At 41.0% G+C, this 72,089-nt stretch overlaps 1 protein-coding gene across 3 annotated transcripts; it reads left to right on the plus strand.

Annotated features, from left to right (window-relative positions):
* Nucleotides 1–662: 662 nt before the first annotated feature.
* Nucleotides 663–36,070, plus strand: STAC3 (SH3 and cysteine rich domain 3). Of its 3 annotated transcripts, none has more exons than XM_058170730.1 (12): nucleotides 663–811; nucleotides 8,819–8,888; nucleotides 17,058–17,313; nucleotides 19,912–20,009; nucleotides 24,862–24,922; nucleotides 25,022–25,113; nucleotides 26,170–26,236; nucleotides 28,101–28,147; nucleotides 29,383–29,474; nucleotides 31,135–31,186; nucleotides 32,630–32,779; nucleotides 33,416–36,070. In XM_058170730.1, exons 2-12 carry the CDS (start codon nucleotides 8,820–8,822, stop codon nucleotides 33,512–33,514), a joined length of 1,083 nt encoding a protein of 360 aa, XP_058026713.1. In that variant the 5' UTR covers nucleotides 663–811; nucleotide 8,819; the 3' UTR covers nucleotides 33,515–36,070. The 3 variants fall into 3 exon arrangements, with proteins under 3 accessions (XP_058026713.1, XP_058026714.1, XP_058026716.1); XM_058170731.1 differs by having other exon boundaries at nucleotides 17,091–17,313; XM_058170733.1 differs by lacking the exons at nucleotides 663–811; nucleotides 17,058–17,313 and having other exon boundaries at nucleotides 8,871–8,888.
* Nucleotides 36,071–72,089: the final 36,019 nt, after the last annotated feature.

Genomic DNA, 72,089 nt, shown 5'->3' on the forward strand with positions numbered 1-72,089 from the left:
CCATTTCCCTCACAACGAGCATCCTGAGAGGTAGGTAAAGGCTGAATAAGTGGCCAAAAATCACCCAGTGAGCAAGGGTGGACTAGAACCCAGCTCTGCTTTGGGCCAGTCGATTACTTAACCATGAAACTGCTAACCAAACCAGCTTGCTTTTCAAGAGAAGCTGGGATTTCTGCTGTCATGCCTTGGATCCAACGTGTAAACCTAGAGGCAATTTGGCCAAAAGAAAGAAAAAGGTTTTATTTCCAGTTTGGAAAAAGGGACAGTTCAGAAGATACAGGAGAGCGGGGTGGTTTGCTGCCAGGTACTTCCATGAGAAAATCTGCAATCTAGAGAGTTAGAAATGAAATATCAAGCCTATGTTTTATCTAACTTTCAGCAAGCAACCTATCTCAGCTTGAGACATGGGTGCAAATTTCTGCAGCACTGAGCAGTCAGAATTTGTTTTTCCTCTTGGGCAAAGCAACCCATCTCCGGGCCAGTTTGGGACAAATCTCAGACCTTCCAGGTCCTCCAAGGGCTGGGCAGATCTGATCGGCTACTGCCTCCTTTGGGCCTGTTTTTGGCCCGCAACTCATGCCCAAATCCAGGCTCAGATTTCTCTGTGTCAGCCCTGCCCATGGAGGGCAGCTGTTCGTTCCTTTCTTGTCCTGTCACTCTGACTGGGAACACCCGAATCATTTACATCTTGAGACTCAAGAGGAAAATTGAAATTATCCTTGGCAGATCTCTAAAAGATGTTGGGGAGAAGGGAAGAGAGCTGAGTTTGGGAAAGATACAATTAACAGGAATACCTCCTTTCTTTTAGAAAGTAAGTATTTTCCCCCTTTTTTCCCTAGTTTTATTCTTTGTAAGTTTTTTTTTTTAAAAACAGGAATACAAAAATCTTTCTATTCTGAGAATTGGAAAGCTAGAGTTAAGTGACCCTCTTGGAAAAAGTGGCTTGTTTCTCCTCGTTTAAGCTGTCTGTATTTGCGACGTGTGTCTGTCCAATTTCTGGAGGTCAAAAATGGCTGAATACTAGAAGATCTGGAGAGGGGATTGCTATCACAACAGAGAAATGGCATTTTATGACTGCCTGTAGGCCAGGGAATATGATGGGATCCTTGTATACTGTAACTTGTAATTTGAGCTGCTGCTGGTGTTCAAGACTGGCCTAAGATTTTATTTTCGCCAGACGGGTTTTTTTTCTGGATCTTTCAGTTCTGCAGGGGAAAAAAAATGGCATCTGTTACCAGCTCAGCAAGTCTCATTCTGAGAAGGAACGGGGTTGATCTGTGGCCCTTTGCAGCTCCCAGGAGACAAGATAAGGGCCTGCTTCCTAGGTTGAAATGTGAGCTATGTGACGCCATGGATCCAGAATGGAAAGGGGAGAAGCTAAACTTTGAGCAGAATTTGAAGAAGCCTCAGTGCTGGAGGCAGCTTTGTTCTCCGTACAGCCCTGAGATCAATTGGAAGCTTATGGCAGAGTCTGAGTGGAATTGGGGGAAGCAGATGGCTTTCTGTCCATTTGTGGGCAATCAGATAGAGAGATGCATTGGATAGCAATGTTTTCCCACCGAGAAGCTACACTAAATATGACTGATCCGCAGCTTGAGCTGGTTTTGGGATTGGCCGCTCCCTAACCTTGTCACAAAAGTTGAGGTGATAATATAAAGATCAGAGGAAAGGGTGGGGGGGAGGCCTTTTTCCCCCTCCTGGTTTGATAATGGGGCTCCGTCCTGGTACTGATAAGCAATAGCCCTCTGGGACATGGGAGAAAACTTAAGAGGCCGGATATATTTCTAGAGGGTTCAGAAGAAGGGGAGGGGGGAGGAGGTGAGAGAATTTCGATCATTCCGTGGTATTTGCTCTTAGTGTAATTTAGGTATTTCAAGCTGGATGTGTGACCCATGTGGCCCATGGTGGCATGTGGCCCTGGACAGCTAGTAATGTGGCCTCGGAAGATAATGAAAGTTATAAAAAAAATAAAGGAAGTTTGTTATTTATAGACCTTAATTTTATTCTGTTTTTTATTCGGCCCAAGACAATTCTTCTTTATTCAATGCACCCCAGGCAAGGCAAAAGATTGGAGCAGTGATGGCTAACCATTTTTTCCCTCGGGTGCCAAAAGCACATACCCACACCTATAATGCAATGCCCCACTTGCACGCCCCACCCCCCCCATGCACATGCGCACACGACCCCCTGCAAGTGCACAAGACCCCACTCCCTCCCCCCCCCCACGCATGCACGCTTGACCCCCTCCTTTTGGCTTCACATCCAAAAACAGCGCCGGGGGTGTGTGGGGAAACCCTCGCCTCCCAAAATGACTGGGAGGCAGGGAAAAGCCTCCCAAAACGGCTGGGGGTGGGGAAGCCTCACCTCTCAAAACGGCTGGGAGGAAGGGAAAAGCCTTGCCTCCCAAAACAGCAATCTCCGGAAATCTGGGAAGGCACAGGCGGCAGAAAGTGAGGAGAAAGTTAGGTCTTCCCGCGAATGCGCGTGTATCTCCTGCTTGCAGAGCAGACCCGAAAATCAGCTGGCCGGCAGGAAGCGTGCACACACGTGCAGTGGAGCTGAGTTGGGTGACGGCTTGCGTGCCTGCAAGGGGGGGCGGGCTCCACGTGCCATAGGTTCGCCATCTCGGGCCTAGGGGAATACTAAGGGCAGATACCTCTGAGTGGGTATAAACTGCCTTTTCCTTTTTTCTGGGTAATCAAAATAGATTGGAATAATACATAAATAAACATGTCCTTTAATGCCTAGGGATGAGACACAGAGATTCCTGGCTGATATACAAGAAACAGCTTCTAGCCCTTCAATGCTGTATCTAATCTGATTTTTAACCGGGCACTAACCGCAGAATAACTTATTTCTGGTCTGGTGTGATATATAACTGCTTTTCATGAATTAATGTTTCCTTTTATTTTCTTTAATCACAATGAATTGTTCTTTTCCACACCGCCTTTAGGAAGAGCAGTCGGGCAGGGAAATAAAAGAGCTCTATCTTTGAATTTTGGCTGCCGTACTTGATCCCATAAACTCCACCATGGAAGTCCTGTGTAGAGATTTCATTATAGATTTAAAGGTGTTTTAGCAGTCATGTTTTCTCAGAAATCAAATCAAACTACAGTTCCTAAGATTCTTAGGAAGAGGAGCCATGACACTTATTTCCAGCACAAATCTATAACAAATGTGCCTTTTGCGTTATGATTCTTCCGGTTAGAAAACAATGGGTAACTTGAATGGTCATTTCTTTTTCATCCATGCAATGGTCTGCCATTTTACCAGCTAAACTTACAGTAACATCTCTGAATTAATTAGAGACAACTAATCTGTACTAGCTGGCAAAGTCCCTAGATAAGTGGTAATTAGGGGTCTATGTACAACCTGAAAGATTTGTTGAAAATGCCTCCTTCCTGGAAAAAAAAAGAGAGAGCCAATTCTCTAGATAGTACTTGGCTTTTTCCCATCCTATAGTTATCAGTGGAACGCAAACACTGTGTGATAGCACAACATAGAACTAATATTTGCTCTAAATCCAGTGAAAGGAAATGATTGCATTTACTTTTCTCCTGAGATACAGTAAAATGAAAAAATAAAGCTCTGAGGTTGTTCCTTGCTTGGAACAAAACACCCTATTTGCAAAGATGATGGATGGTGATGGATTTTCGAACGACTGACTCGGTCTGAAAGGAGTCCCAATTTCAGTCATTTTTAGAAGCCATGCTTCAATCAGTTTTGACAAGGACTGTGTCTAATTTGAATATAACATTTACTTTGATTGAATAACATGCATTCAGTTTTATAGTTGGTTCTCGCTTGTTTCTAATGGTTTTTAAGTTAAAACCTAACCCACAGGTAGTGCCCAATGTATAAGCACTTTTTTCCTCCTGTATAAGAAAGAGATTGTACACAAAGGAGATTTTCCTATCACTTCTACTCAGCTTCATATCACCTGCTAAGGTACTTGCATGTTTCTAGGGCAGTGATGGCTAACTTTTTCCAGACCGAGTGCCCAAAGTGTGTGTACCCGAACCCCCAAATGCAGTGTGCACACAGCCCCTGTGCATGTGCCATGCCCTCTGTGCATGAGCGTGTGGCCCTCCACATGCACCCCCCCGTATGCACACACACCCCACATGTGCCCCTTGTATGCATGTGTGGTCCCTGCACATGCTCCACCCCGTGCGCATGCGCCCCCTGCCCCCACATGCACCCTGCCCTCTCCCGCATGCACATGCACCCCCTGCATGCCCTCCGCCTCCTGCGCATGCACGGAAGACACTCAAAGATCAGCTGGCTGGTGGGAGGCGTGTGCACATGTGCGATGGAACTGAACTTGGGTGACGGCTCATGTGCCCACAGAGAGTACATTGCATGCCACCTCTGGCACACGTGTCATAGGTTCGCCATCACTGTTCTAGGGTGAACCTTCCCTATAGGGCAGGGGTGTCAAACTCGCATCATCACAGCAGCGTCACATGACGTATTGCAACTTTTTCCTCCTTTGCTAAACCGGGGGTGGGCATGGCCAGCAAGTGATACAGCCGGGCCGTGGGCCGCAAGTTTAGCACTCCTGCTATAGGGCTTCTTGGATTGTTCTAAAATCTTAGAGATCCTATAACATGAGCAGGGGATCCCAATGCAGAGAATTCCCTCACATGTCAGCTTTGAGCAATGTCCAAAAGGGGAGGGCTGGAAACAGGAAGAGCAGATTTCACCTCATTTAGGGGAATGCAGAAATAATTTTGGAAAATAGAATACAACTGGGTTGTCCTAAGGGAAGACATAGAAGAGAAATTCAAAATAACTTCAACCGTGGTTTAGCTTGGGATAAGAAGAGCCAGAGGGAAAATGGCAGGCTTTCAAAATGGGGTTATTATGCCCTACAACAATAAAGTACAGTACAGCATTCCTGTAATCCTTGCAAAGAGGTCTGTAAGGGGCGTGCATAAGAGCACAAGCGTGCCTACCGTTCCTGTCCTATTGTTTCCTTTCATTATATTCAATTAATATAGTTATTACGTACTCATACTCATATATATGCTTATATATTGTATAATTATTTCATACATAAATAAAAAAATAAAATAAAGTCTCTTGATCTGGCCCACTGCAAAAGACTGACATTTTTTCCAGACTTGAACTAAACTGAGGACTTCTAATTGCTATGTCCTTAAAATACTACCTTCCTAGGACAGTTTTTCTCTAATCTGGCATATTCCAAACATGTTGGGACTGCCATTCCCATAATTCCCAGCCAAATAATCCATCCGATGGAGTTTCTGGAAGTTGTTGACTTCCAGGCCTTTGATGGAGAAGATAACCGCCAGCTATTTTCCCAGCAATGTCCTGAGCTGTGGTCCTTCATATTTTTCCAAAAGTATCAACAAGTTGAATCCTTCATTCCTTTCCAAATACATGCAAGATGTGTTTTTGCTCTTTGGAGGAGGAAATACTGGTCAAAATTAGTCAAAACCTTTCACAATGGTTTTGCAGGATTGAAAGCCTGAATGGGCTGCTTTAATTTGCAAACTAAATTGAGAAATTCTGCTTGAATAAATTGCCCCTTTCCATGGGAATAAAACCACTTATCTCAACAAATCAGAGTCACTAAGCCCTGAAAACTAGTCTTTCACTTCAGAAATATTTTCTGCCCATCTCTACTCACTAGATTGGTTTGGGTCCTGTGTTCTACAAGTAGTAGAGTTGGGTTGAAGAATTAAAATTACAACTGACTTTTAGAGATGAGCATCCCACTTCCAAGCACTCAAAGGATTGGCAGAGAAATATGACATTTTGGGAGATGCCAAGAGATATCTTGGCCTTTGAGCAGCAAGACAGCAAAGATTAGACTCTGAAAAGTTGTAGTGTGTGGTTACACAAAGATAGAAAGGAAGTTTGATTTAATTTCTGTAGTTAGCTAAATAATAATAATAATAATAATAATAATAATAATAATAATAATAATAATAATAATAATAATAATAATAATAATAATAATAATAATTTAATTTGTATACCGCCCTTCTCCCGAAGGACTCAGGGCAGTTTACAGCCAAAATAAAATACAACAACAACACATACAGTATTAAAAACAAACATTAAAAAACTTATTCAATTTGGCCGAATATTAAAATACGAACAACCCTTTAAAATTAATAAAGATTACAAACCCATAAAATATCACTGCAATGGTTACTCCTCATGCTTTTAATACTATTCCCCTTTTGTCTTGCTAGAAATTCACTAGAACTTATTAGAAAAATGAAATTCAACGGTGAAAAAAGTAAGGTTCTACATTTAGGCAAGAAAAACAAAATGCACAGGTACAGTATATGTGGTACCTCGCTCAATAGTGGTAACTGTGAGAGGGATCTTGTAGTCCTAGTGGACAACCATTTAAATATGAGCCAGCAGTGTGCAGCAGCTGCCAAAAAAGCCAACACAGTTCTAGGCTGCATAAATAGAGGGATAAAATCAAGATCACGTGAAGTGTTAATACCACTTTATAATGCCTTGGTAAGGCCACACTTGGAATACTGCATTCAGTTTTGGTCGCCACGATGTAAAAAAGATGCTGAGACTCTAGAAAGAGTGCAGAGAAGAGCAACAAAGATGATTAGGGGACTGGAGGCTAAAACATATGAAGAATGGTTGCAGGAACTGGGTATGTCTAGTTTAATGAAAAGAAGGACTAGGGGAGACATGATAGCAATCTTCCAATATCTTAGTGGCTGCCACAAAAAAGAGTGAATCAAGCTATTCTCCAAAGCATCTGAGGGTAAACAAGAAGCAATGGTTGGAAAGTAATCAAGGAGAGAACCAACTTAGAACTAAGGAGAAATTGTTCCTGAGAACAATTAATCAGTGGAACAACTTGCCTCCAGAAGTTCTGAATGCTTCAACACTGGAAGTTTTTAAGAAGAGATTAGATAACCATTTGTCTGAAGAGGTGTAGGGTTTCCTGCCTAAGCAGTGGGTTGGACTAGAAGATCTCCAAGGTCTCTTCCAACTCTATTATTCTATTCTATTCTATTCTAGTCTATTCTAGTCTAGTCTAAAATTTACATTTTACATCAGTTTTTGGAGAGATTCTGGAGGCTGTGAAGCAAGTAGATTAGCAGTAGATTACATTTGGTTAGGGCATTAAGGAAAAAAGATTTAAAAGAATGTTCATTCTCACACTGCCGCTTCCCTCTGCACCATGGCAGACAGGGAGGCAAGCATTTCAAATGTTGGAACCCTCCCTCTTCATTCTTACATACTTACTATTCATGGAAAATGGTTCCCAATTGATATCTGCTAAATTGGGTATCAACTATTGGGTTTCAGGACAGTATCATAAGTCTCTTAAAAAAAAAAAACAACCACCACCTTATAGCCATAAGTTAGTATGGGGAACAGCTGGTCATGCATAAAAAGGCAGCCAGATGGATGCCTTTATATTCCTATCTCAAAGTAATCCTCCATGTATTAAATGAAGTAGGCTATAGTTGCAATAAAGTTTATGTCATCATAAACTTCTTAAAGCTCAACAAGATACTGTCATATTTTTTGCCAGAGACATTCCAACCAATTCCTACCTTTTTTTGTTTTACATGTTTCGTTTCCAAAAATGGCTTAATTGAAAGAGGAGAAACTGGAGCTTATGGAGAGGGCAGATACCTTATATTTAATGGATTTCTAGTTCATCCCCATCTTTTCCTACTGGGGATAAGAAAGGCAGTCAGAGAGAATGCTGCTCAGCTATGTGGAGATGATTAAGTCACTTCTTCCTAAAGGGAATAGAACTGAAATTCTTTTCCCCAATAATGACTTATAGCATCTTATTAGATCATCTATCAATGAAATGATACAAAGCCTATTGTCACTGCTATTATTTTGGCACATTGATAGTTGAATGACTCTAGATAATATTATGAATCACTAGTTGGGAAATGACCTTGGAATAGATGGAGTTTCTCCTTAATCGTTTGTGAATACCGTATTGATTACTAATCATAGAGTAAGATTTCCCCTCTATTCATAAACCCATATTGCTCATATTTTAGAAGTTCTCCACACAATTAGAGACAAGGCATTTATTTTGGATAGAACCACGGCACACTGCTTTATTAAAGATAATAGATAATAGATGCAGTGAATAAGCTATTTGGAAGGCTAAATACCTGTGGATCCAGTTAACTGCATTCAGTTTCAAAAGTGGGTTTTGGGAAAAAGGCTTTTGAGGTAATGAAAAATAAAATTTGTAAAACTGAGCTGGGGTGGCATTTTGCTCTGCTGTCAAAACAAAAATGTTATGTAGATTAATAAGGCAGAAATTGTCCATAGGCACTAGTAATTTGTTTTCCCAATCCCATTTGCAATTAAAACGATGCAACAAAATGCTCATGATTGTATAGATTTGAGGTTTTATTAAATTCCCTCCCGGTCTGATGAATTCTGTATCATCTCTATTATATCAGTTAAAAGGGGGTAATGGTTATTGGACTGAAAGTGATACTACATGTATTCAACAGTACCATTTTTATAGGAATTTTTATAGGTTTATGGTTAAGTGTTGATGCTGAAATTGCATTCTGGGGATAAACATGGCTTAGGTTTAAATCCAATGTGAGTATTTGCATTTTCAAACAGGCCTGTAATTTTGACATTTAAGTGTCAGCTTCCTCACAGTTGGGAATTATAAACTGTTATTGCCAGTGTATCAAAAGTATTGGATATATGACCCAACTAGATAAAACACCAGCTTTTGCTTTTTTTGCAAAAGGTTGAAATTTCTTCTATGTTTGTATTTTATCTTTGCATCTGTTCTCATTTTTTTGCACAGTATGACAGAAAAAGAGATTCTTGAGCCATCCGCTTCCCCCATATCTATAAGGGGGAAATCTCCAGAAGGGGTAAGTGTTATGGGTTATTTTAGAAGGGTAAGGGTATAAATCCTATCTCTTAATTCCTCCACAATCAGCCACAGGGTGTTTCTGGAGTCTTTTCCAACCTCCTGTCCTCTGGATATTTTGACTTATTGAGTGAGAAGTCTGAGAGTTGTAGTCTAATATATCTAGAAGCCACAAGGTTGAAAATCTGCTCTGGAGAAACTTGGTTATTCAGACAATCCAATGATGCCAGAACCTTCTAATGACAGCCTTTGGCCATGATGGTTGCAACCAATCCTCTCCTTTTGATTAAGGTTATAACCCATCCTCAACCACATCTACTGTGTTCACGAGGAACACTTTTTTTTTTTTTACAATTAACTTGTTGGGCTTCATGGCTGGAGAAGCTACTTCCTCCTTACCATTATTTCTACCAAAGGTTCAAGTTGCTGCCACTGGTCCCACTTGTCCAGCCTCAAATTTAGCAAATTTCTCTTTTCTATGCTTCAGTATAAGTCTTGCCCAATGGGATTTTTGAGAATGTATTTTCTTGAACAGAGGTCAACATGCTACAAAGAACTAGTTATCAGTAAGGTATTAATAATGCTATTACTAATTTTTAAGTAGAGGAAAAAGGGGAAGGTACCTACACAGCAAATTATAATGGAATGATGGCAGCGCCACAAATACTGTAAGGATTTTTCTTCTATGCAATGCACAGTTCTTTCACACTTCCTTGCTTATGAGAACACACATTCTAATGCAACCCACCATGTCCAATAAAAAACATTCAGCGGGTGAACTGCTCCCGGTTCAGACTGTATCACGCGATCCGGTAGCGATCGTGGCTGGTGGTTCAGCGATCCGGTAGCGATGGCGGAGTGAAGCTCTGCCCACCCACCCGGGTGTCATTACTTCCTGGTTTTAATGTGTTTTTTACTTTTTGCGCATACGCAGAAGATCGCATGTGACATGCACATTTGATGGCGCGTGCACTTCCGAACCGGTAAGGAAGATAAGCAGATTTCACCCCTGGAGTAAACTAATAGTTTAGTTCAATTGGAGAAACGTTTTGAAGGCCCCATTATCAGACTCCTAACATGATTTAATAAAGACAAAGCTTTATCTTAACACATAGTTCATCTCCAGTTTGAAGATCTCTGGGGATGGGAGGGGGGATCCACTTCTATCAAGATAATTGGTTCTATTTTCAAACTCTTCTTGCCATCAAAACATTTCTGTCATCGGGTAGCTTAAACTCATTAGATTTAATCTTAACTCCAGGGGAGAACTGAGCAAACCTTTCTATATGGTGGTCTTTCAAATCCAAGTACCTGTATTATTTGACATTGAAGTTGCCAGTACAAGCTTTAGAATTCACTTTGCTTTTTTTTTTAAAAAAAAAAGAAGGATTGTGGGTACATATGGAAACCTGCTGTTCAAGAAGCACACTTCCAAATCCTATTTAAGTGGCAAAATTACATCTAGGAATGAAATTGCAACCTGGTTGAAAACTGCACAGCATCGTGGAACTTTGCAAAAAGGAGGTCAGATTTCTGTACTGGTGGACATCCGTCCTGGTGAAGCGTTCAAATATATTTAAGCTGCATAATTGCTGCAATCTTTTGAAGGTTCATGGAATTCCTGAAAACTGCAGAGAATGGATAAGTTTTGGTATTACAAAGACGTTTAGCAAGCTTATCTATGAGGAATTTCATGTGGAAAGATGAGCTAGCTTTTGGACAAAGGCATGATTTCTTTCTGTGAGTTCTGAACATTAGCACAGGAGTATAAATACTAGAAAAGTGAGTCGTTTATATGTGGATACACACATTCTTGTCTGTGAGGCTTGTAATATATGAAACCACTATTGATTATGGATCCACTAAAAATGCTGGATTAAATGCTATATCAAACAAGCCTATGACCCATGGCAATTGGTGGTTAATTTATATTCTTACCTATGCATCCTATTCAGCTCCTGCATTTAAAAAAAATAAGCAGAAACCCAACAAGTCAGGTTGTGTGTTTGAAATTGAATGTTAGTTACTCCATCAACTGCTTCTAACCCAGCTAAACTCATAGGTCTGAACTCTGCCTTTCTCCAAGTTGAAAAGCTGTTTCTATTTCTTGTGCATTTTTTTCCCCATCTGTCCTATTCTGATAGGTGTTCCATTCCATAGAAGAGAACGAATTCCAACTATCGAGTAACATATTATTTTGCTAGGTCAATAATAGTTCAGTGTTGGGTCCATTTACTTAATTAAGACGCCAAAGCCATAGTGGTAAAATAACTTAAAGCACTTTCACTGGTCTATAGCGTATCTTAGATACTTGCAAAGAGAGTGTTGGTGTCAATGCTGAAGCGATCCTAGCTGAGGCCATCTTTGAGGCTTCACAGTTGCCACAAGGCAGAGAGGGAGAAAGGGAGGGGGAAAATTAGATAGGTCAGCTTTGCTGTCAAAATAACAAGTTTCTGTCGTCCCTTTCTAAAGCCACATTAGAACTAAGGGAGTACAGTTGGATAGTGATTTCAGATGGTGGCCTTATCATGTAGTTTTAGGTAACAGAGTAATTTTTAGTCTGCATTCTGCATCAATGGAATCAGAGCAATAACCTTCCACTTTATAGAATTGTTCTCCAATTGATAAGAATAAAACCATTTAATAAAATTAAAATGATATAGGATAATAAGTGAAAGAACAACAGGAATATGAATTAAAAATAATTAAGAGTTGAGCCTATAAAATGTGGGTTCCTATTAGAAATACCTTTGGCAATCTAATCTTCTCTCTCTATTTTTTTTAAAGATCTTTTTATCCTGCCTTTATCCTTTTTATAAGTAACTCAAGGTGGGGAACGTACCTAATACTCCTTTCTCTTCCTCCTATTTTCCCCATATCAACAATTATGCGAGATGGGTTGGGCTGAGAGAGACTGTCTGACCCCCAGCCACCCAGCCAGCTTTCCTGCCTGGCAGGATTAGAACTCACAGTCTCCTAGCCTGGTACCTTAACTACCGGACCAAATACTTCACACCTGTATCCCTAATATTCATAAGTACTTTTGAGAAAGTGTTTCATATGCATCCTCCACGATGCTTACCATAAGCCCTTTAAGTCAGACCATTATTCTGATAACTTTATTTCAGGTAAGGGTGGGTAAAAGCTAAAAATGGTTTGGGACAATGCCCAACTAGTGAATTAATTGTATGAGTCAGATTCGTACAAGGGACTGGGATTCTCCATTTGTCACTCTGTTCATTGAGCAATAACTGTGATGGATGAGTCATGTAACTCATTCTTATTACATGCCTTGGGTCTTCTGTTAAGGTAAAATCTGTCATTTCCCTGGTAACAGGTTGGCAAGCTCAAAATATCACAAGCTATTATGACTGCATAGGCAATTGCCAGAGGAGCAATAAGGCAATTGCCAGAGGTGAGAGGAGAACTGAAGGCAGATAGAATAGAGTAGAATAGAATAGAATAGAATAGAATAGAATAGAATAGAATAGAATAGAATAGAATACCACTTCAGACAAATGGTTATCCAACATCTTCTTTAAAACTTCCAATGTTGGAGCATTCGCAACTTCTGGAGGCAAGTTGTTCCGCTGATTAATTGTTCTGTCAGGAAATTTCTCCTTAGTTCTAAGTTGCTTCTGTAACAAGACTTACAAGCCCTCTTTCCATGCAGACTTCAGGTAGAAGATCGAATTAGTAGGACTTTGGGAACCTGAATTGGAAGTGATATAAGCAGTCAGATCTGAAGTGGAAAGTGCTGAAGGCAAATCTGTGACCTGATTCAGACATTTCACTAAACCAAAATGTCTTTGGCTGGTTTATGGCTTAGTAAGATTTGCAAACCCAACCCTTTACTATTTATTCAGCAGTTAAACACAGCATGGTTTAATGTGCTATGCGTACAGTGTCAAAAATCTCACCTAAGAAATAGACTTTTAGCAGAAGAGAGTTTGATATTCTTGTTTTGCTGTAAGTTTGCCTAGAGCAGGGGTCTCCAACCATGGCAACTTTAAGACTTGTGGACTTCAACTCCCAGAGTTCCTCAGCCAACAAAGTTGGCTGAGGAATTCTGGCAGTTGAAGTCCACAAGTCTTAAAGTTGCCAAGGTTGGAGAGCCTGGCCTAGAGTTTCTGAGAGAGAGGAATTGAGGGCTGAAATGGAAGTAAGCATTGGCAAGAGGTGCAATCCATAACCATACAGAGACTTACATACAGAGAACATGGGAATGAAGTCCCTTCTTCAACCCAATCAGGAGAACCTACAGAATAACACAGATGGAAATATTGCTCAGGCATACAGAAAGCTGTTTGCTTGGTACGGGATCTATATTCTCATATTTTGTTCTGGACAGAGCCCAGAGTGTTGTGTGTTGGGTAAATCGTATGTTCCCTGTTGCCAGAAGCCTGCTGCAAGAGCACCAATGCTGCAAGAATTTCCGCATTTCATTAAACTGCCCAATTTTGGGATCTCAGGAGACCCTGAATATGAATAAATAAATATATGCAGGCAAATGATTTGCTGTTTTCCCCCTGAGACATATACTATCAGCCCTTGGCCTCAGGAAAGGGGCTGCATGCCATCCATTGCTTTCTCCTTGCTGATTCTGGAATTTGCAACTTATTCCTTTCCCAGGAATTCTCTGTCCTCTGCTGCTTTGCCTGCCCTGCTTAGTATAGAAGCAATACCTGAGCCAGTAAACCATCCTCCTGTCTCAGATCTTACACAGTTTGCTGGGCTCAGAGTCAAGATGACCATCACCCTTGTGGAAATAAGTTACTGTACCAATAGCTTAGGGATTGATAGGACAATAGGGCTACATACAGTATAAATGTGCACTTCAACGAGGACTTAGAATAGAACTGGAATGTTCTGACCTAGGCTTCCTGAGAAAGCATAAATCACAATCTTAGTCCCAAAAACCTCTTTTATTGAGATGGCTGTGAATTATGGTCATTCACAGCCCATAATGATTCACAAACAGTCTGTGAAGATTCCGATAGATGTCTGCTCAAGTTGACACAGTATTTCAGGATAATGTTGATAAGCATTCACCTTTATCTTCCTTGAAACACTGCCAGAGACCTAATTGTCAATTAGTTTTGCAAGGCCAAATGGAGCACAGAGTCAAATGGACTTCTCAGAGCTTGAATTGACTATATGAACTAATTGCTTCCTGAAAAGGCTCATGTCCGTTTGCTTCTCTTTTATGTCCTCATGGGAGGGGCCAATCATCTCCAAGCCTTACTCCTGAGTTGCCCTTTTTTTATTAATTGTTCTTGCCTTCTGGCAGCTCTGCAGCTCACGCTGTTCTTGTGCCTCGCTGATGTCAGATTCCAGAGACGCCAGAGGCAGCACATAACTACCAGATGGCCCTGGCCCCCACTCTGCCTCCGACGCAGAGCCCTTGGCCGAGCCTTCCCCAGACTCTGGGACTGGCCCACATTCCTCCCCAACCTCCTCACTGTCCGAATCTGCTGCCAGCTCTGCTGGCCGCTGGCGAGCCACAACATGGAAGGGACCTTGGAGGTCTTCTAGTCCAGTCCCCTGTTCAACAGTAGAACCTATACCATTTCAGACAAGTGACTGTCCAGTGATGGATCACCCATGATTTCTGAAGGCAAGCTGTTCCACTGGTTAATTGTTCTCACTGTTAGGAAGTTTCTCCTTAATTCCAGATTGCTTCTCTCTTTGATTAGTTTCCAACCATTGTTTCTTGTCCTGCCCTCTGGTGCTTTGGAGAATAATTTGACCCCTCAATACTGGAATGCTGCTATCATGTCCCTCCCAATCCTTCTTTTCTTTAGACTAGCCAAACCCAAAACCTGCAGCCATTCTTCATATGGTTTAGTCTCCAGGCCTTTGATCATCTTAGTTGCTCTTCTCTGAACTTACTGGAGTTTACTTTCTCAGGTGGAGTGAACCAGCTCCCCCTCTCACTACCACTGTAGGGAACAAAATGAACTGAGGAATTATCCAGCAGCTCACCACTCTTTCCTCAATTAGGCTGCCTGCCTTTCTTAGTATTTTCCCACATACAGGTAGTCCTTGACTCATGACCACAATTGAGTCCAATATGACAGTTGCTAACTGAGTTTTGCCCCATTGTATGAATTTCTTGCCACCATTGTTAAGTAAATCACTGCAATTGTTAATTTAACACAGTTGTGAAGTGAATCTGGCCTTCCCTGTTGACTTTGCTTGTCAGAAAGGGGATCACATGACCCCAGGATATTAAAACGGTCACAAACATGAGTCAGTCGCCAAGCGTCTGAATTTTGATGATGTGACCATGGGGACCATGCTGTAACACTTGTAAGTGTGAAAAATGGTCATAAACCATGTTTTTCAGTGCTGCTGTAACTCTGAACAGTCACTAAATGAACTGTTGTAAGTCAAGAATTACCTGTACTGTGTATGCATTATTTATTCAATTAAAAGTCATGGACACCTCTCGAATAAAAGCTGGTCTAATGAACAAAGCAGGAGGATGGATTACTGAGATTGACATTGTTCCAACTGATCTGAGGGATTAACCAATTAATGCTGTGGATAATTTGACTTCTGCTATTAATATATGCATCTTGGAAGTGGGATGTAAATAGCTAAAGTGAAATGGGCCTTGTGTGTATCCTGTGACTTAAGCTAAGCAAAACAAGCTTTTACAATCTCATCAAAGCTGACAAATGCCCTTCCCTAGCAGTTCGAGTGCTGAGATAGTGTATATCCACATGCAGCATTAGGCTAGAAGTTTGTTCTGAAAGCTTTGCCAATAGAATAGATTAGCAAGCAAAGCCTCCCATTGATTAATCAATGTGGCTCAGTTTAAGCAGTGGGCCTGGGAGTGAAAGGTTAGTTTGACTACACTAAGGCAGGGGTGTCAAACTCATGTGATGTATCAGGACTTTTTTCCTCTTCGCTAAACCGGGCGTGGGTGGTGGCCAGCGCGTGACTCATCCGGCCCACAGGCCGGGAGTTTGACAGCCCTGTGCTAAGGTATAGTGAAAAGTGAAAATAAAACACATTTCTGTAATTAATGAATAGTTTTGTTAAACTAATTAAAAAGTTAGAATATTATAATCCATTAAATTTAAGAGTGTGCCAAGAGAGTCTCTTAGTTTGGAACTCTCTAGTTAAAGTCTTTTTTAACACCTCTTTCTTAATATGCAATATGAGTATAATATGAGCATTTTTGTGCATTGCTGTTTTGATTAGCTGAATTTCTTTACTCAGAATCATTTAAGAATCAGATGGCCTAATAAATGAGTAAATGATTCTGTGAGGTTTTTATGGCTTGCTGGGATAATATACATAAATACTTGAACTATATTAACTAAATTATAGATTACCAATAGTTGATTATTTGGTTGAAAAGATAACCAACCCAAAAAAAACTTTATTTGTATTCTAGCATTCTAGAAATGCTATCACATGGCATGCTGTTCCCCATCTAAGTCTATTTTTATTTATTTACTTATTTGTTACATTCCTTTGCTGCATATCTCACCATGGGACTACTCTCGGCAGCCTACAATAATAAAAAGGAAGAAAAATGAAAAAGGGTGCAAAGAGAACAGTAGTAAAATAATATAATAATAAAGTAACCAATGACAAAGGAACACCATGAGAATAAATACATCAATATAATAGCCAAAATGATGGATGGGTGGGGAGCAGAGAGCAAGTGGGGAGAGGTGGAGTCTGCCATCAATCCAATGTGGACTCCCCCATTTGGTCCCCAGGCCTACTACTACTATTACTACTACTGCTGCTGCTGCTACTGCTACTACACCACACCAGTACGCACCAACAGCCTGGTTACCATTAGCTAATATTGGGAATAGAAAGCTGCTACATGCAATTAACGAGCTTTGTGGTGGACTCTTCATGCATTGCATGTTGCAACATTGCTGCTTCTTGTATCCTCACGCTGGCATTTTCTCTGAAGAAAACTTCCACATGTAGGAATTGGGGTTTTTTTGTCTCCCTGTTTTCACTGTGAACCCCTCTTCCATTCCCTTGCCTTTTGGGGCTAGACAAGTTGGGTGTGTGTGCATGCCAATTCCACTGGTTGCCAAGGTTCTTGGTTGGCATCTATCAAGTGCTGATTGTCCGCCCCATCCACCCACCCACCCACCCACCCACTCTGCCCCATCCCAACCTGGACCCTCAGTTGCAGAAGCTAAAGCAGTTTTTCCAACGCAAGCCCATGGAGGAGGAGCCTACCTCAGAGGAGCCACAAGCCAACGGGGAGCTGGTCAGCTCTTCCGGGGGAACCATCTACTACTATGAGGAAGTGGAGGAGGAGGAGGAAGAGCCTGAGCCACCACCTGAGCCGGAAAAACCAGTTAACGACAAACCTCACAAATTCAAGGATCACTACTTCAAGAAACCTAAGTTTTGTGATGTCTGTGCCCGCATGATTGTCCGTGAGTTTCTATTATGCCGTATGCAGTTATTAAAGATGCATGAATCGTGCCCGGGAAAAAAAAAGCATCAAAAGTGGGATGGTGGGATATATTGAAAGCCGAGTAAGTCCTAGCAGGCATATGATTTGGAACAGTTGCCCAAATGGAGGGAGGAGATACAGATTATGATTTAGTGGAAAAATGATAAGTTAACTGTTGAAACAGAGAACGGTAGATGCTCACATCAGTGGTGAAATCCAAATTTTTTTACTACCAGTTCTGTGGGCATGGCCTGGTGGGCCTGGTGTGGTTTGGTGGGCATGGTAGGGGAAGGATACTGCAAAATCTTCATTCCCACCCCACTCTGGGGCCAGCCAGAGGTGGCATTTGCCAATTCTCCAAACTACTCAAAATTTCCGCTACCGGTTCTCCAAAACCTGTCAGAACCTGCTGGATTTCACTCCTGGCTCATGTTCACCTTGCATGGTTGTTTAATAGTTTAATGTAGGAAGTTATCTCTAAGTAGCCCAACTAAAGAATCCCTAAGACTAACCCCACCCTCACACCAACAGGCAAGACACCAGAATCTAAACTGACAGCAAACAGCACTCCTTACTAGCACTGATGGTGTTACCTAGCTAGGGTAATGAACTGTCTGCAAGAAAACAAATAAGCTCAGAGGGCACCAAGGACCCCTCGTAGTTATCTCTTGCAGCCATGCTGAAATTCACGAAATCCCTAGCAATCTTTCATAGCAAGGTATGAACGATAGAGGAACATTCTGTAAAGAATGGCAGAATGTACTCATGGACACCCATAGTTACAGGTGATGATGTCAGGTGCAGTCATGAGGTCATTGTGTGCAAACAATGCAATCAGGCCCTTGTGCCATTGTTTGTCGGGGTTCCAAGTAACACCCCCAACGAAATCAAACGCCGAGACTTGCAATTCCTCAAAGCTAACTTTTATTAGAGATGTCGTATTGGCGCATCTGGGAAAACCCGAATCGGAGAGCTTCCGGGTTTTCCTCACCCAAAAGAAAGTTCAAGACCTTGCCCACTTCTCCCACATGTCCACCACTGCTCCAATCAGTTCCTTCACGTGCAGAAGGAAACCTCCACTTTCTTCTCTGCACAGCTGTCGGACACCATGGCCTTGAACTTCTCTGCGAAGTTTTGTTATGGCTAATTCTACTTCACTCATGTAATCCCCCCTCCCAACTTCCCATGGTAGGATTGTGGCAGGCTTGGATCCTGAAGGTACCAAAGTAATATGGCATCCAGGCCTGACATTGTTTCTGATGCAAGTACATTAAGTAGGGTCATTTGCATTATGATACATTTGCCCACACTCCATCCCTGAATACTTATGTGTACATTCAAGCTTTATCAGCTCTTCAGTTCTGAAAGCTGTGGCCTTTTGAATCACCCACAATTTTGACCTCCAGGATGCCTGCCCGGAGAGGGGCATCTAGAGCCAAGTCAAAGGGAGAAAATGCCTGATGATATTTCTGTTTTTTAACTTTATTGAAAAAAAAGTTATCTTTCAAAACATCGTCAGGATGTATGCATTCCATTAGTCTATTTTTAAAAGTAACCCAGGCTACTTTTTCCTCTACACCAAACTCATTTCCTTTTGCTGAGAAAATGATGATGATCGTAGTTTTACTTAAACTGATGATCGCAGTTTAGTTAAAACTATTTGCGATGGAGGCGATCACATGTCAGTCCTCCCCTCCCCTGTATAAAAGAGAAATGAGAGTTTGTCACAGAAATGAGGCTGAAACTGGAAAGCAGGAGTCAGAAAGGAGATTCAAGGAATCAAAGGCAAGGAACAAATGGAAATATACTATACCAGACTTCCAGATTATACCATTGTTTGGTAGAAACAATGGTATAATCCAGAAATACATTAAACCTTTATCATCCACAGTGGAGATTAGTCATGATGCCTGAGCATGGTGGGAATGGTAACCCAATACATGGCACTATACTTGGAATATCTTATTTGCTCAAGGCAGGCCATAGGTCAACCAAGTGGGCCTCCTGTTGCTTCTTTCTATCCACGAGGCCAAGACATGGCGGGAGCAGGAAGACCTCTTAAACTAAAAGCTAGAAATCTTTCGTTGCCAAGATGATTCTCCAGGCTGCATTTCTTGATAGAACTGAACATACACAGAGTTTTCCCTTGTGGTTTCCGGCAGAACATTTTAAAATGCCAAAAGGAAGCGTATTTAGGGAATGCTTATATTTCGTCCTGCAGTCTTTTCCTGAAAGTAATTTCCCCTCCATCTGGGAGGCAAATGGCTTCTTTGTATGGTTTTAAATGGCTTCTGTCTGGCTCAATTAGAAGGCATGCTGTGGTGTTATCTATTGCTTGATTCCAGAAATGGGGACACCCGGGGCTGGGGGCTGGGTGGGGGAGAGAGACGCCTTTGCCCAGGGGTCTGCAAACTTGGCTCTTTTAAGACTTGTGGACTTCAACTCCCAGAGTTCCTCAGCCAGCTTTGCTGGCTGAGGAACTCTGGGAGTTGAAGTCCACAAGTCTTAAAAGAGCCAAGTTTGCAGACCCCTACCTTAGCCTATATAATGCCAATGATTGCCTTTCTTTTCCTTGCAGTCAACAACAAATATGGCTTGAAATGCAAGAACTGCAAAACTCACATCCATCATCACTGCCAAAGTTATGTGGAATTTCAGCGCTGCTTTGGCAAGATAGTAAGTAGGCCTCCTCTGAGCCCCAATGCAAATGCACCTGCCCTCTGCCGATTGGTATCCATAACATGATTTGATGTGGCAAGCTGCAGTTTTGGTTCTGTGCTTGCTCCATTTTTTTAATTTAATTTTATTTACATTTATATCCCGCCCTTCTCCGAAGACTCAGGGCGGCTTACAGTGTGTAAGGCAATAGTCTCATTCTATTTGTATATTTACAAAGTCAACTTATTGTCCCCCCAACAATCTGGGTCCTCATTTTACCTACCTTATAAAGGATGGAAGGCTGAGTCAACCTTGGGCCGGGCTTGAACCTGCAGTAATTGCAGGCTATTGTGTTCTAATAACAGGCTCCTTACAGCCTGAGCTATTCCGGCCCTTTAGACATGTAGAGAACACTGATATGTAGAAGGGGGATCACTTTTTTCCAGAAAGGTATGCTACCGGTACTTTGAAAAGGGTAGGATTTTTTTCAGTAGTTTTTAATCATAAGTGTAACAACAGTGTACACTCAAGAACCTGTCTTTTACAAGCTGAGTGCTCACAGCTAGAATATAATTAGATAAAATTGGTGGGTTTTTTTGTGTATTATCGTTGGATCCCGGTTGGGATGCTGAGGTTACTATATTTTAATTAGCAAAATGGAGAATATTGCAAGAGTGTCTTTTAAAGAAATGAGGAAAGAAAGCCATGTAATTTGGTTTTGGATCCATCAGTATTTGATGATTTAAAAAAAATCTATATCATGAAGTCTATAGGATGGCTACCAATAAGAAACTGAAAAGAATTTCTTTATCTAAAACACTGATACGATGACCTATCTTATAACGAATTCTGGGCAGCTCCCAATCAAAAATGGAAACAACATAAAACCATAGTAAGACTGTAAGAACTCAGCACATTAAAAACAAACAAACAAAAAAATGATGCCAAATCAAGCTTCCAATACTTCATATTATCACTTCATATTATCAGAGTGTTTGTGGGAAAAATCAAGTCTTCAGTGCTTTACGGAAGGTAGGAAGGTAGAGGCCTGCCAAATGTCATTGGCAGGGGCTGCCATGGAAAAGGCAGGCTTCCTAGCTCCCATAAGATGCCAATATTTAAAGGAAGGGACTAGGAGCATGTCTTCTCTATCTGATCTGGTAAGACAAGTCGATGAGCTTAGAGAAATGCGGTCTTGCAGATAATCTGGCCCTGTGCCATAGGCTTTCAAGGTGACGACTAGCACTTTGACTTGTACCCAGAAAGAAATTAAAAGCCCACACAGCTCATACAACAGAAATGTACAATGGGCAAACCTAGGAATACTCATCACCATGTGCACTACCATGTTCTGGACCAGTTGAAGTTTCTGGGTGGTCTTCAAGAGCAGCCCCATGTATAGCACATGGCAGTAATTCAAATGGGAGCTGACCAAGGCATGAGTAACTATCAGCTAGGCCTCCTGATCCAGGAAAGGGTGCAATTGGTACACTGGACGACTCTATACAAAAGACCCTCTAGCCGCTGCTCTCATCTGCTCTTCAAGCAGAAGCCATGAATCCCAGGAGGCCTCCAAATTTCACACCGAATCTGGAAAAGTGCCACCCCATCCAGAATCAAAGAGGACTCGGGGTGGGCCTGGAAGTCAAAACCACATAGACACTCTGTCCTGCCGAGGTTGAGTTAGAGCCAGTTCCTTCCCATGGAGTTCATATTTAGGAAAACTGACTGACAGAAACAATAGATCTCAAGCCAGGTAGAATTGCTAGTAAACGCAGATCTTGTGCCTTCAGAGTTCAAGGATTTGAAAGGAATGGCTAAAAATCTGTTGACTAGACAAGGTGAGAAGGAAACTTAAGAAATTTAACCCTGGAATTTAGGTATGGGCTTTGATTCCTGTGTTCTGCAGCTCTTCCTACAGTAGAAGTGGGTTTCAGCAGGTTCTGACCGGTTCTGGAGAACCGGTAGCAGAAATTCTGGGTAGTTCAGAGAACTGGTAGTAAAAATTCTGACTGTCCCACCCCCATCTATTTTCTGCCTCCCGAGTCCCAGCTGATTGGGAGGAAATGGGGATTTTGCAGTAACCTTCCGCTGGATTGGGGAGGGAATGGAGGTTTTACAGTATCCTTCCCCTGCTATGCCCACCAAGCCACACCCACAGAACTGGTAGTAAAAAAAGTTGAAACCCATCACTGTCTTGCAGTAAGGCATTTTATTCAGCCATGCTCTATTTGTGAAGTCTCTTAATTATTACTGGATATGGCTGAGTTTCTGGAGAGTTCATATCAGTGATTGAGTCTGGTAAATATGGCAGGAACTTCCCAAAATCCTGACCATGAGATTGCTGTTTCCTCACTGCTTTGGTGTGTGTGTGTGTGTGTGTGTGTGTATGCCTTTGAGCCAGGTTTTGACTCCTGGCAACTGCCTAGGGAAGTTCCTGCAATTTTTTGGCAAGATTTGAGAAGCGGTTTGCCCTTGCTTCTTCCCTAAGGCTGAGGGAGACCAGCCCGCTTCAGGCTTAAGGCAGGACTAGAACTCATGGTCTCTTACCTGATCCCTTAATCACTATATCAAACTGCCTCTCTACTGCTAGTAGGCAAGATACAACAAACCTGGATAAGATTTCTGGGATCAGAGCCAAGAACATAGCCTCTTTCTTCTGCAACAGTTTTATGTGTGGGTGGCATTCATGGATGAATGTGTATGGTGTAATCTTACTAATCAACTCTACTTGCCTTGAAGCCTCTAAATGATTACATGGAAGAGCAGCCATTTTTATCTTGCATCATTTCTTCTTGCATTTATATCCAGTATTGTTGCTGGTATCTGCTCCAGATCAACCCTGGGGTCTACGGTGTTGCAAGAATTTTAAGTAGGGCACCTTGATTTAAGAGCTAGTTTGCTACACTTGTTTTACATGCATAAAATAATGCACAATCTGAATATCCATCTCTGGAAGTGACTATCTCAAATAGATGTATGCCGTTGCCTCTTTTTATTCCGGGCCAGAATAAAAAGTAGAAATGTGCAGTCGTTACGGTGTATATAAGGATTACATTATTTTTCAATTGGAAATTATTCTTGTGGGAGAAAAAGTACATTTATTGGCCCTACAATGGACTTTATACTTTTGAAAAATGGATTCCAATTCTTAGTGTAGATTCAGCACATTGCCTTTGATAGATTGAAGCCACAATTCCCTAACTGCAGAATTGGAGGAGAGCAGTGAGTGAGTAAGCTAATAAATTACCCAGTGTTTTTATATATTATTAAAAGCCGAAGCAGCTAGTAACGTATTCTTTATAAAATAGCTTTATACTAAAAGTTCGGTTATGAACATTTTTCATGTATTTGGAGAAGACCAAATGGTTCCCCAGAAAATCACATTTTCCCCCTTTTCTCCAGTATTATATGCAGTCATGAGATCAGCCCTGACTGCTCTTTAGAAGGCCAGATCCTGAAGATGAAACTGAAATACTTTGGCCACCTAATGAGAAGGAAGGACTTGCTGGAGAAGAGCCTAATGCTGGGAAAGATTGAGGGCAAAAGAAAAAGGGGACAGCAGAGAATAAGGTGGCTGGATGGAGTCATTGAAGCAGTAGGCATGAGTTTAAATGGACTCCAGAGGATGGTAGAGGACAGGAAGGCCTGGAGAAATGTTGTCCATGGGGTCATGATGGGTCAGACACGACTTTGCAACTAACAACAACATATGCAGTCATTTGGGCTTTGGGGTGCCATTTTTTTCTGTGATCTTAGCCAATCAGGGATCACAGTGAATCAGTTGACATAAATGAGAACAAACATAGCTGAGACAGTCTTAGCTTAGACTCAATTTCATTGAGGGCCGCATCAGAGTTGTGTTTGACCTTGGGGAGGGGGGGCATGGCCAGCTTGACATCTCGTGTTGGGGGCGCCTGTGGCGGCCCGAGCATTCTGCCAGTGAAAACAGGCTGCTGAGCTCCATTTTAGGCTGCGACAGCCTCCTGCAAGCATGTGGCCCTCCTGAGCTCCGTTTTTGCTGGCAGAGGAACCACGGATCGGTCCTTCGCTGTTGCCAGAGTGGCCCCGCAGGCCAGATCTAAGCACCCCACAGGCTGGATTCGGCCTGCAGGCCTTGAGTTTGACACTCATGGCTTAGAACAATACAGTCAATTAATTTCTCTTGAGCAGGTCCAATCAATAGGAGCTAGCTTTTTCTGAATATTGGAATGCAAAAAACAGTTGCAACCAGGGCTCTTCGCTTTCTAATTTGGGATTTCGCAATACTGTAGTTTCTGTGTTGCAGAACACACACAATCTTTTACAAGAGCAATGGATAATAGAATATTTTTTAGTAGCCCAGCGTGATTGGACACACAAGGAATTTGTCTCTGGCGCATAAGCTCTTGGTGTATATACAGACAATAAAATGCTAAGTCATAAAAAAGTAAAATACCAGAGGCTGCTCTGCCAAGCTGACTAGAAGTAATTTTTGCCCCAAAAGAGGACAAAAATAAAATTAAACTATATTAAATACATGCAATGAATTAATATTTCCTGTAAGGATTTCCCGTTTCCATCATCCTGAAAATGATAATAAAGTGTCAAGTTTTTAGAAGCTACTGCCAAAATTTTGGGAGACTCTGCATTTTGTCCATACTTGCTTTGTTAGTCTTTTTCATAAATCAGCAGAAGCACGCTTTCTGCATCTTATGAAAATGTTTGCTACATGGTGTTATTTATAAAACAAGCATTAGACTAAGGCTAGAGATTGTCAAGGATAATAGCTGCCTCTGTCCCCAAGCTTCATCATCTGGGAGAAAAATGGGCTTTGTCCCCTTTTTCCAACGTTCTTGACTGTGTATAATCTTTACCTTTTACTCTTCAGCCTCCAGGTTTCCGCCGTGCTTACAGCTCTCCATTGTACAGCGCCCAACAACTTTCAGGTGGTAAGTCAGTAATCCAACAGGACTTTAACTCTTGGTCATCCATCCTCAGAAACTCCTTTGTAACTTTTACAACTTTTTTTTTTTATTATTATTTCACAGCTAACCGAAATGATCCTGTCTTCGATACCCTACGATCAGGTGTTATCATGGCAAACAAGGAGCGCAAGAAAGGGCAGGATAACAAAAAAAACGTAGGAAGCCAGCATGATGCAACATCCCAACATAAAAGGGTGGCGCATAAGAGGCTATCCAAGCTGGAATAATGGACGAAGATAGAAGCAATTCTAAAGCCAACATTGGCCACATGTAGCAATAACAATAGCACTTAGACTTATATACTGCTTTACAGTGCAGTTTTACAGAATCAGCATATTGCCCCCAACAATCTGGGTCCTCATTTTACCGACCTCGGAAGGATGGAAGGCTGAGTCACCCCTGAGCTGGTCAGGATGGAATTGCTGGCAGTTGGCTGGCAGTCAGCAGAGTTAACCTGCAATACTTCATTCTAACCACTGCACCACCGCACCACATGTACCATTCCAGCTATTTCTAGGCTCTCTATTACTCATGTTGGCTGGGACTGATATGAGTCCAGTGAAATCCGGAGGGCTATATTTTCACCATCCCTCTTTAAATTACTTAAAATATTCAACTATTCCTCTCCTTAAATTCATGCTACAAGGCACTAATCTGCCATTCAGGATCTCTTGATGCTGGGAACTCTGCATTCTACAGCTCCGTTGAACTTGTAGCATTGTAGTCAGAAACAAAGGAAATGCATGATGTGCATAGTACCACTGCCCTATGGAATAAACTGGTCCTGCTGGTAATCTTGGGTTCTACCCTTCTGTGACTTCAGAAGACACTCAAAATCATTCATTTCTAATAGGCCTGTGCCATTTAATGAGAAGTTGGAGGCAACCATCTAGTGCAAGTCCCAAAGGTACTTTTTCAAGAGGCAACTGGGACTTTCTGTTTTTTCTTTGAAGACGTTTCAAAGAATCGTCATCCAAGATTCTGCAGAGCTGAAGAAGCTTCTCGAAAAAGCACCTTTGGGACAACCATGACCTGGGTGGCTGAGAATTTCCATAGACATCTAGGGTAAGGTTTGAAGTTTAGATGAAGGATAGGAATTTGTCAGTATTGTATTTTATTTCTGCACCGTCCTAAGTTTATTGATTGGGTGGCATATAAATAAATACTGTCAAATAAATATTTTCTGATATATTTTCCTTCCTACATTTTAGCCTTTGGCTGCCATGATGGAAGAAGAAACAGAAGCCCCCAAACCAGAAAGTGACAAACCAGAGGGAGGTAAGTGTTAATAGAAATTTGTTGTCTCTGGGGTCCACAATCTAAATATTTGTTAAGCAAATGTTGCTCGAATAAACAAAGTACAAAAGAAGCAAGAAGATCACTGAAAAGAAAGGAAACCCCTGGTGCCTACAAATTAAAACTTTTTGCCATGTGACATCTCAAGAGAGGCAACCGATAGCTCTCCAGATGTTGCTCAAATGTAACCAGGTGTGATTCTGCTTACATTTTTGAATGAAGTTCACCTAGGTCAGGGGTGTCAAACTCGATTTCATTGAAGGCTGCATGAAGGTTGTGTCTGACCTTGGGTGGCCAGGGTGGGCATGGTCAGCTCAACATCACTCGCATCAGGGTGCCTGTGGTGGCCCAAGTGCTTGGCCAGCAAAAATGGGCTCCCGAGTTCCGTTTTTGGCTGCGACGGTCTCCGGCAACCCTCTGCCAGTGAAAATGGAGCTCAGGAGGGCTGCACGAGCTCCGTTTTCGCTGGCAGAGGCACAGCGGGCTGGTCCTTTGCTGTTTTCAGGGTGACCCCGTGGGCCACATCTAAGCGTCCCATGGGCTGGATCCAGCCCACGGGCCTTGAGTTTGACACCCCTGACCTAGATGCTGCCTGTTGGCCAAGCTTTATCCTTTAACTAGAAAATGCAAATATAAAATTGAAATGAATGTAATGAATCAAGGTCAGAAAAAAAAGGACACCTATATTTGTGACTGCTGTAAGCAGGAAAAAGAAGGCAGACTAATACAAGAAAAGCAGAGACGGGGGACTTAATTTATGAATAATTTCCTTTTTAGGCCTTGGGAAAAAAAACTAGGAAAATTGTGGCATTTTATTTTCAGTGCTCTAGGAGAAGGAAAACTGTCTGATCTTTTTTTCCATACAGGTAATCTTCGAGTTATAAATGTAATGGAGCCTGCCAATTACATTCGTAACCCGAGGATTCGTAGCAGTGAATCATGTAACTGGAACGTGATCACTCCCTGCTTTTTCTCACACATTTGCTAATTGAATGCGTAGGTTGTTAAGTGTATAAAGTATCTCAGGGTGGGGAAGGTCATGTGAAGCCTAGTGCTTCCAACCACTCAAGGCCTCCTCCAACCCAGTGAGATATCTCATGCCTTCCCCCTGCCTGACTGGGTCATTTACCATACGTAGCTCTCAATGATCAAGGGAGTTGTCTCCTCTCCAGCCTCTCTGCCGCCGTTTTGTCTTGAGCAAAGGCTTGCTGAGGCCTGCAGGGATGAAAGATTGCGTCCCTATAGGTTCCGGTTGTCTTTGCAAAAAGTCTTTGCCGATGAGAACGGAGCCTGGAAGGGGTATACGTGTCCTTCCAGGCCTCCGTTCTTGGCAGCAAAGGCTTTTTGCAAAGATGGCAAAAGGCTCTGCAAATGAAGGGAAGGCTTTGGTGCTTTAGGCCTTGCCTCCAAATCTCGTCCAAGGCTCTGTTTGCAGAAAACAGAGTCCTAAAGTACCATGAAATCACGCAAGAGCAGTAGCGTTAGATCTCACATGATCTTGCAGTACTTTCAAGTTCCATTCTCTGTGAACACACCAAAGGCTTTAAGTACTGAAGCAGGCCAAGAAACCGAAGGCTCACTAGATCTTCACAAAGTGAGTATCCACAGGCCCAATACCTGTGGAGACCCAGGGGAAGGCGAGGAATAGGCAGGGCTCTGTGGTCATTCATAAACGAGTGCCATGGTGCTGCAACATTTGTAAATTCAGGACTGTTATGTAAGTACTTGGGGGAGAGGGTTATGTTGTAACTTTGAACAGTTGCTAAATGAACTGTTGTAACTCAAGGATTACCTGTATTTCATCCCATCTGAATTTCATTTGCTTGCTTGTTTGTTTTTAATCCAGGAAATCCAGAAGGACAGAAAGCAGAGAAGAATACCCCGGATGACAAGGTGCTTGCCCCTCACTCGTGCATGGGAGAAGGGAAGAGGGAGAGATTGTGCTTCCCGGTTTCCAGATTGAACACACTGACTACACGCTTTCTTGTCTCCAAATATGAGTGATGCTGTTACAAGTCACTTTTCTTCACCTGCCGCTCTGATTATTCAAATGGTTGCATGCTGTTTTTTTCCTGTATAGTCAACTCCACGTTGACTTTTTTTCCTGCACAAATCACATTAGTAGAAAGGACTGCACGGAGGGGGGAAAATAGGAAAATGGTACATAGACAAGCCACTCAACTCATATATATATATTCTCTCAAGGTCAGAATCTCAATGCAAGCACTGAGTCTCCTGAGATTGAGCAAGCAAGCAGACTCCTGCTCGATTGCTTTATTGCCTATGGCCTCTCAGATCCCACCAATCAGATTCCACTAATCATCCATATACACTTAAAGAGGTTGACATACAGTACATTTTGAGCATATGAACAAAATAGATTTCAGATAATCTACTCTCTATTATCTCCATGTTTTTGCATAAAGTATAATGGAAGAGGATGGCTTTGTTACTACGTGTGCCAGATAATTGAGGATTAGACAGCCTTGCCTAGGGCCACAGAAAGACCTATGGACTATATTTGTAGAACTGTAAGGTTGAGTAGCTGCAAGACTTTGAATGGCTGGTATCCTGCTTTCCAAAGGTGGATTAAATCCCCTTTGGAGATCCATGCATGGATACTCCTGGTCATATAAACATGTTTATTTCTACACCTATGATTAATCTGTTTTCATTTCTTGCCCATCCTGAGACTAATTTTATAGAAGATATCTATATAGGAGCTTGTGTTTTGCCATCATTAAAGATTTCTGGCAAGAATGTGAATACCTGAAAGCAAAATATACTAGGTAACACCATTAATACTATACCCAAAGTAGGTAACTGGTATTACCTGGTTTGGTAATGAAACATCTGCAAGAAAACCACGAGGCTCAGAGACCATCAAGGACCCCAACCCTGAGTTACAAATATTCTCTTCTATAGTTGACCTTAGCTTGGCAGGATTACCCCAGGTTATTGCTTACATATAAGTTTTCTGGGAAGCCCAAGGCTACAAACTAGCCTGGAAATCCAAGAACCATCCCTAAAGGGGCTATAGCTGCCACTTCCATAACATTGCCAAGAAAACTGACAAGAGTCAAGTTTGACTTGAAGGAGACTTTACTTTTTCTTCTTCTTTGGAACAGAGTAAGAAGCAGCAAACTGGGTTCCCACAGTCTCACTACTTTATTGCACTATATCGCTTCAAAGCCTTGGAGAAGGATGACTTGGATTTCCAGTGAGTAACGAAATTGTCTTGTTTTTAATTGATTAGTTACAGTGGTAGTCAACCTGGTCCCTATCACCCACTAGTGGGCATTCCAGCTTTCATGGTGGGCGGTAGGGGTTTTGTCCGATACTGAAGCACTTTCCTTTTTTTAAATTTAACTGACTTTTAAAAAAATTTTCATAGCATTATTTAAAAACATTTTCATTAGGTTTTCATAAAATTCCCTGTGACAATTTAGATTTCTGAAAATATACTACTTGTATCACCCGCGCATAAGTTTAGTTCACGTTACATAAGTGAAAGTAAATGGTGCTATAGTGCAACTGCAAACAAAAGAGCCTCGTCCCAGAATAGCTCGTGCATCTTCCCCCCACACTACCCAGCTGTAACAGACAAGCAGAGCTGGTAGCCGGCGCGCCCCCCCCCCACAATCCATGATGCGTGAGATGCATGCGCAGATGACGATACTGTGGAACTGGTGGGCGGTTAGAAAATTTTACTACTAACAAGAGATACAAAAGTGGGCAGTAGGTATAAAAAGGTTACTACCCCTGGATTAGAACATCACTAACCTCAAATCTTGTTAAACCACTTATAGAAACAAATCCCAACATAGAAGTGTCTGGGTTGAGTTTCTGATATATTTTGCCAAAGTCAAGTCAGTAGAAGGGAGTGCAGTCTCCAGACTTCAGAGACTTCACTCTGTAACCTATAGAGTGATATATGGAATTTGTAATCTATGGGGCATGGAGCTAAAATGCAACATATGAAGAGAGTCTCTGAAAAAGTCATCGATAACAAAGAGATTTGGAACTCAAAGCTTCGCTGAGCTGGTTTTACATTAATGTAAAGAGTAATGTGAGAATGCTGAGACTCAAATAAAACATCAAGACATAACTTGCCTTCAAGGAAGTTTCCTTATTCAGGAATATCAAAGGCTTGTGGAATACCATTGCTGTATCCCTCTTAATTCAGTAGATGCATCCAGACATGGTATTCAGCTGGTTAAGACCGGTTTGCCCGAACCAGTAGCAGAAATCGCAGGTGGGCCTGCCCACCAGCCCTGGCTCTATGCCATCCTGTTTAGGTACATTTTTGAGGCCATGCGCATGTGGGGAAGGTGTGTGTATGAGCAAAGTGCATGCGCGGAAGGCTGGGCGCATGTGTGGAAGGCAAGCACGTGCGTGAAACGGGCTCACATGCGCACAAAGCGAGTGTGCACGTGTGGGGCGAACCGGTAGTAACATAATGTGAAACCCAAGGCCACATGGATCCAATGTAAGACTGTGAGATTGTCACATGACAGCTTCTTTATACTGTTTTGTGAAAAAGGCCTAGGAGACAAGTAAAAAGGGTTTACTCTGTATGCAAATGTAGTACCGGCAACAATAAATATAGAATCCTACCAATGGTTGCAAGATGGAGAGAGAAGAATAGAGCGTTTATCAGGCTGCTGGATGTTCTGGTGCTCAGCTAAGACTTTTGTATCTCATTACCTTGTTGAATTTGTAGAACCATGAAGGAAGTTGCCATCTTGGGGGAAAGTTGCCATCTTGGTCAGATATTCAGAACTGGGGAAGAAAGGATTAAATGGCCAGAATGGGCCATGTTGTTCAGCAGTTCTGACTCACAACAGTATTTTCATCTTTGGGCCCTTATTCTCTTTCAGCCCTGGGGACAAAGTTGCAATTGTTGATGACTCCAATGAAGAATGGTGGCGGGTAAGAAGATGGTTTCTCTTTCGGGATCTAAGCCAATTCGTTTTGAAGAAAGCTCTTGATCTTTAAAAGTTTTTAAATATCAGTGGTTAGCCACAAGCAAAATATTTGGGATTTCCTCTGTTTCAGCTTTTACTATGGCATCTCAGCTGGAGTCTTCCTTCGGTGTGACTTGAGGCATATTTGACTGATTGAACTAAACTTGGCAAAATAGTGTTCCCCCCCCTCCTCCCAAGAAGTCAGTTACAGAGTGAAAATGAAAAATGGGCAACCATTTAACAGCCAGGGGTTGTATATACCGTGTTTTCTCCAAAATAAGACTAGGTCATATTAATTTTTGCTCCAAAAGACACATTATGGCTTATTTTCCAGTTAGGTTTTATTTTGGGGGAAATACAGTACTAAACAGCTCTGTCAGGTTGACGATCTTAACTGGGGCTTATTTTTTGGGGTATTATATTACAAGCATTATATTATAAGCCTCCTGAAAAAACATGCTAGGGTTTATTTTCCAGTTGGGTCTTATTTTTTGAGAAACAGGGTAGTATATAATTAAAAACAAGCATTTAAAAAAATAGAGTCATGTCACAAACCTGTGAAATCCAGGGCTTTCTATTGTAGTTTCTTTCTAAGTTTTGGGGAGGGGAGGGGAAGAGAGTTTGCTTGCTACAAATAGTGGGTGTGTCCTGCTTCAACATTGTTTGAAACTATAGCTAGTTTTTGGCAGCTGTAGTCAGGGAAGGGTTAAAAATTAAACAATATCGCTAAGCCGCCCAACCAAAATGGGCGGGGCCCCAGAATATCCTATTTCCACCTGCTTTGTACTATTATCTAAATCATATGCCCTCCCCCACATTTTAAAAATGTTTGGTCCAGTCATAAATAGGCTGCCTACTTCACCACAAAATATATAAATCCATCTTCTGTCCATAAAATGAATGTTATAAATGACAATGTTAAAAACCGTATATTTTCATGAAAGGATTCAAAGCCATGAGTAATATTAATTTTGTATTTTTCCTTTCGAAATGTTTTTTTGTAAAATTCACTCATTTTTCTCTCACAATATTTTTTAATGTCCCCCATTTAGAACATGCAAGTCACTTACTGTCCTGAAAATGGCTTAATGAGCAGTTTGCATGGTTATTGATGTCAATTTTGAGAGGAATGAGGATAATTAAAATATATCATGTTGGCAAGAGCTAATGTTCCAAAATATTAGTTACTTGTCTCTTCCTCCTTTTTTTAAGAGCAAAAAAGTATACTTATGTGCTGAAGGAGAGAATCACTCCAAATTGCCAATTTTCCTTTCTGCTTTTTTTGAAGAAAAAAAAACCTCTCATGTTAATCCCATCTTGTTTCATGGTGATAGAATTGGGAATTTTTGGGGGGGGGGGGGTGGCAGGTTATTTCTTTATAAAGTAACTTCGTGCATGAATCTCTTAGGGGAAGAAAATTGGGGAGATTGGAGAAAAAATTGGATACTTTCCGCCAAACTTCATTATCCGAGTGCGTGCAGGAGAACGTGTGCATAAGGTCATGAGATCCTTTGTGGGCAACAAAGAAATTGGTCAGATTACATTAAAAAAGGATCAGGTATGTCTCTTTGAAGTACTTCATTCAGATATAAATAAACGTCCCCCCTCCCCCACTGTTCTGAACAGCCGAAAACAATGATAACTTTTACAAATGTTTCCATCTTGAGCTGAAAGGTCACAATCCCCCGGAAAACTGCCACATATTTCCCCACAAATTGATCTTATATCCCATCCTTTCTGGCAGACGATTTAAAAGTTAAGTAAACAAACGCTACAATAGCACAATTTCTCTTTCTCTTTTTTCCTGCAAATTCTTTCTGAAATGGAGAAATGGGGTTTTCGTCGAGTTTTCAATCTGATAATTATCACATAAGCCAGAGCTAGGAGGAAAAGAGTTTAAAAGAGTCTGATCATGTTTAGATTTATACCGAGTATCTGAGGAATATAGGTACATGATATTTGTAAAACCCAGCTTTTTTTAAACACGTCACCTAAATAGCATTCAGCCCCCAAGCGATTCTAAGGTGTTTTTTCCCCCCCCTAAACTCAGGTCCTGTGCTACTTATTGGCAGTCGTCCCCCCCACCCTTCCTCCTTCCCTCCATATAAATGTACAAGAACAACAATTTTTCCTAGAAAAATTGGTAATCTACTTGGAGATTCTACCTCATCTAACGTCTCATATCCTCTTATAGATTGTGGTACAGAAAGGAGAGGAGCTGAATGGGTATGTCAAAGTCTACACTGGCCGCAAAGTGGGACTCTTTCCTGCAGACTTCTTGCAGGAGATCTGAGGTCTAACCCTGGCATTCACAAGGATTTCATAACCAAGGCCAGAGAAGGCCAGAGCGATTGAGTTTTCGTTACCAGATGCCAACGCCTCTCTTGAAGAAACCAGAGTTTCTATAGGTCCGTGGTCCAAGAGCTACGACATCACCGGAAGGCCTGTATCATCAGCGAGCCAGGATTCAAGGCAAGAAGCTTATCTATCTGCCACTGGAGAGAGGACTCAGTGCTTCTCTTGAACTATGCACTGGCAGATTCTGGAATGGGTTCAGCCATTATCTCTTTATGATCTTGTCATGAAGGTGCTGGGATGCGGACAAAGCTGCTCTACTTCTTGTCTGCGAAGAAAGTGATTGGATGGATTGACTGGCAGAATTGACAAATGGCAAGAGTTACTGCTGCCGCCCCTTGTAGGTGGCACTAAAATGTGCACGCATTTACTTCAGGATATGGCTGTCCCTTTGCTGGCAGAGGGGGAGCTTGGCTCCTAGTTTACTTGGATGGCTTAGATTCAGTTGTGTTTTGCCAATATCTGTTACCCTTTTCTATCCCTCACTTGCCTAGCTGGGTTGATGCAAAGCCGCAAGTTTCTGGATTAATAAAGAATATTTGTAGCTCAGGGTTGACATGAGGGGTCCTTTGTGCTCTCCAAGTTTGGAGGTTTTTGGGTTTTTTTGCAGACATTTCATTACCTAAACTAGGTAACATTATCAGTTGTAGTCACTGGTGATGTTGCCTAGTTTGGATAATGAAACATCTGCAAGAAAATAACCAAGCTGAGAAAGTTCCAAGGACCCCTCAATTTCTGTATTTGCTGTCAATTGCTGGGAGGCTATGAAATTGTTCTGCTCCCTTAAATTGAACTGATATTTATATTACTTTGTTATCCTTCAATAGCTTGAAGGCACTTGTTTGGGTGCCTTCAAGCTATTGTTGACACCTGGCAACTGCCTGGTCTACTCCCTGTATTTTTCTTAGCAAGAATTTTCAGAAGTAAAACCTTGCTAAGAAAACTTTGCGTGCCTCCTAGGGCGGAAGGAAAAAGAGTCACTGGCCCAAAGTCACTCATCTGGCTTTGTGCCTAAAGTGGGACTAGAACTCACAGCCTCCTAGTTTTTAGCCTGCTGCTTTAACCACTGCACCAGGCTGGCTCTTATCCTCTTCCACTACTTTCCTTCTGTTATGAAATTATGGTTGGTCGCACAGTAGCCAGATGTTTAGATTGCACTTTGCAATTATTGTCCACCTATTTCACCCTTCCCAAGGATCTGGGATAGGCAGATGTAATTGTTTAATAATATTAAGGGTATTGTTGCAATATATGCTGTGCCTTTTGCAATGGATGGTGATTTGGTTAATGCTGATGTCATTCAAGCTCCAGACGTTTTGGAATTACTCCAAAGGGGCCTGTAATTATTGTTACTATCTTTGCTTTCTTTTTTTTTTTGCCATAGTTCTACTTTTATTTACAGGCCTTTTTTCTTTTGTGATTTTTCTCTAGTTCTTTCTCTTCTATTCTGCCGTCTCCAGGTACTGCAATATAGCAATAGCACTTAGACTTATATACCACTTCGTAGTGCTTTCACAGCCCTCTCTAAGCGGTTTACAGAGTCAGCCTATTGCCCCCAACAATCTGGGTCCTCATTTTACCCACCTCAGAAGGATGGAAGGTTGAGTCAACCTTGAGCCTGGTGAGATTTGAAATGCCAAATTGCAAGCAGCCGGGAGTCAGCAGAAGTAACCTGCAGTACTGCACTCTAACCACTGCGCCACTGCGGCTCAATATCCACAGATTTTTTTGTCACTATTTATTTTGCACCATCCCTTTCTATGCTCTCTTCTGCCTCTACTTAATGGCAGAGATCTGATGTGCTACTTGTTTTTATTTTAAGCGGTATTTCTTCTGCCATGCCTTTGTTTGTTTATATGACATGAGTGTGCAAAGTTCCTAAGAGCTCCATAAAGTGGGGAAGCTACTTGATTATCAAAAGGCCACTGACTGATCTGTATATCGCTCCCAGGATTTTCATGCAAAATAGAAAGAGGTCTAAACTCAAAATTCATCTGGAACAGACAAATCTTTAGTAAAGGGAGAGCCATGAATATAACCTTTTTATTGGGTCGTATTTTTAATGTTTGAAACTGCCTTCCTGAACACATCCGTCTCATCAGGGACTGGAGAAAAAGCTCTTTTCCCCCTTTTCTCCAGATCACTGGAGGCAATTATTCAGGAGGCCCTATAAATCAGGCTAGGCAATTGGTTGCTTTCTAGGCATTTTGGATTACAATTGAACTATCATAAAGACAACATGGTCAATAGCTAGGAATTATAGCTAGATACCTAGCAAGTGATGCAATTTTAGCATCCAGATAGTGTGTATATTCAGCTAATGCTAGCTACAGCTCTTTACTTTATCCCATCAATTTACTCTGCCTGTTTATATCTTGCAATGTAATTCATACATGTTATTGTGCAGAATTCTCAAATGCTAGGAGTTCCTTGTACACGGACGCACTTGTGTTTATTTTCACAAAAAGTCACGCTCAATAAATTTGTGCTGAGATGCTCTTGGCTCGTGTTTCCTAAAGCTTGCTATCAACCCTCTTTACATCATACTTGCTTTTTATACGCATTTGAGTACCTGCATGTATAACAGCTTGCAGTTTCCTTTCTCCTGTAAATCAGTAGGATGTTGCTAAGGTAGCCATGCTGCCTGTTTCTCATTCTAGTGTTCTCATCCCATTGGTCTTGTATCTGCAGTTTCCCTTGTTATTTCTATGCCTCTGTATTGCAGACTGCACAACTGCCAATTTAATGTGTGATTTGTTTTTTATTTTCTCTGTCTGTCTGTCTGTCTGCCTGTCTGCCTATCTGCCTATCTATATCTAACCTTTCTCTTTCTGTCCATGTCTGTCTGTCAATCTGTCTGTCTATCTTATCTTATCTTATCTATCTATCTATCTATCTATCTATCTATCTATCTATCTATCTATCTTCATTGTTTCCTTGTCCTTCATGATTCATCCAAGTCTTCCAAGTGGAGTTAATGCTTCCACAAAATACTATTTATTAATTTGCTTTCCTGCCCAAATGTTACTAGCTTTCTCTTTTTAACCCAACCCCCTCATCATTGTTTCTCTACGTTGGACAATTAGGTGTTACAGATTTGAGAGCTAGTCTACTCTACTCAACTACTACACAGCTTGTAAATTGAGCCAGCCCTGATGTGTTTCCAAATTGGGAACTGTAAAAATGAGTAGTAATGTTTTTGACCTGGATTTCTGGATTTGCTACTTCTGGGCCTAGGTGTTGCAGACCCAACTGCTATAATCCCATGTGAACTAACTGCATCTCTTTAGGAAAGCTTGAAACGTCTTCACTAATAAGAAAAGATTGCTTAGGGAGAACAAAAAAAATTATAACGTACCTCAAAAGAAACTATATGGAAGTCACTTAAATCAGGATGCATTTCACCACTGATCTGAGGCTAACGAGCAATCTCTTTTCTTTTCCTTCCATACTACTTCACAATTCCATTTTGAGTTGGCAAGGCAGGACAGGACATCTACCACAGTGAAGTATTACTAGGTACCTGGTCTCTTAACAAAAGCGTTTTTCATTATCTCCTGCTGCACTGGAAATCTGTATATTTTGTTTCTTCTGGGGGCAGCTGGTTGTACATTTCGACTTCATCCAAGGATTTCAGGGCTCAGCTATACATGGAAAGTTAAGAAAGACAAAGTTAGCATATAGGAATAATTTGCACTTGTTAGGATATACCTACAGGAAGGGTTTACGCAAATGAGATGGTCTTGAGCAAAAAAATATATTTTTGACTGTATATCTCCAGCTATCTGTCTACAGGCATTTAGAATTGCATCAGTGGGTAATCAGGAAACTGACAGCTAAGATGGAATTGAGTTGATAAAGGCAATAGCACTGAGGATATTCCTGTCTACAACTCTATAATTAATGCAACTGTCTATACTGTATTGTTTCTTATCTCTTTGGATTTGAAGGATTGCAACACAGTGATAGAGGAGGGAAAGACGAAGAAAAGTCAGTGGTTTTGGATATGAAAGGATCTGAAACATCTGTTCAGAGACCTATGCCTCCTGTAGGAATTTCAAAAGAAATGTTCTCTCTCTCTCCCCCTCCCTCTCCGAGGGGTGAAATTCAGCAGGTTCTGACAGGTTCTGGAGAACCGGTAGCGGAAATTTTGAGTAGTTTGCCAGAGAACCGGCAAATACCACCTCTGGCTGGCCCCAGAGTGGGGTGGGAATGAGGATTTTGCAATATCTTTCCCCTAGAGTGGGTTGGGAATGGAGATTTTACAATATCCTTCCCCTGCCACCCCACCCACCCACACCAGGCCCACCAAGCCACACCCACAGAACCGGTAGTAAAAAAATTTGAATTCCACCCCTGCCCTCTCCCCCTCTCTCTGCTTCTCTCCCTCCCCCTCTCTCCCTCTCTCCCTCTCAAAGGGAAATGAGGCTGAACAAGAATGTCATATGAGGGGACTTCCGGTTTGGCACCGTAGGTGATGGCGGTGATCTTTACGATCACCAACCTCTGGATTTTGTGGAATCGCTAGGACAGCTTAAATCTGCTGTCCAGCGGTTCGAAAAACCCTCTCTTCGGGAGAAGAGGAGGGGGTGAGCTGAGGGCAGAGGTTGAATTTCCCTAAAGCCCCTGAGAAAAAAGGGGTTTGAAGGGTTAAGTTCCCTCCAGCAACCCGAAGAGCTCCAGATCCGAGGATTCTTCTGCTTGGGCGGAACCAATCACCACGACCAAACGCCGAGATTTATTTTGGACAATAAAGGATTATACCGGACAGAACGAAAGTGGGAGAACTTTATGCAAGTAGCCAAGCCGATTCCCCGATACTTTGTAACAAGTTTGAAAACAGCAAGAAAATGGAGGCGAATTGTTAACAAGTTAACGAGTGGAAAGCGAAAGTGATACTTTCAGCGTTTGTCTGCAGTTGGTAATTTGCATGTTACTTGCTGCTTTAACTCTTTAACTCTTTGCTGCCTAGAATCTAGGAGAGATTTTCTTTTTAAATATTGCTTTAAAAAAGCTTTAAAGGACTGTGTTTCTCAGAGGTTAAGAAGATTTAAACTGAATATTAAGTTGGAAATAAATAAATAATTTTATAGAAGATGGCAGCCAAACAATTAAAGTCTACTGTAACAAAGGGCTCTGGAATCTCCTCAGCTGGTGCCTCTCCAGCTCATACAGTGGAGACTAGAACATTGAACTTAGAGGCGGTACAAGAGAATTTAAAAGACTTTATGCAAGAAAATTTAAAGTAATAACTGATGAGATGTCTGAAATGAAAGAGCAGATATCAGAAATTCAAGTGGGAAATAAAGAAGTTAAGGAAGGATTTGTAATTGCAGTACAAAGTTTGGCAAATAATGTGATTTTATTGGAAGAGGAGGTTGAAGAAATTAAGCAACATAATTCAAAATTAGATAATAAAATGGCTGAATTTCAAAGTAAAATGGAAAAACAGATGATGAAATAGTTTTGATACAATACAGAAATATGGAATTTGCTCTAAGAATTCGTGGTCTGAAAGAGAATAAAGAAGAGGATTTAAGGAAATTTTTCTGAAGTATTTGCTGAGATATTAGCAGCTCGTCCAGCAGATGTGGCTTATCAAATTGATAAAATATATCGTGTGAATTCTTGGATAGCAAGGCAAAAAAAGTTGCCAAGGGATGTTGTTATTTATTTTACAAATAGAACAGTGAGAAATCAGATTTTGCAAGCCTCATATAAGGGGGAGAAGATTCAGATTGCTGGTCAGGATATTTTAATATTAAAGGAAATTCCACCAAAAATGTTAAGGGCTAGAAAGGAATTTGCCTTCCTGGTGAATGAACTTAAAAAACGTCAGATTGAATATAGATGGGATATTCCAACTGGTATAATAGTATATTATGCAGGGAAAGTACATCGTCTCAATACAGTTGGAAAAGCGAGAGAATTTTATGTTGAGGCATTAAAAGTTGGAAGTCTTTCTCCACTGGATGCTAGAAGAAAGGAGACTGAAGTGAAGGAAAGAGAAGTGAAGCAGGTTCAAGAACAGATTGCGATGGAAGAAGATTTATTACAAGTGTTGGAAATACCTATGACGGGTCCAGATTCAAAAGAACAAAGGCTGACAAGAGCTGCTGCTAAACGCAAGGAACAAGAGATGAAGGCACAACAACAACTGGCAACTACTACAACGGAAACAGTGGGAGGAAAATGTGATTTGCGGCTAGTGTTCCAAAAGTTTCCTTTGGCCGATAATGGCAATTAAACTATTATCTTGGAATGTTAATGGTTTGAATTCACCGCAGAAGAGAAGGAAAGTATTTCATTATTTGAAACAATTTAAAAATGACATTACTTGTTTACAAGAAACACATATTAGATCTTTAGACCAGAAATATTTGATAAATTCAAAACTGGGAGTACATTTTGTTGCCTCCTCTTTGGAGAAAAAAAATGGTTTAGTTATATATATAAAGAAGGATATATCAGCAAAATTAATTGAGGTGGATAAGCAAGGAAGATACATTGCTATTGAACTCTTGTTGGAGGGAAAGAAGACATTATTAATAGGAGTTTATGCTCCGAATCAACAACAAGAAAATTTTTTCAAGTTTTTACATAAAAGAATAGTATTTTGGGATTATAAATCATATATATTAATGGGTGATTGGAATGGTGTGTTGGATACTCAAAAAGACAAAAAAAGCTTAAGGAAGATATCAAGCCGGGCGAAATTACCAAAGGCTTTTTTTGAAATGATGGAGGACTTGGAATTAAGAGATATTTGGAGAGAACATAATACAGAAGAGAGGGATTTTACCTTCTTTTCTGATAGGCACCAATCATTTTCGAGGATTGATTTTATTTTGATTACTAATGACTTGTATTCTAGAGTGAAGAAGACGAAGATTTGTTCAAGAACTTTATCTGATCATAGTCCAGTTTGGATTGAATTTGATCAGGAAAAGGAGGCTAGGAGATCATGGAGGTTGAATGAGAATTTGTTTAAATATGAACAAAATGTAAATGAATGTAAAAACAAATGAAAGAATTTTTATTATGAATATGAAAAAGAGACATCTATAGAGATGATTTGGGACTCAGTAAGGCTTATATGAGAGGAAATCTTATACAAATGAATATTAAATACAAAAATAAATTGCAGAAAAGAAAAGGAACTGGAAGAGGAAATTAAAAGAAAGAACAATTATTGATAAATAGCCCAGGAAATAGTAAAATAAAAGAATCAATAAATATATTGAGAGGTCAGTTTAATATGTTGATGGCAGATCAAGTAGCAATTAATTTACAATATGTAAAACATAATACGTTTAATAATGCCAATAAGCCAGGAAGATGGCTTGCCTATTTAATAAGGAAAAACAGAAATCACGAACGATTGATAAAATAGAATATAGGGTAAGGAAGTTTATCAAAAGAACTTGATTAAAAAGCATTTTAGAGTATTATAGTAAGTTATATTCTAGGGATATGGTTGATGATACAGAGATAGAAAGATATTTACAACAACAAAATATTTGTGAGCTTACAGAAAATCAAAGAGAAGAATTGAATCAATTAATTACTTCAGAGGAAATTTTCTTAGCAATTAAACAACTTAAAATCGGTAAAGCACCAGGAACAGATGGTTTAACAGCTGTTTATTATAAAATTTACAAAATGAGATGGTTGAACCACTTAAAGAGTTATTTAATAAAATTCAAATGGGAGGAGATGTTCCCCCTTCATGGAGGACAGCCTTTATTTCGTTAATACCGAAGGAAGATCGAGATGGTATTAAAGCAGAGAATTATAGGCCTATATCACTTTTAAATACTGATTACAAGATATTTACCAAGATATTGGCTAATAGATTAATGCCAGTGATGAATCAAATAATTCATAATGATCAGTCAGGATTTATTAAGGGTAGGCAGATGAGATATAATGTGAGGCAAATCGTAAATTTACTTGAATATTTGGAACGAAACAACCAAGTATCAGCGGCATTCCTTTTTGGATGCTGAAAAGCTTTTGATAGATTGGATTGGCAGTTTTGTTTAAAGTAATAGAAAAATGCAATTTGGGGATTATTTTATTCGTGCAATTAAAGCAATATATCAGAAGCAAACAGCACAAATAATAGTAAATGGTGGGTTAACAGAAACTTTTAAAATTGAGAAAGGGACGAGACAGGGATGTCCCTTGTCCCCATTACTTTTATTTTAACTTTAGAAATTCTTCTGAATAAAATACGTGGTTCGATCGAATAAAGGGAATTAGAGTTAAACATCAAGATTATAGATTAAGAGCTTTTGCAGATGACCTGGTTGTTACTGTATCTCAACCAATATACTCAGTAACTGGTTTAAAAGATATAATTGGTCAGTATGGTAAAGTATCTGGATTTAAGGTGAATCAGCAAAAGACAAAGATGATAACTAAAAATATGAATATACAACAAAAGAAGAGTTAGAAAGAACTTCAGGTTTTGAAATCGTTAAAAGGTTAAATATTTAGGAATATATATTACAGCTTCAAATGTTAAATTATACAAAAATAATTATGAGGTATTGTGGCAGAAGGTATGGAAAGAAATGGAGAGTTGGAAGAAGTTACAACTATCTTTGCTGGGAAGAATAGCGGCTATAAAATGAATGTTTTGCCCAGGTTTTTGTTTTGTTTCAAATGATACTGGTGTTTAAGAATGATATTAAATTACAGGAATGGCAAAAGGGATTAGTAAATTTGTATGGATGGGCAAAAACCAAGAATAAAATTAAAAGTAATGCAGGATATAAGGGAAAGGGGGGTCTTAAAATGCCTAATTTAAAATTGTATTATGAAGCAGTTGTTTTATCATTAATTACTGATTGGATTAATTTAACTGAGGAAAGAGTTCTGAATATAGAAGGTTATGGTTTGTTATATGGGTGGCATGCATATTTATTATATGATAAGAAAGTTGATAAAATATTTAAAAATAATATAATTAGAAATGCATTATTGAGGGTTTGGAGGAAATATCAATACAAATTAGATGGAAAGATTCCAATATGGGCAAACCCGAGACACATGATAGAAAATATAAATATATATCAAAAGATGGAGGTAGTTACTTATAAAGAACTTCTTTGTATGGAAAAAGGGAGTTACAATTAAAATCTAGAGAAAAGATGGGGAAGAAGGAAAAATTATACATGGTTCCAATATGGACAACTACAAGCTAGATGGAAATTAGATCAAAAATAGGTGTTAAGCAAATTGAGGATAATTTGTTAAAACAAATGAGAGATCAAGGTCAACAGCATATTAAGAGGTTGTATAATGTATTAGTAGAAATAGATTCAGAGACTGATTTGGTTAAGGATTGTATGATTAAGTGGGCACAAAATTTTCAGCAACCAATAATGTTGGAAACTTGGGAAAGAATTTGGGTGAGGAATGTTAAATTTACACAAGCGCAAAATATGAGAGAAAATTTTATAAGATGTTTTATAGATGGCATTTAGACCCCAAAAAATTGTCATGTATGTATCCTAATGTACAGGCTAAATGCTGGAGATGTGATTGTGAAGATGCTACTTATTATCATATATGGTGGACTTGCAAAAAAGTTAAAGCATTTTGGATTAAAGTATGGTGGATCATGCAGAATATTTTGAAAAGAAGATTAAGTTTACCCGTAGTTCTTTTTACTAGGAATAATTATGGATTGTACAGCTATAGAGACTAAATTGATTCTGAACTTAATAACAGCCGCAAGACTTTTGATTGCTCAATATTGGAAGAAAGAAGAATTACCTACAATTGAAGAATGGACTCTTAAAGTATCAAATCTGGCAGAAATGGCAAAAATCTCTGCTTATTTGAAAGACTATACACAAGAAAAATATATTTTAGAATGGAAAATGTGGATTGATTATATTCAAAATAAGTATCAGATAAAAAAATATCAAATAGCATATGAGTAAATTTAGGAAATAATTTGTATTAGATATATTTTTGAAGGAGAGGGGAATTGAGAGTGTGAATAAGTGTGGAGAGACTAGAGATTATAATTTAGGAATTATTTTAGATTATGATTGTTAGTTTTGATACCCTGCATTTTGTTCTGGGAAGTCGGGGTGGGGTGGGGGTAAGGGAAGGGAATTGGGGGATTGAGGTTAGTGATGGAGTGATGGTTAATGTACAGGGATTATTGAAGATGTATAAATATAATTAATGTAGGGTCGGGTCTGACCAGTTGCCATTTTAGAACGGTGGGGAGGGAAAAAAGAGAGAGTAGGAGGTAGGAAAGAGGAGAAGAGGAAGGAAGAGGGGTAGAAGAGGGAGAAGAGTGTAGGGTGGAGGGAGGAGAGGAGGTAGATAAGAGAAGGAGAGGAAGGTTTGGAAAGTAAAAGAAGGTAGAAGAGGGAAGAAGGTTAAAAAGGGGGGTGGTGACTGGGCAGGCCCGACTAATTGTATATAACTGTACATTGGATGAATTATTTGATAAGATTGTAAAAATAAAACTTTTTTATAAAAAAAAAAAAAAAGAATGTCATATGAGGTATCTGTAGTGTGCTTCATTTGTAAAATAAAATATACAAAAGCAGTAAACACATGTAGAAGTCCATATAATAAGTTCATGTAGAAAATGTTTGCTTTGATAAAAGAGTTTGATTACTTGGTGATAATAAAAAACATGCTTAGCCCTGGATATACAGTCTTGATATTTGTGATATATGAGGCTTGGCAAAGCAGAGGATTTTAAGGAGCTTATTATGTATTAGGCTTTGGTGAGTTGGATTTGAGCATATTGTAATCCTGCCTGATAAGGTGTGCAAACCGTATAGCAATCTTCATCAACCTTCTTCCACCTGGATGTGTTTGGACTACAAGTTCCAGAATCCACAACTAACAGTGATAACTGCTGGACGGAAATTTTGGACACTATAGTCTCCAAAAGCTTTCCCCAGGCTTGGTATCCATCATATCACCCTCCACTAAGCAACAAATAACCTACTCTCTGATAAACAATTTGGTTTCAGGAAAAAAATTGTTATTTAATCTGCAACTCATACACTGCAAAAACACCTGGACCTCTCAGCTCGACCAGGGCAAAGCAATAGATGCAATTTACATAGACTTCTGTAAAGCCTTTGATTCTGTAGTGCATGACAAACTACTTCTGAAACTAAAATCTTATGACATTTCTGGATCCCTGCATAATTGGATAGCTGTGTTCCTGTCAAACAGGGAACAAGTGGGCAAAATAGGCAGTGCCCTATCAAATCCTGCACCTGTTAACAGCAGTGTTCCCCAAGACAGCTTTGTAAATCCAACACTCTTTCTGGTTTATATCAACGACCTTTGTGATCAAATTATAAGGAGCTGTGTCCTCTTTGCCGATGATGTTAAACTATTCAAATCCATAGACAACTCTACTATCCTTCAAAATGTCCTAAACTACGTTTCTGGATGGTCAAACAACTGGCAACTCCAAATCCAGTGGTGGGATTCTACCTGTTAGCACCGGTTTGGTGCTAACCAGTTGCTAACCGGTAGCTAATCGGTTCTACCAAACCGGTTGTTAAGTAGTTAAGCAGTTCAGAGAACTGGTTGTTAGAAGAAATCTCCTTTTGCTTTTTTCCACTTTATAGGGTTAATCCTGTAAGGAATTACAACATTCTCATGTTGTTTCCTAGCTTAATCTTTATTGCCCTGATTACAGAAACTGCCTCTCCATTAACCCTTATTAGATTCTTGGCAGTACGGCTAGACTTACTGTCGCTTCCGATTCTGGAGCTTCTTGGAGGTTTGTTGTTGTTGTTTTTGCTTGACTTTCTTAAAGGGGAAGGGTTGTTTTAAGCTTTTTACACTACTGTTGGGAGGAAATACTCCCCTGTTGGAGTTCTTCCAGCCAGGATGCAATGATCAGTACTTTGAAGAAATAATGAATAACGAAGCAGAAGCTTTTAATAATAAGGAACCAAGATGAGTGACATTCAGCAAGGCTTATTGGCTAGCTAGAAAGATTGACATTCAAACATGAGTTTACATACCCTTTCTGACTTTTGGTCTAAAACTGGTTTTTGGTGAAATTTAATTCTGTGTTTGGTGATGTTTAATCCTGTGTTTAGTGATGAGATAATTTTCCCTATTCAGCTTTGTTTGGAAGGAAAAAAGTTAATCTCTGTTCCTGAAAAGAAGCAGCTTCAGAAATCTGACTAGTTCCTGTGTCTATTTGTTCTGGCAATTGGTTTAACAAGCAACAGATACTCTGTTTGCTCTTTTGCTTCATTCTGGAGAGCTTAAATGACCTCTCTGCTAAAGGGTTTCACTTTATGAGCAAGAGTTGGCTGCTGATAGCTATCATTGCATTTTAACTATTTTAATTCCTCAAAGTGCTCTGGCACCCTGCCTGTTTTGTAACTCCAGTTTGCAGGTATTTCTAATCTAATGATTGTTATTTATGGCAGCTTTTTGCAAGCAAAGAAGCTTTTTGTATTTTTGTACAGGTAATCCTTGACTTACAACAGTTTCAATGGCACTGAAAAAAGTGACTTATGACCGTTTTTCACACTTACAACCGTTGCAACAAATTGTAATTAGGGCAAATAAGCGATGTCACATGACAACCTGGCCACGCCCATCCAGTCACACGAAGCATCACAGTTGAGAAATGAGTGACACAGTTGTTAAGAATGCTACAATTGGCATAAATGATGACCGGTCATAAGTGCAAGGATCGGTCAAAAGTGCGAGGACCTGTCAGAAATGACTTTTTTCAGCCCTCTGTGTAGTCCCTATGCACATAGCCACGCCCACCAAGTCACATGGACAGCTAGCCACGCCTACCTAGTCGCATGACCACCAAGCCACACCCTCAAATAAGCCACACCCACAAAACCAGTTGTTAAAAAAATTGAATCCCATCACTGTCCAAATCTCTGCTAACAAATGCTCAATCCTGCACATTGGCAATAGAAATAAGAACATCAAATACTTGCTGGCTGGAAATGATCTAAAAGTTGACCCACACTCTGTCTTATTTTTTTTTTTTATTAACACTCTTCCCTCTTCTACCTTCTTTTACTTTCCAAACCTTCCTCTCCTTCTCTTATCTACATCCGCTCCTCCCTCCACCCTACACCTTCCTTCTCCCTCTACTATCCCTCTTCCTTCCTCTTCTCCTCTTTCCTACCTCCTATCTCTCTTTTCTCCCTCCTCACCGTTCTAAAATGGTAACTATGCAGACCCGATCCTACATTAATTATATTTCTTCAATAATCCCTGTACATTAACCATCACTCCATCTCTACCAAAACCCCCAATTCCCTCCCCCTTACCCCCCACCCCCCATCCCGACTTCCCAGAACAAAATGCAGGGTATCAAAACTAACAATCATAATCCAAAATAATTCCTAAATTATAATCTCTAGTCACACCACACTTAGTCACACTCTCAATTCCCCTCTCCTTCAAAAATATATCTAATACAAAATATTTCCTAAATTTACTCATATGCTATTCAATATTTTTTTTTATCTGATACTTATTTTAAATATAATCAATCCACATTTTCCATTCTAGAGTATATTTTTCTAGTGTATAGTCTTTCAAATAAGCGGAGATTTTTGTCATCTCTGCCAGATTTGATACTTTGAGTGTCCATTCTTCGATTGTAGGTAATTCTTCTTTCTTCCAATACTGAGCAATCAAAAGTCTTGCGACTGTTATTAAGTTCAAAATCAATTTAGTCTCTATAGCTGTGTAGTCCATAATTATTCCTAGTAGAAAGAACTGCGGAGTAAACTTAATCTTCTTTTTCAAAATATTCTGCATGATCCACCATACTTTAATCCAAAATGCTTTAACTTTTTTACAAGTCCACCATATATGGTAATAAGTAGCATCTTCACAATCGCATCTCCAACATTTAGCAAGATCTAATATGTGTTTCTTGTAAACAGGTAATGTCATTTTTAAATTGTTTCAAATAATGAAATACTTTCCTTCTCTTCTACGGTGAGTTCAGGCCATTAACATTCCAAGATAGGAAACTTTTGGAACACCAGCCGCAGATCACATTTTACTTTAGGCCTTGCTCCTCCCACTGTTTCCGTTGTAGTAGTTGCCAGTTGTTGTTGTGCCTTCATCTCTTGTTCCTTGCGTTTAGCAGCAGCTCTTGTCAACCTTTGTTCTTTTGAATCTAAACCCGTCGTAGGTATTTCCAACACTTGTAATAAATCTTCTTCCATCACAATCTGTTCTTGTACCTGCTTCACTTCTCTTTCCTTCACTTCAGCCTCCCTTCCTCTAGCTTCCAATGGGGGAAGACTTCCAACTTTTAATACCTCAACATAAAATTCTCTTGCTTTTCCAACCGTATTGAAACGATATACTTTCCCTGCATAATATACTATTATACCAGTTGGAATATCCCATCTATATTCAATCTGATGTTTTTTAAGTTCATTCACCAGGAAGGCAAATTCCTTCCTAGCCCTTAACATTTTTGGTGGAATTTCCTTTAATATCAAAATATCTTGACCAGCAATCTGAATCTTCTCCCCCTTATATGAAGCTTGCAAAATCTGATTTCTCACTGTTCTGTTTGTAAAATAAATAACAACATCCCTTGGCAACTTTTTTTGCCTTGCTATCCAAGAATTCACGATCTATTTTATCAATTTGATAAGCCACATCTGCTGGACGAGCTGCTAATATCTCAGCAAATACTTCAGAAAAATTTTTCCTTAAATTCTCTTTCTTATTTTCTTTCAAACCTCGAATTCTAAGAGCAAATTCCATATTTCTATATTGTATCAAAACTATTTCATCCTCTGTTTTTTCCTTTTTACTTTGAAATTCATCCATTTTATTTTCTAATTTTAAATTATGTTGCTTAATTTCTTCAACCTCCTCCTCCAATAAAATCACATTCGTTGCCAAACTTCGTACTGCCATTACAAATCCTTCTTTAACTTCTTTATTTCCCACTTGAATTTCTGATATCTGCTCTTTCATTTCAGACATCTCATCAGTTATTACTTTAAATTTTTCTTCTATAAAGCCTTTTAAGTTCTCTTGTAACGCCTCTAAATTCAATGTTCTAGTCTCTGCTGTATGAGCTGGAGAGGCACCAGCTGATAAAGTTCCAGAGCTCTTTGTTACAGTAGACTTTAATTGTTTGGCTGCCATCTTCTATAAAATTATATATTTATTTATTTCCAACTTAATATTCACTTTAAATCTTCTTAACCTCTAAAAAACACAGTCTTTTAAAGCAGTATTTAAAAATCTCCCCTAGATTCTATCAGCAGGCAGCAAAGAGTTAAAGAGTAAAAGCAGCAAGTAACATGCAAATTACCAACTGCAGACGGAATGCTGAAAGTATCGCTTTCGCTTTCCACTCGTTAACTTGTTAACAATTCGCCTCCATTTTTTTACTGTTTTCAAGCTTGTTACAAAGTATCGGGGAATCGGCTTGGCTACTTGCATAAAGTTCTCCCACTTTCGTTCTGTCCGGTATAATCCTTTATTGTCCAAAATAAATCTCGGCGTTTGGTCGTGGTGATTGGTTCCGCCAAAGCAGAAGAATCCTCGGATCTGGAGCACTTCGGGTTACTGGAGGGAACTTAACCCTTCAAACCCCTTTTTTCTCAGGGGCTTTAGGGAAATTCAACCTCTGCCCTCAGCTCACCACCTTCTCCTTCTCCCGAAGAAGGGGTTTTCCGAACCGCTGGACAGCAGATTTAAGCTGTCCTAGCGATTCCACATAATCCAGAGGTTGGTGATCGTAAAGATCACCGCCATCACCTACGGTGCCAAACCGGAAGTCGACCCACACTCTGTCAAGGACCTAGGAGTACTCGTTTCAAAGGATCTAAGTCCCAGAGCTCACTGCAACATCATTGCAAAAAAGGCATTAAGAGTTGTCAATCTTATTTTACGAAGTTTTATCTCTGGTAACGCTATACTTCAAACTCACTGTATTTCAAACATCAATGCATTAGAAAGGGCCTAGAGATATGTTACTAGAAGAGTACTCAAATCTTCTGCTCAAAATAAAATTCCCTTTACCACCAGGCTTGAAATTTTAGGTCTGGATAGCCTCGAACTACACCGTCGATGTTCCGACCTATGCTTAGGTCATAGGATTATTTACCAAAATGTCCTACCTGTAAATGAGTACTTTAATTTCAACCGTAATAACACAAGGGCTATCAATAGATTCAAACTCAATCTAATTCGCTCTAATCTTGATTGTAGGAAATATGACTTCTGCAAAAGAGTAGTAAATGTCTAAAACACTCTACCTGATCCTGTTGTTAGTCTCGCTAATCCCCATACCTTTTACCTTAAACTGTCTACCGTGGATCTTTCACATTTCTTAAGAGGTCCCTAAGGGGGCGTGCATAAGCGCACCAGCGTGCCTACCATCCCTGTCCTACTGTCCCCATTTATATGTACTCATTTTATGTGTTTATGGCTATGTTTTGCTTATTTATATCCTTTTATTTGTGCCATTTTTTTTCATGTGTCCATCTCTATATCTATACTGATGCTTGTTTCCTTGAACTTGTTGATAAATAAATGAATAAACAAAGAAAGAAAGAAACCTTGACTTCAGTTCCCAGAATATCTAGCTTCTATGGTAGCCCTAGAACTCCCATTCTGGGAGTTGAAGCCTACGTTCTTGGCAGAAGGCTCTCCTTCTTTTCTTGGCTGCATTTATTTTTGGCATGCCACCTGCTTCTTCTTGCCTAGTAGAAACAGTCCAACCAGTAACCCTGTAACCCTGATTGGAATGCGTAACTGAGGATCTTGATCGGAAACCGGAGCCTTACCCAGGGGCTGCCATATAAAGGAGCAAGAGAGACAGGTGCAGTCAATGTGGCATGCTTGTTTTTCCACATAGAATAAATAACTGCACAATTCATGGGCCAAAAGTTTAAAGGGGGAGCAATACCGGGACCCCTTCCCTCCCAATCCTAAATCTACAGCTGCCTGGTTGCCTATGTTGACTCTAATTAAGCCAGGAAAAGAAGAAAACAGTGGCCAGCAGATAAGGCTTAAAAAAGGTTATGTCATATAAACATATACCTCAAGGGGGCACTCATACCCTGCAGGACTTTTCCATTAAGATTTGCAGAACCCTGTTTCTCAAATCTTCCCTGCTAGCCAATCCTTTCTCCAAAATTAAACCTTGTGAACTCTCAGGTCTACCCTACCTTATTCAGGGCCAAACTTCTAGGCAAGCACGCAGAGATCCTTTGGTATGTGTCCGTTTATTATCATTGTGAAAATCTTAAGGTTAAAAACAAGAGTAAGAAAAGGGTTGCATGAAAACAGGGAGAAATAATAGGGTCTTTGGAATTGCTCTCAAACTATGGACACACAGTTCAAAGCCTTTCAGGTCCTTCTGTTGTTATATGTTTTCTTTTTTAAAAAAAAAAATGAGGATCAAAAGAGCTCATTGCTTCAGCAAAAGAATGAAGTCTGTTTCATAACTCTTCCCAAACCCAAAGTGAAGCTTGAATTGAGCTTGGGAGCAAAACTTCTCTGAACCCTGCAAACAAAACACAACACAACATAACACAAAACACCAACCAAAGGTTATGGAATAGAAAGTCTCTTCTCAATTGCTATTTCATCACAATTTTCTGGCCGCAGTCTTTGAAAAAGGTATCTGTTCGGGGGGGTCGGGGGTCGGCTATATTTTCCACCAGGTTTTGCAACCTGACCTTCCTGTTGTTGTCACTGCTTAATCCTTTCACACTTCTGATTAGAGGAAGAAGGGTAAGGGAAGCAGCCCCAACTGGGCCTCTCTTTAGAGAAAATCTGAGCATGAATTAAGGGTAGAAAATAAAGATTTGGCACTATTAACCTAAGTTTGTAGGTTCCCTAAGGAAGGACTCACTGGAGAAGAGCCTAATGGTGGGAATGATTGAGGGTAAAAGAAGAAATGGATGGCAGAGAACGAGATGGCTGGATGGAGTCACGAAGCAGTCGGTGTGAAATGGACTCCGGGGGATGGTAGAGGACAGGAAGGCCTGGAGGAAAGTTGTCCATGGGGTCGTGATGGATCGGACACGACTTCGCAACTAACAACAACAGCAACCTAAGTTTGTAGGACTACGGCTTGTCACACCAGATGAAACTTATTAGACATCTACTGTGGTTTTCCAGATGCCTGAAATTCCCTTGTAATCGGAAGCAGTTGCAGGCAATGAGAATCAGGAAGTTTTCTATGCCCTAATGAGGCACTTTACTGGGTGAGTGAATTGATTAGATTGAATCAACCCCAATTTGTCCAAGTTTGGATGGGTGTTAAAACAGGTCTGGAGAGGAGCGTAGTTACAAAGGAAAACAGCAAACACCATCTCTGAACAGGCGGTTGTGCATTTCAGATAGTGGCTAAATTTCACGAAGTTTCCGGGACAGAAGTGTTTTAATCATAGCCAAATCTTTTCCCCCAAACTTACTTTGCCTAGCCTACCTTTCACCACTGCACAGGGGAGAGAAAATCTAAGCCTATATTTTAAGAACTAAGTATCTTAATACCATAATGGTGCTCTTTGTTTTCCGATTGCCCCAGGCAACATGTTTTATAAACGTAGGTACAGATTTCCCCTCTATTTCCTTTTAAAATATGGAGCACATAAAAAGAAATAATAGTGTGACAATGAAATTAAAAGAAAAGTAAAGCAATTAAAATTATAAGGAAAAAAACTATTAAATCTATCCTTCCTTCCAACACTGTCCATTATATTTCTCCATAACTTTCTACATTGGCAATCCATTCCTGCTTTCATACCTTGCTCCATTTATTTCCTTTCATAGATCAGGCTTGTCACTTCTCTGTTTTTCAGAATGTAATCAGCTCCATCCAATCATAATTTTAACTTCCTTTTTTATTTATTTAATCAAGAATATATTTGATTTGCAGTTCAATCCTCATTTATTTTCCCTACGTGAATAAAGGACCAAACCATCGCCAGACTTCATTCATTCCTAGTGGTCATTCACTTTCACATCCAGTCAAACTTTATTCATCATCCATTCTTTCCTCACGCTATTTGATTTATCACATGCTCTTATAGCAGGGATGAAATCCAGCAGGTTCTGACAGGTTCTGGAGAATTGGTAGCGGAAATTTTGAGTAGTTCAGAGAATCGGCAAATACCACCTCTGACTAGACCCAAAGTGGGATGGGAAAGGGGATTTGCAGTATCCTTTCCTGCAGTGAGATGGGAATGGAGATTTTGCAGTATCCTTCCCCTGCCATGCCCACCAGGCCACATCCACAGAACTGGTAGTAAAAAAAAATTGGATTTCACCACTGACTTATAGGCACCACTATGTTTAATTTCCTTTTTATTTCTCCTAACCTACTGAACTCTTACTTTCACATAACAAAACAGGCAAAGGCACAGTCATTTTAGCTTCCTTTAATTCTCACAACAATCCTCACAACAGACCGACCTTCCATATTTACATACTTTCAAACTTCTCTATCCATTTCCCCATCTTTGGTAAACATTCTTTAGTTCTATTTTTTCTCTCAGTTTTCCCTATCAGACATAACTACCTTGATCTTTTCTCTATTAATTTTAAATCCATATTTTCTTTGCATCATATAAGCAACCTGACAGTTACTGCAATTCATTTGGGTTCTCAACCAAAACCCCAGCATCCTCTACATAGAAAAATGTAGATGCATTCTCTGCCTAAATCAACAAATCTCTAACAACATAAGCATTCCTTATATACAGTAGTTATCCATAAATATATTAAATACCCAAGAGATATTACAAATCTTGTGTTACCTTCTGTTCAGCGTTGAACCTATTCATTCATTCTCGCAAATGCTTTATTTCCTTCATACACTGCTCCTAGGATATTGAGCAAGAGCCTTCAGCTCCATATTCTAAAATTAGTGTTTACAAATAGCAACAGCCAATTCTACAATGTTAGCTATGACAGAACATCTGAGTAACTTTCAAAGGATTCAGGTTCAGTTCACAGCTTCTTCAAACAAGAAGGCCTGTCCTGAAATCCTGTATTGAGGAATGTGCAGGATTTTGTATTCAACTGAAAAAGGTATTTTAGAGGTTATAAGGGCACACACATCCCATCTGTCTGCAACATTGCACCTATTCTTAAAGCAGGCCATTCTTTTTCTGGGACCATGAGGTAGCTGTAAAGGACCCTAGCAAAAGGCGTAGCTGCTTTAAAAGGTTGCTGTGTTTGTGCTCTGAAGTCCCTTTTCGGAATCAAATCTGAAGCACTTACAGCTTTATTAGATAACTGTTACTACTCCAGGTAGAGCAGGGGTATCAAACTCACGGCCCGTGGCCCCGGATGCGTCAGCACTGGCCACGCCCACCCCCAGTTTAGCGGAGGAGAAAAAAGTCATGATACGTCCAGTGGTGGGATCCTATCGGTTTAACAACCAGTTCACTGGGCACGTGTGCTCACTTTGAGGAAAATTGAACTACTGTGTTGCTGAGATCAAGGGAAACAGCTGTGGAGCGGCAATCCACTCTGCCGCCCTGATCAGCTGGGCTTTGGAAGCTGAAATATAGGTAAGTATAACGCAATAGCGGGTGGGTGGGCCTACTTCAAAGAAAGAGAGAACTGGTTCACTCACGGCTGAAAGACAGAGAAAACGGTTCTCGTGAACCGGTCCGAACCGGTAGATATGTCTAGATATGTCACGTCTGGATATGTCACGTGACGACAACATGATGACGTGAGTTTGACACCCCTTAGGTAGAGCAATAAAACTAAACAGGATGTAATTTGGTTTAAAAACCAGCTTCTTATGTTCCCTTGACCATGTGCTAAAAATACGCAACCTTTTAATCTTAAATTTCTTATTAGCTATTATTGGGTTGGGAGGAGGAAATATGACCAATGCTTGACATCATCCTTGTCAAAAATATAGCACACCATGGTTTGAGTTTATAATATCTCAACTTCCTGGAATGGTGGAAAATTCCAGGGGTATCCAGAGTTCTTTGGGTTGACTTTCATTGCGGTCATTGGAGTTTATAATACCCAAGTTGGACACAAATGAAAAGAAGCAGCGTACTTCCCTTCCTCTAGGCAGACAACAGATCTATAACTTCCACAGATTTCCAGAGAGAATTGTTCAGTCTTCATCTAATGCTTTCTCACACTGGGGGTCTCACCTCCAGAACTCCAATAGATTTTTCTGTTTAAAGACCTGAAGAGAAAACTCCCATTCTTTCCGAGTCATTAGGGCCCATTGAGGAGACATCTATTGTACCAGCTATTAAAAAGCTAGAGTAAAACATGTGTTCTGAGGAACAGTTAGGGCAGGGGTGGGCTTCAAAAATTTTAGCAAAGGGTTCTCTGCCCAGTTGCTGGGTGGGCATGGCCATTGTGGGCGTGGCCTAGTCAGCCTCCGGCACCACGGTGGGGGTCGGGGACGTTTTCCCCCTCCCCAGGCTCCAGAGGCTTTCCTTGAGCCTCCAGGAGGGCAAAAATGGCCTCCCCAAGCTCCAGGCCCATTTCTGGCCTTCCTGAAATTCTATTATGCCCGTTTTTTGCCCTCCCTGAGCATCTGCGTGCCCTGTACTTACCTGCATCCAAAATGGGCTGTGTGGGGACTCCTGGGAGGGGTGGGGCAGTGTGGGAGTGTCCAGTCAGGAGTGGGATTTGGGGGTTCTCTGAACTGCACAAAATCTTAGCTAGAGGTTCTCCCGAACCCCTGCGAATCCCAGGAGCCTACCCCTGAGATAGGGGATTACTTCACTATTTGGAAAGCAAACCCTGAAGAAAACAAGTTAAAGGCACAGCACATAAACTGAGAGTAGCTTCAAACGTTTCCTGACAAACGGCTTATAACAGGAAGCCAAAAAGCACTTTCCAACTTTTGATGGGACTGCTAAAAGCCACTCCTTCATACCAGTCCTCTAGCCTGCCTTTTAATTATTATTTATAAAAAAATTTAATTATATAGTGTTAGCACGGAAAGAAAGCCAGCAGCCACGCAAGGCCTGTGTTTCAAAATATTTTCCCGTTGCTAATCAAAAGTCATGGCTTTGCTTGTCCCTCTGTCACACACTGTTCTCGGGTTCAAATTTACAGAGATGGACAGAGCATGGCCTCACAAGTGTACCTTCTTTGCCCTGGCACCTGCCTTATGGAATAGCCGCTCCCTGGAGACATGGAAGGCTCCCAACCTGATTGATCTTCAGGAAAACAGTGAAGACCTAGTTCTTCCACATTGGCAGCTTGCATGCCATGGTAGTTGGATGGATGTGAGGGTTTTTTAAAAAAAAAAATCAGGGCCTCAACATAGTTTATTGTTTTAAATGGTGTTGTTTTATATTTTTATTTGTTTGCCACCCAGAGTAGTAAATGGATGGCACTGTGTCAATTTGCTTAATAGATGCAGATTTATTTATGAATATATAAATAATTACATTGGTGCGGTGGCCTAGAGGTGGAGCTCTCGCCTCACAATCAGGAGACTGTGAGTTCGATCCTAGGTTGGGGCAGATATTTCTCTCTCTGGGCACGTTGGAATTATATCTGCTGAATATAACTCCTCATTGGTGACAGGAAGGGCATGTGGCCAGTAAACACTCAGTTCCATTCAGTTGCCCAGACTCCAGCCTGCAAGGGATTATGGGGTCATTAAAAGACAATGATGATATAAATAAATACATAAGTGGACAGCTGAGAGCCCCATCCTTTTATCTAATAATAATAATAATAATAATAATAATAATAATAATAATAATAATAATAATAATAATAATAATAATAATAATAATTTAAAAAAAAATAATTTAATTTATAGACTGCCCTTCTCCCGAAGGACTCAGGGCGGTGAACAGCCAGTTAAAATACAGGAAAACAGACAATATTAAAAACAACCCTTAAAAAACTCATTCAATTGGCCAAAACTAAAACACAGTTACACCCTATAAATTACTAAAAATTTAAAACCCCAATTAATCAAATTAAAATTTTAAAAAATCAAGCCAGTCCAGCGAGACGGAACAAATAGGTTTTAAGTTCGCGGTGAAAGGTCCTAAGGTCAGACAATTGTCGGAGTCCAGGGGGAAGCTCGTTCCACAGGGTAGGAGCCCCCACAGAGAAGGCCCTTCCTCTGGGGGCCGCCAGTCGACATTGTTTGGCTGATGGCATCCTAAGGAGTCCCTCTCTGTGAGAATGCACCGGTCGCTGGGAGATTGAAGCCGGCAGAAGACGGTCCCATAAATATCCCGGTCCTAAGCCATGGAGCGCTTTAAAGGTCGTCACCAAAACCTTGAAGCGCACCCGGAAGACCACAGGTAGCCAGTGCAGTCTGCGCAGGATAGGTGTTATGTGGGAGCTAAGTGCTGCTCCCTCAATAACCCGGCGCGGCCGCATTCTGGACTAACTGGAGTCTCGAGTGCTCTTCAAGGGCCCCATGTGAGAGCATTGCAGTAGTCCAGCGAGATGCGAGCATGAGTGACCGTGCATAGGGCATCCCGGTCCAGGAAGGGACGCAACTGGCGGATCAGGCGAACCTGATAAAAGCTCTCCTGGACGGTCGTCAAATGGTCTTCAAAGACAACCGTCCATCCAGGAGCACGCCCAAGTTGCGCACCTTCTCCGTCGGGGCCAATGACTCGCCCCGACGGACAGCCGCATCTGCAGCTGACTGTGCAGGTGCCGGCATCCACAGCCACTCCGTCTTGGAGGATTAAGCTTGAGCCTGTTCCTCCCCATCCAGACCCGTATGGCTTCCAAACACGGGACAGCACTTGATAGCTTCATTGGGGTGGCCTGGGGTGGAAAAGTACAGCTGAGTGTCATCAGCGTACAGCTGGTATCTCACCCCAAAACCACTGATGATCTCACCCAGCGGCTTCATATAGATGTTGAACAGGAGGCGAGAGGATCGACCCTGCGGCACCCACACAGGAGGCACTTGGGTCGATCTCTGCCCCCTGTCAACACCGTCTGCATCCGGTCAGAGAGGTAGGAGGAGAACCACCGATAAACAGTGCCTCTGGATCTGACCATATCTACCACAATGCTACATCCTGAGATATCTTTGATTCAAGATTTCCTTTAGGTACAGCCCAGATGTGCCAATGGCACTTAAAATGCTAGGCCTTTTCTTTGGGGAGCATTAGGAATATTCAAGGAATTAAATAGATATTTTTATCCATTTCATCTTTAAACTATATTCTTTAATAGATCAATTTCCCCCCGGATTTTAAGAATAAAGGGAAAAACGGATAACTTAAACTTGTGCCTATATAAGGTTCAGACATAATCTGAACTCATATCATGGAGAGCCATAAGAAACTTCTTGACTCCTTTTTGGGATCAGAACAAAGACAGGATATTCCACTTTTTAGCCATTAGGTGGCAAGCAAGGCCCTCCCAATATTTTACTAAGTCAATCTCCAGACATGATAGCATAGGTCACTTCCTTGTGGGGCTCAGGTCAGGTCCAATCTATAGGAACAGGAAAGAAAAGGGGCATGCTTAATTCTTGACTCCAGGTGGAATTGTTTAATTGCAATGCTTTTGTTTAAAATTGTCAAAATCATGAGGTGAGGATTAATGGAGGAGAAGGAGGAAGAGGATGCAGCCCCTGTCCTTGGTCAGCTCCCAGTTTCTTTCACTTGCTGGGAAGCACAACTAGAATTTTTCCTTGCCATAGAGAGATGGAGAGTTAAAAGTTTGATCATATTTCATCCTGGCCTAGGATAAGCACTGTGACATGGCAAATAAATAACAGTAACAAATAATTGAAATAACAGATAACAAATAACAAAGCGGTCAATGCCTGGAATGCACTACCTGATTCTATAGTTTCTTCCCCAAACCCCCAAAACTTTAAGTTTAAACTGTCTACTGTTGACCTCACCCCATTCCTAAGAGGTCTGTAAGGGGCGTGCATAAGTGCACCCGCATGCCTCTGTCCTAATATTCCTTTTTTACTTACTCTTTTCATGTATCCAAATTATGTTTATACTTTTATCTGTTATCTTATATATGATTGACAAAATAAATAAATAAATAAATAAATAAATAAATAAACAAACCCACTTGTTTTTTTTCCCATCACAATCGCACAGGAATGTTTCCCTAAATGGTGTGATGTCAAAGACATTTGTATCACATTGAGAGTGGCTTAGTAACACGTCAAAGATGCTCTTGGTCACTAATGTGGAATGTTCTAAGCCAGATGAGGATTCAGTTGACATCCAAGCATCCCTAGTCTTGGTTGAGGTAAAAAAAAAATCACTACGAGATAATAACCCCTTTCCTTTGTGGGAATTAATTGACCCAACTCAATTCTCAGACTGAGAACAGCTTCTCTAGGATTGCCTGTCTCTGTCTCTCCTCTAGCCTTAGGGCAGGGGTCTGCAAACTTGGCTCTTTTAAGACTTGTAGACTTCAAATCCCAGATTTCCAAGCTGGCTGAGGAACTCTGGGAGTTGAAGTCCACAAGTCTTAAAAGAGCCAAGTTTGCAGACCCCTGCCTTAGGGGGAGAGGGGGAATATAAAGGGATTGGGAGAGTTTTGTCTCTTGCAAAGTCCATTCACAATGACACCAATCCTGCCACTACCTATCCACTCCCTCAGGAAAAATCGGCAGGAATTGGTCACTAAAATCACTTCCCAGCTTCTTTTCCACCAATTGCGAAACAAACATATGCTGACATTCAGGCTGCAAAGAGTTGGATAACCAGTAGGTGGCAGCAGAGGAAAAAAAGCCAAACTCTTTACTGCCATCTCATGTGCAATTGGAATTTTGCAGCTCATGCTGAGGTAATTATTCTGTTTGGGGAAGAGGATACCTAGGTCACTTATGTTGTGGGAATGCACCTTTTGACTATGTGGAGGGGGATTGAACACCTTGAGAAATGGATTAGCAGCACAGACTTTGCAGGTAAGGAGTTTCAAATTCAGCACTGGTTGTACCTCTGATTCCACTGCTGTCAGCTCTTACCACCAGCAAATTCCTGATAATATCTAATCTCAGAATCCTTCCCTGAAGTTGCAACCCTGTTGTTGTTACGTAAAGAAACTCGTCAAGCAACAGTCTTGAGCAGAAGAAATTGCTTTTCCCCTAAAATGGGTTATCCAGGGATGTTCAGGGACTGTTCTGATACCAAAGTAGGCCATCCCTGACCTTCATAGATGGAACAATGGGAGTCCCCACTGGACTCAAAACTGGAAAGTTGAAAATGAGACCTGCAAAAGCTGTCCTCGTGTGATGTGGTGGAACTTCCTATCCCTAGGACAGATGAGATGGACTTGAGCTTCTGGAAAGCAATAGTTTCCTGTAGGCCACCCTTTTCCAACTAATACCTTCCAAACGTATTTACCCCTGCCCCAAAGCCTCCAGTCCCCATGAAGTTTCCCTTGCTGGCAGGGAAATAATTTCCATTCAATATGTCTAGCGGACAACCTGAAAGGAGATGTTGCTATAGGAATTTAGACATCTTTTTTACCCCGTTGCTAATCAAAAGTCGTGGCTTTGCTTGTCCCTCTGTCACACACTGTTCTCGGGTTCAAATTTACAGAGATGGACAGAGCATGGCCTCACAAGTGTACCTTCTTTGCCCTGGCACCTGCCTTATGGAACAGCCGCTCCCTGGAGACATGGAAGGCTCCCAACCTGTTGATCTTCAGGAAAACAGTGAAGACCTAGTTCTTCCCCATTGGCAGCTTGCATGTCGTGGTAGTTGGATGGATGTGAGGTTTTTTTTTAAAAAAAAATCAGGGCCTCAACATAGTTTACTGTTTTAAATGGTGTTGTTCTATATTTTTATTTGTTTGCCACCCATAGTAAATGGATGGCACTATGTCAATTTGCTTAATAGATGCAGATTTATTTATGAATATATAAATAATTACATTGGTGCGGTGGCCTAGAGGTGGAGCTCTCGCCTCACAATCAGGAGACTGTGAGTTCGATCCTAGGTAGGGGTAGATATTTCTCTCTCTGGGCAGGTTGGAATTATATCTGCTGAATATAACTCCTCATTGGTGACAGGAAGGGCATCTGGCCAGTAAACACTCAGCTCCATTCAGTTGCCCAGACTCCAGCCTGCAAGGGATTATGGGGTCATTAAAAGACAATGATGATATAAATAAATACATAAGTGGACAGCTGAGAGCCCCATCCTTTTATCTTTTGTTCTAGAAAGCTACTGGGAGGGGGAGAGGTTTAGCTAAAATTAGGGCTGTTTAAGGAAAACAGATTACAGATTTTGGTAAGCAATCACCGACTTTTTGCTCATCACTTGCTTGCTGTTAGGCTTCAATCAGCAGCTGACTAAGCTTAGCGGCTAAGATAGCAGTGCCCAGGCTTGGTGAGTCATTGGATGGGAGACCACTAACAAATCCCATGGGCAAACTGGGAAGTTATGGGGGGGGACCTCCAAGGAGAAGGCAGGGACAAACCATTCTGTTATTCTGCCAAGAAAATGGAATGACCTTATCCATAAAGTCCACAAAACTCAAAGGAGACAGATGTTATGTTCACAGCAGGAGTGTCTTCCAGATGTTGCCGTGCCTTCCAGATTTTGGCAGCTTTGCCACTTTTTGGCCAGTAGCTTTTGGACACCTCACCCCCCCCAGCCAACTGGGGCATTATTATCCTCAGGATTGGGAGAATATCAGAAGGCGGAACAACTCCCACCGCAACAGCATCTTCTCTCTGCCCTGCTCTCCTCATCTGCAGCAGGGGTGAAATCTACCTACCTTCCTTACTGGCTCGGAAGTGCATACGCCGCACATGCACACTCGCTGTGCTCACCTACATGCGTGCATCACATGTGTGCGCAGTCCTGCGCATGCACAAAACCTTCTGCGCATGTGCAGAAGGTAAAAAACACATTACTTAGTAATGACACCCGGGCGGGTGGGTGGAGCTTCGCTCTGCCATCGCTACTGGATCACCGAACTACCGGCCACCATCGCTACCGGATTGCGCGATCCAGTCCGAACCGGGAGCATTTCAGCCCTGATCAGTAGGAAAGAAGCAATCGTTTTACTGTCAATTCCCAGTGTCCCCCACTCACATAACATAACATAACATAACATAACATAACATAACATAACATAACATAACATAACATAACATAACATAACATAACATAACATAACATAACATAACATAACATAACACAACAACACAACACAACACAACACAACATAACATAACATAATAACAGAGTTGGAAGGGACCTTGGTGGTCTTCTAGTCCAACCCCTTGCCCAGGCAGAAAATCCTACACCATTTCAGACAAATAGCTATCCAACATTTTCTTAAAAATTTCCAGTGTTGGAGCATTCACAAATTCTGCAGGCAAGTTGTTCCACTTATTGATTGTTCCAACTGTCAGGAAATTTCTCCTTAGTTCTAAGTTGCTTCTCTCCTTGATTAGTTTCCACCCATTGCTTCTTGTTCTACCCTCAGGTGCTTTGGAGAATAGTTTGACTCCCTCTTCTTTGTGGCAGCCCCTGAGATATTGGAACACTGCTATCATGTCTCCCCTAGTCCTTCTTTTCATTAAACTAAACATACCGAGTTCCTGCAACTGTTCTTCCTATGTTTTATGTCCCACCCCAAAAGCAGATATGTACAAGACTTATGTGGCGCATTTGCCCCTTTCTTCTTGATGGGAGAAACAGAGAGCATAAAAAGTGCCACCTTTGAATCCTCTTCCTCTTGCTTTGCCTGGGTAGTCCAGCCCTCCTCGTTGCTTGCTGGTCAGCTTGTACAGAGCATAATATATTTTTCTCGCTGCTACCCAAAGTGGTTTGGTCTACCCTCTATCCCAGCGCTTCTCTCTCTCTCTCTCTCTCTCTCTCTCTCTCTCTCTCTCTCTCTCCATGCTCAGCCAGTCTGTCACATCTTTAATCTTTCTGCAATCAGGAGCCTAATTAAATTAGCCAGCTTTGTTATACCTTCTTGTAATCTTATTGCCGGCAAATTGCAGCCTTCACAGAATTCCCCAGCAAATCCCCAGGGGCCTGTTTGTTGCAGCCCACTACTGATTGCATTGCGGAGACAGACAGCCGACCAGCCTGCTAGAGTAGTGTGCCAGTTGTGCAGGGAGGTAAAAAGACCTTACATTTTCTGCAGCCGCTGGCTCTGGTGTAAACTGAGAGAGGTGGATGAGTTTATCGTATTCTTTTAAGCAAGGATTAGGCGTGTGACTGTTATGTATATCAGGAAAATTCCTATCCCTGCCAGGACAGTCAAGGAAGACAGAAGAGTGGCAGGGATATATCTATGGAGGATGCACAGCTGGCTGATGGCATCATAACAAGAAAGATTGTTGTGCAATATTATCCATTCCACCTACAACTTTTCATTTGTCCCTATAGTAGCAAATAACCATGCTGGAAAAAAAGCTTGCTTTTCAAATAGTTGAGTGGAGCTTAGGGGCCACACAACTTCCCACAAAGCCAGGGTTCAGATGTCCAAGTTCTAGACAGGTCTTCTGAAACAGATTTTATCCTGATCTTCTGAGCCGTGCCTCCTAACGCACGTTGTCACACCTGAGGCCAGTTCTCAGTTCATGCTGAAATGTGAAGATGTGAGGATGGAGGTTCGTTCTCTGAGCTTGTGGATTGGTTTCCAAATGTCTCATTACCAGGCTAGGTAACATCATCAGTAGAATTGAAGGGATTTCAGTGTCGGTGTTCTTCTGCTTGCTTATAAGGGCTTCGTGTGGTCAGTAGGTCTTGTGATGGTGAGTTTGTGTCAAGTGAGGGTCCTCTGATGGGTCCTGTGATGGGTTCAGGGGTGGGTTTCAAAAATTTTAGCAAGGTTGCTGGATGGGCGTAGCCATGGTGGGCGTGGCTAGTTGGCCTCCTGCACCATGGGGGGGGGGCGATTTTTCCCTCCCCAGGCTCCAGCGGCTTTCCTCAATTCCTAATTCTACTGTCTGCCGGCTGCCAGCAGTTCGATTCTCACCGACTCTAGGTTGACTCAGTCTTCCCTCCTTCCGAGGTCGATAAAATGAGGAGCCGGATTGTTGGGGGCAAGATGCTGACTCTGTAAAACCGCTTAGGGAGGGCTGTAAAGCACAGTGAAGCGGTATATAAGTCTAAGTGCTATTGCTATTCTCCCCCTGCCCTGCCTCCAAATCACGAAGCCATGGCTGGAATGGAGCAGATGTAGACCAGCAGGAGATAGCATGGTGACATCCTTCTCAGGGTCTCTTTGGGGCCTAGGCTGTTCCTCAGAGCAGGTAAAGTTTTCCCACCTGAGATGCATTGGCCTTTAGCGAAAGGTTCCTCCCCCTTGTCTGGCTTCCAAGGCCGTTAAGGGCCTGCCAACTATTCCCTGAAGCTCGTTAGCGTCTGGGGCTTTTGAACTCCCTTCTCCCCCCACCTTTTCCTGAGTTTCCCTTTCTCATCCTTTTTTCCACCATCAATGTCCTTTAATGAAAAGAAAAGGGGCTGAACCGAAGAAATCCTGAAAGTGCTGCAAAAACCCGAAACCATCTCTAAGTTCAAGTAATTACGGTGATTTTTCTAGCCGCCGAATTCCCCCAATGGGGAAAGAAAAGCAGCCCAGCAAGGAAAGGTGTGCAGATTGGATGACCCAGCGGCTGCTTTTATATTTTAAAGCAAAATGTTCTAATCAATTAGTTTGTGAGCCGACGTGTGTTGCCTCTCTGTGATCCCGCTGCCACCAATGGTAGGGCCATGTACGAAATGCAGGCGTGGCTGCTTCAACACAAAGCTGAAAAGCCATCTTTGCCTCAGGACAGTTGGCTTTGACTCGAGATGTTTTCAATCAAAAGGAAAGCATGGGGGTTAAAATGGCAAGAGAAAGAAGAACATAAACTCTTGATTTAAAGCAGATTTTTTTCCCTTGTACTCTTAAGTAAATATACATATTAAATCATTCGATAGCCAGTAAGATAGAGTCGTCTGCAATTCTGAAGGGCCTTTGGACAATATACCGTATTTTTCGGAGTATAAGACGCACCTTTCCCCCCCCTTAAAAGGGGGTGAAAATTTAGGTGCCTCTTATACACCGAATGTAGCTGTTGTGTCTGGGCGGAGCTGCCGAAGATGTATTGAGCATGCTCACGCAATGCGATCTGATTGGTTTATTTCCGCATCCTTTCAGGCGGGAAAATTAGGGCTTCGCTATTGGTTGTTGTTTTGGACAGCTCAGTATTTTAAGAGCTGTCAACTCTTTTTCTAGTGTTGATTCTGTTCTGGAGTTGCCTTGTTGTTAATAAATGGTTTGTATTACTAGCCGTCTCCTCATTCATGCTGATCCTTACAGAGATTTAATAGTAGCCCCACCCACCCATTGGCCCCCACCCTTTGGTTTCTGCCTCCCAGCAATTTACCTCCTTGTAGCAGGCAGCAAGAAGAAACAGCCCATTTCAGCTTCAGCACAGCCTAATTAGCACAAGTTGATTGTTGGATCCGCCTCCCGACTCTCAGCTGTTTTGCTGGGGCCTCTGCTGGTTGGTGCAAGGAGGTAAACTGCTGGGAGCAGATTTTTTTTTTCTTGTGTTAATCAAGCTATGCTGAAAACGAAAATGAAAGTAAAGCAGGCTGTTTGTTTGCTGTTTGCTGCAACGAGGCAAAATTGCTGGGAGGCAGAGACAGATTTCTTTTTCTTGTTTTCCTACCCCAAAAAAAGGTAGGTGCGTCTTATAGTCCGGAGCGTCTTATACTCCGAAAAATACGGTAATAGCATAATTTAAATCCCGATAGATTACACCCCAAGATAGGTGTAATTTGGAGTTTCTTTGTGATGTGTTGAATGTAAATTGGTATATTGTGATGTTGGTAAGTTGAGTGGCAAACTTTGAAATGCAGAAGAACATCACAATGGTCCTCCAAGGTTAAGCCTCCAAGGAGAATGCAAAAATACCAGCAGCCTCACCACTAAGACAAGACTAATCAGAAGGACATATTATAATACCCAGTTAGCATCCCTTGCCAGTTGCAGAAAAGGAACTGGCAAAGGACAGTGGAGAGAAAATGGACTTTGCTCTATTCAAAGCCAAAAGTAAAAAAAAATAAATCAGAATGGGAATGCACTAAATCAGATGAGTAATCAATGACCAGCACTGTATAGACCACTGTATAGACCAGATGTATCAAACTAAAGGCCTGCAGGCCCACCCTGGAAACACCGAAGGACTGCTGTGCCTCTGCCAGTGAAAACAGAGCTCGCGAGGGCTGCAGGCGGCCTTCCCGAGCTCTGTTTTCATTGGCAGAGTGTTGCAGGAGGCCGTTGCAACTGAAAGCTGAGCTCACAAGGGCCGTGGGAGGTCCTTCCGAGCTCCGTTTTTGCTTGCAGAGGGTTGCAGGAGGCGTCACAGGCAAAAACATAGCTCGGGAGCCCGTTTTTACTGGCAGAGGGCTTGAGCTGCCACAGGCACGCTCGACACGAGTAATGTTGAACTGACCATGCCCATCCTGGCCCCCTGGTGGTCAAACACAACCCTGATGCGGCCCTCAATGAAATCAAATTTGATATTCCTGGTATAGTCCATAAATCAGTCTGAAACACTACATTATCCATATTGCCCTGTTCTGATGGTCTCTCTGTCCAAAACAGCTAAGTGCAACTTCCAAGGCCGGTCCCATTCTTGATGTGTGATGGGGAAGGTTCTGTTGATTTGAGTATCCATCATTCTATTGCAAAGGGTCCTGGGGGTTTAAGTTTTATGAAGTATGGTTAGGAAGTAATTCTGTGTCTCAGGGTAAATCAGCAGTGGCTTTGGGCAAACCAAAGCTCATATTTAGTCTTTTCCAGATCCACAAGTCCTTTGATTTTTAAAAATAAGATATTGTTGAATCAACCTTCTCATATAGAGAGGATAAACCATTTGGGACTACCAGGATTCTAAGCTGTCAGCCTTCTTTTTGTGATTCTTCTATCATTGGCTGCACTTGTTGTTGATGTTGTTGTTTTTAAAATCAAATGCATTCTATCAAATTATATCACTAAAGGGGACGTGATTTGCTAATCTAGTTCTGTGAATGCAGCATGCAATTATGCCAAATCAATTCTGAAATTAGACATCCAGAACTGTGTACAAGTCAATGAACATTTTTGCATCGACTCGGCAACGCTTGCAAGCATTGTAATCCATTTATTTGAATGGAGTTCATCCAAATTAGTATGCCCTTCCTCCTCCCGCCCCAAACTATTTAAATAAATGCTAGGTTTCTAGGCAAACAGCGGAGAATCCAGTCTGACAACCAGTTTTCCCTGTGGTATTGGATGTATTGCAGGGAGCACATTTGAGTCACTTGTCGTTTTCCATGGGTATACACATCTTGCTGCCTAGTGTGAATTCACCTCCTAGTTCTCCCCATGCACTTCTGTTTATTGATCCATTGATCTCAATGGAGAAAACAGCAGTGAGGAAAAGAAATACCGATGCGCTTTCCAATGCGAAAGTGCTCATTTAGTTTCTGAACCCAACTACTCCACTTATTATTAGAAACTAATCTCTTTGTAGCCACTTTGCGTAAAGGTTGTGGCACCCTATCTTCCCCTGAAGGAGTCCAGAGAATTTCTAAATGTCATTGAACTACAACACCTGGCAGCAATACCTGGAAGACCATGGATTTCCCACTTCTAAAAGTTACTAAACTGAAAGTAGCATTATCTACGGTAATATAAATGAAGCTTATATTGAATCAGACTGTTTATCTACTCTGAGGGGGCAGGAGTTATTTTTGAAGACCTTGAAGAACTTGGTTTTTTCCGCTGAGGGGTTGGATCAGGTGGTCTTGTGAATCTGTCCATTTTTTTTTTGTTGTTGTTGTTGTCGAATTGCTTCTGGCACAGTTGCTCTATGTCATTATATTTTGATAATTATTTTTATGGTGTGATTATTGTTTTAATTATACGCCATTCTGAGTTTTATGTAGAGAGGGTGGCGATCAACATGAATTAAATAAACAAACAACTGAATTCTGGGATGCCAAGCGAACCTATCCCAGATCTGTGAAAGGAGAAAAAGATAAAAAGACAAGGCCCAGCACTGATCCTTCAAATCCAGGTTGCAGTGAGTTACTTGTGAGTTGCTGGCAAATACCTTGCTCCTCATTAACAGGGCAGATGATAAAAGAGGCCACAGATATTCCCTCCAAAATATCAGATTACCAGGAACCAAGCCCTTTTCCATCCTTAAATTAGAGATCTTTGGAGATTTCTGCTAATGACCCCAGAATAGAGAATGCCAAACAACAAGCAGAAAGGAATGAGAAGAATTTATTTCTGTCCCAAGAAGCTTTGGCTTACAGCTGAACTCCCATGTTCCCAATCCAGGTTGCCATGGTTGAATGTGTCAGACAAGAACTAGCCATCTTTTGCTTACTGCCTCTGCAACCTAGACTCTGAATTAACCAAGTTTGTGCCAGGGAAATAAAGTTGACTGCTTCTCTTTGGTTTGTTCTGATTGCGTAAGCTTCTGGCCTGTTAGTTTCTCTTCTCACCTACAAAGACTAGTTTGAAATTTGTGTTATCAAAAACGGAATCCTCTACTGAGAACCTAAATTTGTCTTATTCTATGAACTGAAAACTGCTGAATGGACCACTCACCTGTTTTCAAAGAATTGCATAAAAAGCTTCTTGGATGAGAAGTGAAATGTTTTCAAAGAAATAAAAATGAAGACAGTCCAGTTGCCTTTTGGAAAAACACCTTTGGGACAACCATAACCTGGATGATCGAGAATCTCTGTAGACATAGTTATAAGAAATTGTTCAGGTGAGGCCAAGAGCAAGCAAAGGAGCACAGATACCTCTAAAAGATTTTCCCGCCCCAGTTCTTTTTTTTTATTTCATTCTCTCTTAAAAAGGCAATAGAATATAATAAAGTCTGTCATCTGCACCTCTATAACTGTCGGGTTTGATTCTGCAACACAACAAGGCAGATATAGATTTCAGAGGATAATTAGAACTGCAAAAAAACAACAATTGCTACCCACCTGTCTTCCATTGAAGACCTGTATCAAATGAATCAAAAAGAGGGCTGTGAAAATATTTACAAATCCCTTACATCCTGGACATAAACTGTTTCAACTCCTACTCTCAAAATGACGCTATAGAGCACTGCACACCAGAACAACTAGACACAAAAACATTTTTTCCCGAACGCCATCACTCTGCTAAACAAATAATTCCCTCAACACTGTCAAACTATTTACTAAATCTGCACTACTATTAATCTTCTCATCATTCCCATCACCCATCTCCTTCCACTTATGACTGTATGACTGTAACTTTGTTTTTTGTTTTTTGTTTTTTGTTTACATTTATACCCCGCCGTTCTCCGAAGACTCAGGGCAGCTTACAATGTATAAGGCAATAGTCTCATTCTATTTGTATATTTTTTTTACAAAGTCAACTTATTGCCCCCCCAACAATCTGGGTCCTCATTTTACCTACCTTATAAAGGGTGGAAGGCTGAGTCAACCTTGGGCCGGGCTCGAACCTGCAGTAATTGCAGGCTCTGTGTTCTAATAACAGGCTTCTCTACTGCCTGAGCTATCCCGGCCCCTTGTTGCTTGTATCCTTATGATTTATATTGATATTTTGTTTTCTGATTGCTTATTTGTAGCCTATTACTATCATTAAGTGTTGTACCTTAGAATTCTTGATGAACGTATCTTTTCTTTCTTTTATGTACACTGAGAGCATAAGCACCAAGAAAAATTATTTGTGTGTCCAATCACACTTGGCTAATAAAAAATTATATTCTATTCTATTCTAAAGTGTGACTCTAAACTGCAATCCAATGTTCTTGGGAAGAATCCTAGGCACTTCTAGGAATCTTCACGTTACACGTGGTAGCTCAGGCTGTTAGAAGCCTATTATTAGAACACAGCAGCCTGCAATTACTGCAGGTTCAAGCCCGGCCCAAGGTTGACTCAGCCTTCCATCCTTTATAAGGTAGGTAAAATGAGGACCCAGATTGTTGGGGGGGCAATAAGTTGACTTTGTAAATATACAAATAGAATGAGACTATTGCCTTATACACTGTAAGCCGCACTGAGTCTTCAGAGAAGGGTGGAATATAAATGTAAATTAAAAAAAAAAACTTTCTTGCAGTTAGAAAAACTATGTTTAATTTGAACTGAAAACTGCTGAATGGACCACTCACCTGTTTTCAAAGAATTGCATAAAAAGCTTCTTGGATGAGAAGTGAAACGTTTTCAAAGAAATAAAAATGAAGACAGTCCAGTTGCCTTTTGGAAAAACACCTTTGGGACAACCATGACCTGGATGATCGAGAATCTCTGTAGACATAGTTATAAGAAATTGTTCAGGTGAGGCCAAGAGCAAGCAAAGGAGCACAGATACCTCTAAAAGATTTTCCCGCCCCAGTTCTTTTTTTTTATTTCATTCTCTCTTAAAAAGGCAATAGAATATAATAAAGTCTGTCATCTGCACCTCTATAACTGTCGGGTTTGATTCTGCAACACAACAAGGCAGATATAGATTTCAGAGGATAATTAGAACTGCAAAAAAACAACAATTGCTACCCACCTGTCTTCCATTGAAGACCTGTATACTGGATGAATCAAAAAGAGGGCTGTGAAAATATTTACAAATCCCTTACATCCTGGACATAAACTGTTTCAACTCCTACTCTCAAAACGACGCTATAGAGCACTGCACACCAGAACAACTAGACACAAAAACATTTTTTCCCGAACGCCATCACTCTGCTAAACAAATAATTCCCTCAACACTGTCAAACTATTTACTAAATCTGCACTACTATTAATCTTCTCATCATTCCCATCACCCATCTCCTCCCACTTATGACTGTATGACTGTAACTTTGTTTTTTGTTTTTTGTTTACATTTATACCCCGCCCTTCTCCGAAGACTCAGGGCAGCTTACAATGTATAAGGTAATAGTCTCATTCTATTTGTATATTTTTTTTACAAAGTCAACTTATTGCCCCCCCAACAATCTGGGTCCTCATTTTACCTACCTTATAAAGGGTGGAAGGCTGAGTCAACCTTGGGCCGGGCTCGAACCTGCAGTAATTGCAGGCTCTGTGTTCTAATAACAGGCTTCTCTACTGCCTGAGCTATCCCGGCCCATTGTTGCTTGTATCCTTATGATTTATATTGATATTTTGTTTTCTGATTGCTTATTTGTAGCCTATTACTATCATTAAGTGTTGTACCTTAGAATTCTTGATGAACGTATCTTTTCTTTCTTTTATGTACACTGAGAGCATAAGCACCAAGAAAAATTATTTGTGTGTCCAATCACACTTGGCTATTCTATTCTAAAGTGTGACTCTAAACTGCAATCCAATGTTCTTGGGAAGAATCCTAGGCACTTCTAGGAATCTTCACGTTACACGTGGTAGCTCAGGCTGTTAGAAGCCTGTTATTAGAACACAGCAGCCTGTAATTACTGCAGGTTCAAGCCCGGCCCAAGGTTGACTCAGCCTTCCATCCTTTATAAGGTAGGTAAAATGAGGACCCAGATTGTTGGGGGGGCAATAAGTTGACTTTGTAAATATACAAATAGAATGAGACTATTGCCTTATACACTGTAAGCCGCACTGAGTCTTCGGAATATAAATGTAAATTTAAAAAAAAAACTTTCTTGCGGTTAGAAAAACTATGTTTAATTTCGGAGCAGAACATCTGAAATTGGAAAGCCTTCTCCCACTCTCCTACAGAAGCCCCCAAAGCTATTTTCTTCCAAGCCTGGGGTATGTATTATTGAAGAAAAGGAAAAAGTGGATATGATCATGGATCATAGGATTTGCTACCTCCCAAGTGCCCCCAGTAGAATAGAATAGAATAGAATAGAATTTTTTTTATTGGCCAAGTGTGATTGGACACACAAGGAATTTGTCTTGGTGCATATACTCTCAGTGTACATAAAAGAAAAGATACCTTCATCAAGGTACAACATTTACAACACAAATGATGGTCAATATATCAATATAAATCATAAGGACTGCCAGCAACAAAGTTACAGTCATACAGTCATAAGTGGAAAGAGATTGGTGATGGGAACGATGAGAAGATTAATAGTAGTGCAGATTTAGTGAATAGTTTGACAGTGTTGAGGGAATTAATTGTTTAGCAGAGTGATGGCCTTCAGGGAAAAACTGTTCTTGTGTCTAGTTGTTCTGGTGTGCAGTGCTCTATAGCGTCATTTTGAGGGTAGGAGTTGAAACAGTTTATGTCCTGGATGTGAGGGGTCTGTAAATATTTTCACGGCCCTCTTCTTGATTAGTGCAGTAAACTGTGCAGTAAACTGTGGAGCTGATATAGAGTCATTCCCCCCATTGCCAATAGGCCAGAGAGACTGGAATGCTGGGAGTGGGTGGGGCTAGGAATGGTGCTGTTCCACTCCTTTCATCCAGCAGCATGTTAAGAACGTTGGTGTTTCAAACAAGCTCTGCCCATAAGGCTGGTAATTGCAAGCAAGGGAGACAAGGATTCCAGCCATTCTGAACTTAATGAACCCAAGTACACAGTCAAAGAATGGGTGGGAGGCCGCT

This window comes from Ahaetulla prasina, chromosome 2 (genome assembly GCF_028640845.1).
Source record: "Ahaetulla prasina isolate Xishuangbanna chromosome 2, ASM2864084v1, whole genome shotgun sequence".
Taxonomy (NCBI): Eukaryota; Metazoa; Chordata; class Lepidosauria; order Squamata; family Colubridae; genus Ahaetulla; species Ahaetulla prasina.

What these genes read in the sequence shown, in the direction of transcription:
- STAC3 (XM_058170730.1), top strand. Translation starts at nt 8,820, where the DNA reads ATGACAGAAAAAGAGATTCTTGAGCCATCCGCTTCCCCCATATCTATA. An exon ending in GGGGGAAATCTCCAGAAGGG is followed by an intron (nt 8,889 to 17,057) that starts GTAAGTGTTATG and finishes CTGGACCCTCAG; the next exon opens with TTGCAGAAGCTAAAGCAGTT. An exon ending in CGCCCAACAACTTTCAGGTG is followed by an intron (nt 24,923 to 25,021) that starts GTAAGTCAGTAA and finishes ATTATTTCACAG; the next exon opens with CTAACCGAAATGATCCTGTC.